The sequence below is a fragment of the Ambystoma mexicanum genome, chromosome 9 (genome assembly GCF_040938575.1).
Source record: "Ambystoma mexicanum isolate Mex_15411 chromosome 9, UKY_AmexF1_1, whole genome shotgun sequence".
In the NCBI taxonomy this organism is placed as follows: Eukaryota; Metazoa; Chordata; class Amphibia; order Caudata; family Ambystomatidae; genus Ambystoma; species Ambystoma mexicanum.
In genome coordinates this window covers 1210217558-1210289646 of record NC_090931.1, presented here as the reverse complement: position 1 = coordinate 1210289646, position 72089 = coordinate 1210217558, and positions in this window count along the sequence as shown.

Sequence of the window (72089 nt, the reverse complement as noted above, 5' to 3'; positions counted from 1 at the left end):
TCTTCCACCATTGCAAGCCCCTGTGGGGGCTCACCCGGCCCTTCCGCTACAGCCGTAGTGGCAGACGTGGCACCAGTCCCCTCTCTCCCGGATGATGGCAATTCCTGGGAGGGTGGCTGTGCCTTGCGTTGCCGCCCGGTGGAGGAATCCCCGCCGCTTAGCTCCACAGCGCTGTCTCCACCCTCTTCTTCACCCGACGCTGCATAGAGGGAGACATAGAACACAAGCATCAGGGTACTGTACAATAGTCCCTTAGACAGGAAGCAACAATACATGATTGGCACTGTCAAACGTTACTTCCATCCTGTCTCTCCACAACACATGGGTGAATGCATGTAACACACATGCAGAAACAGGCACGGTGCATGCAATCAACATCAGATTCCATCTACAAGGGCTTCTGTTAACCAAAATGTTGCCTTAAAACTCACATGCATCATGGCTCATACTGATCCCATGCACACACATCACCGGAGGGTCATGCATCATGGCTCATACACCACAGACACAGTGGATACAACGGTGACCGCACTGCATGAGTGAATCTACACATCATCACGGACATGTGTCATGCATCCATGTCGTTTCAAAGTCACACACACACTTATCAGACACACACATGTGCACCATACATGTACATGAGAGCAGCACCCTTCGCTCACCCCCCTTCCATGTCAAAGAACATAGACTGGCATGCATTCATGTGTGCATTCCGCATACAGCTCCTCCTGTTGCATTGGAACACATGCACCATCCATGTGGTTCACACATTACTGGTCTCACATGCATGACCATGATGTCTCTGCACACACACATCCATACATGGCCTATGTCACACATACAGGCAAGTATCAGACTACCAGCACACTGCAACATGCCCTGTCTCACACAGCAATGCTTGGCCACTTACCACTCAACTCCAGGCGGGTCTGCTTCCGAAGGATCTGGCCGTGGAGCACTGGGCCTATGCGTTCCAGGACCCTCATCTGGATGTTGCTCATGCTGACCCGGCACCCCTCTGCATCCTCTGCCTTCACGAGGCGCCGGGCCTTGTAGAGGGTCCTGGACCTGAAGTCTTCCCAGCGCTTCTGGACGTGCTTGATGTCGCGGGTTGCCACCCCCTCCGTGTTGATGGCAACCACTACGTCCTCCCAGATCCTCTCCCGTCCTTCCTTGTTGGCGTGTGATGTTCCGAAGAGGGCATCATAATACCCCAGGACATGCTCCACCAGGACACCAACTTCCTTCTCACTGAAGCTGGTGGCCCTCTGCCTCTCTGGCTGGGGGTCATCAGTGGTCTCAGATGGTGTTTGCCCCGACATGGCGACCCCCGAGGCAGGCGTGGGTGGGCAACTGGGTACTGGGGCTGGGCTGTGGAGCGATGGTATCCCAGTCGGGAGTCTTCTGTTCCAGCAGGGGTGGACCCAGCAACTGGACCCCTGCAGATGGCTGACGTGCAGGCACCAAATAGCAGAGCACGTGGGCAGCAGGCAGTCAGCAGCAGATGGCTGGTGGGAGCGTGCTCGGGGCTCTTGGGGGCAGGAAGATGGCCTTTTGGGCAGGAGCGTGGTCTTCCGTGTGTTTTCGCGTGGCCAGCTTGATACAGAGTGATTTGGCACGTGAAAAAATTGCACGTCAGCGTGTAATTCGAGGAAAGGCCCTTAGCACGTAAGCGCGTAAGTGATGTTATGCGCGCGGGCGTTCCCCACAACATAGTGAAACAGCACGTGAGAAAACTGCACGTCACCGTGCTATTGGAGGAAAGGGCTTTAGCGCGTAAGCACGTAGGTGACGTTGCACGTGTGGGCTGGCTTAAAAGGTTCGAGTATGACGCTATTTTCTTGTACGTGCTTTTTGTGGAGACCGAGCAGGTGATTCTTGTACTTCATATCAGTTCACACACGATTACTTCACAACGTTTCCAGTTCGTACTCCCTGTTTCCTCAGACTGCGTTCTTTTCTTCTTTTGGCGGGGGTGTTGCCAACGCGCACACGCGCGTCTTTTTCACGTTCTTTTTCAAGGCAGACGGTGAGCCGCGCACATATTTTCCAACTGTGGTTACCCCTGTGTGTCGTGTACCCCTTCAGAGGTAATTGTAGGCTGCGTGTAACACGCGTACGCTTATTTTTGTGCTTCTGGGTGCCACAGCGTAGTGCGTGTTCATTTTTCCACGCACATGGTCTACCAGGGGTTGCGTGCACGTGTTCTTTTGTATTTGGGGTGCCTGTGCGTTGCGTGACCCGTCATCTTCCCCCAGGGGTCACAGACAGCCTTGCTAGAGCACTAGGGTACGAATTCCATCTAGTACCCTACCCCTTTCACCCAGGACAATTTTTTACTGCAACTTCCATATGCACAACATCAGTGCCATGGTTGGGAGGCGACCAAGCAGTAAGGGACGCAAAGGTGGCCGAGCTCAAAGAAGTGGGCGTGGTGGGAGCGGTAGGGGACGTGGCCAGGATTTGCAGGGTGCCCCTAGAGCCCAGTGTGTGGAGGACCAATCGGTGCCACCTATACCCCCCCCCCCATGGTTGTGGGAATTGTAGCTGACACCATCCCAGCTCAGCCCTTGTTAGACCGGCCCATTTTGTCAACTGAACCGGCACAGGATGACTCCCAGGCTTACTTCCAGCTCACCAAGTCTAAGCCACGTGTGGCGGTGAAAGTTGCTGTCACCAGGCCACGTGGATCTGGGGCAGCAATGTCATCTGCTGCCCCAAGTAGCCAGGGTGAGGAGGCTGCAGGGGCAGCTACAGCTCAATCCACCCCAGCTCCGAGTCTCCCAGCCGGGACAGTGCCGGTCCAGGTCCATCACACCGACGTTGGCCCTGCCAACATCACCCTGCAGCCAATGCCTGTACCAAGACATTTGGTCATTGTGCATTCGCAAACTTCAAGTGCCAAGTCCACCTGCACTTCTGCCACTACTGACCAGAGCGGCGTAAGCCACTCAGGATCCGCACCACCTTACAAGAAGAGGAAGGGTGCTCTTGCACTACAGACTGAGACCCCAGACATGGCTACACACTCCGGCACGTCAAGGAAGCCTAGCTTCAATGACGCCGAACTTGATGCACTTGTGACCTATGTGTTGGCACATAGCTGCGAAATGGTGGTGACTGCAGGCTGCAAGACTACGCCTGCTCAATGTAGGGCCCACTGGCAGACCATCGCGGACCACATCAGTGCCCTTGGATTTGTGAGGCGCACAGCTGATGATTGCTACAAGTGGTGGAATGACCTAAAACGCAGAGCAAAGAACAAGCTGGCTTCCAATCATGACTCTACTCTGGTGACTGGCGGTGGGTCTCCACCAGAGGACGACCAACTCACTGAACATGAGTCTGTTGCTGGAACCTTCATCACAGAGGAACAGATCCAAGGCATGGGAGACCTACCAGATTACGAAGCATTGTCCGGTGAGTGCCCATGCATGTGTGTGTAATGCATGTGTATGTTGCTTGGGTGATGTGTTCTGATTGAGTGCCAGGTGAGGGTGTGTACTCCTGAATGGTATGGGTCACCCATGTGCTTCCTCCAAACCATTCACCGGCCTTGGATTTGGGTATGACAGTATCCCTTCTGACCACAGTAGCCAATTAGCACCACATTACTGCAGTTGCCCTTGAACTGTCATCTTGCAACAACATTGTTCAGAATTATCAGTGTTCATTCAGCCTCATTGTTTCAATCCTCCCATTTTTGCAACACAGTTTTCTGCCCTAATGCCACATATGTGAGATACATCTGTCATAGAATACACCACACAATGGCCCACATTTATTACCTTGTTATGGGAATGATTTGTCCATTCAGGCTGATTGAGTAAGGGCCTGCTCACATTACTTTTTGGGGCCTGTTTGAATGTGGAACATGACTGTTGTTTCCTGTCATGTTCAAGTGACCAACCATTGATGTGTCCATCTGCCTGCCATCACTGTGTGATTGTACACTGGATGTGTTGCTGTGTGTGGCACATGTGTATTTTGTCACACAATTTTGCATTTTTCATCTCATCATGTCCATCTCACATGGATGTGTGACTGTACTCATTCACTAACATATGGCTATACTTGTCAAATGTACCATGGCTATACTACGTGCCATCTGTGTGCTGGCATGTGTCCTGTATGTGTAATGGACATGGCACTCACAGGCTAATGTGTGATGCCAGTGCTATCCAGCATGCAACAAATGGGTTGTTTTTCCGTCTTGGAGTCCTCAGTGCTTTTTGCCTCCCCTTCCAACTCATTGACAGTGCATGCATGCCAGGGTTATAGTCATGTGGGACATGTGTAATTCATGTACTGGATCTCTGGCTTGTCAGGCATATGTGTGTGCGCTATGGTGCTCATGCCAGTTTCCATTTGTTGTCTTTCATGTTTATGCAGGTGATGACGCACTTGATGCTTTTGAGGTGGAGGAGATGGTGCAGACCCAGGAGGAATCTCAGCCACAACCGGGCACCAGTGGAGGACGTGGGGTGGTGGTGGGTGAAAACCCAATCCTCCTGCAGACCATACTGTCCACGGGTGTCTCTGGGTGCACCTCCGCAGACCTCTATGATTCAGGTGCTGAATCGGACAGTGAGACATATGTGGCGTCGCAGGTGAGTGTTACTGGGAGGGATGCTGTTCTGTCCAACCCACCTGCACCGGGGGTAGACCCCTCTATGGGGATGTCCACAACATCTGATCATGTTCCTGGGCCAGCAGATCAGAGGGGGAATGCAGTCCTGCAGCCTCAGGCAGTGCCAGCACAGCAAGGTGCAGATCGCCTTGCCCCAAACAGGTGTGGTGCCCGCCGATGCGGTGGCCATGCGCCACCAGGCAATACTGTATGGAAAAACTCCATGTACAGTATAGCAGCACAACATGGAGCATCGGTTGAAATGATGGCTCAGGCAATGGATAGGGTGGCCACTTCCATTCTCCCCCCTGAAAGGCAGATGGAGCTCCAACATCAGGCAACAGAATCCATTTGCCAATCACACAGGGAAGACCTGTTGGCGTCCAACAGGGATCGACGGGTGGCACTGGAGACTCTGTGCGAAGCCATATCTGTAGAGTCACAGGGCCACATGGAAGCCCTGACGTTAGAACTCCATTTACTCCATTTCCTCAGGGAGACTCTAGGTGAACTTGAGGCTTCCCGAAATTTTAGGTCAGAACAGCAGCTGGAGCAGCTCACACGTTCACTCTCAGCAGAGCTCCAGGCAAACCGTGCGGAGATCCGGGCATCACGCAAGGCCATGCAGGTAGAAATGCGGGCTACCCGTGAGGTGCTGCATGGGGATCTCCGCACCATCATCCTCCAGAACGAAAACTTCCATGCCCACATGCTTGCTGCCATGGAGGACCATACCAGAGCTTTGCGTGGGCTGCCTCCCATAGCACGGCCACCTCCTGATGTAGCAGCAGAGGGTGAAGAGAGCGACAGCAGTTCTCCCACAATAGCGTAGCCGTGCAGGCCATGAGCCCATAGAGGTATATTTTTTTTTGCAACATCCAGACATGTGGGTGTTGGGGTGCACCCTCGCCTCCACCCCCCCCCCCCCCGGTCCACACATGGCCATTTTTGATATATTTTTTTTTCTTTTTTTTACAGTGTGTTGCCTTGTGTGGCTCCCGTGGGCATCCACTGTGTATTCCAGCTGGGCACATGCAGGCTTGTCCTGTCTTTGGGTTAGATGCTTGGGTTCCTGACAAACACACCCCTCCTGCTTCCCCTTTCCATGGGCTTGCAAAGGGTGTGACCAAGTGACAGTAACTTACACAGTGACATTGGGCTCCCATGAGCTGTGTGGGCAGTCTGTAGTCAAAACTGTGTGTACATCCCTAGTGGGGATTGTTGTTGGATTGAACACTGCATGGTGTATTGATATGTGGTTGTACATCCATGTCTTTCTCCTTATTCACATGTACCTTCTCCATGTCTTCACAAGGCCGTCTCCTTTGCAGATGCAGTTCATGTTGTATGCAGTACACTGACACATTTGCCTGACAGCAACACTCTGTAGTTGGAAGGGGTCGATGTGCTGGCTTAGTCAGGTTGTGAGACTTGCACTACTTTGATTTTGTACTGTCGTATTTTGACACTGTTTCATCCTGTGTTGCTGTTCTGTGTTGCTGGTATTTGTTCATGTGTGCTGTTTCTTATTGATTACTGGGAGCATATTGGCTGTGGCCTGTTTACATTTGGAACAGTGCACTTTGTGACACTTGTATCATGTGTTGTGCATTCATTTTGTTGCTTTCACATTGCATGACATGCCATGGTGTGTTGGGTAGCTGAGATGGGGAGGGGTTGGGTACATGGCACTATTTTCATGTTGTATTTTTCAAGGCGGTAGTCATTCATGCAGCATGAATGTGTGTCTTTTTGTCACACAGCATTTAGGTAGGGATGCACAAAATGTAACACTTCCAGGTGACCAATCTCAGGCTGGTATGGTTGTGACAGTTGACTGTCCCTTATGTCATCATCATTGAATGTCAGGTGGTATGTGCCAGGGCTGTGTGCACTCCACAGGGGTAGGATTTTAGGTGAAGTAATTAGCCACCAGCTGTGTACGGGCTGCCTCACCACCACCATGTCCACTGGCAGGCCCCGGCGGGTTACAACGTTGTGCAGGACACATGCTGCCACTATGATCCTGCACACTACTGGGGGCACGTATAACAACTGCCCACCAGAGCGGTCAAGGGAGCGAAAGTGTGACTTGAGCACTCCGAATGTGCGCTCCACTATGCCCCGGGTTGCAATATGGGCTGTGTTGTATCTTACCTCAGGTGGTGTGGTGGGGTTCCGAATTGGCGTCATCATGTGGGTGCTCAGAGGGTAGGCACTGTCCCCTGGGGAGGTGATGATGGGTATCATTAGTGGGGTTGTGACATTACTCAGTATCTGACATGCATGCATGTGCAGAGGCATTTATACTCACCAAGCAGCCATGTATCGCCATGCAGCCCAGCTTCTAGGTCCCAGTTTAGGGGGGACATTCTGAAAAGGAAACTATCATGGGTGGACCCTGGATAGTTGGCATATACTGAGGTGATGATTCCCTTGCCATCACATACTACCTGCACGTTGATGGAATGCCAGTGCATGCGGTTTCTATAGATGTGCTCAGTTGCCCTGGGTGGACGTAGAGCCACATGGGTGCAATCAATGGCACCTAGCACTTTGGGGAAGTGTGCCACCCCGTAAAAGTCCTGGATTGCAGCCTGCCTTTCTGCAGGTGTTCTGGGCATGTATATGTGCCTGCGGACTGAGGAGCATGCAGTCATGATGGCCAACACCTGGTGTAGGCAGCGTGACTGCGTGGCCTGTGACACCCCCCCCCCCCCACTGTGGCACTTGTCCACTGAAATGAACCAGTGGCCAAGAAGTGCAGTACATTGAGCACCATTTCCAAGGGGCTCAGTGCTTGGGAGCACGGGGTGGGTGATGTGAGGTCATACTCCCACTCACTCACCAGGTCGAGTATTATGTGTGGTGGAAACCTGTACCTCCCATACACCTGGTCATCAGGCATCCCAAAAAGGCTGGTCCTGGGTGTAAAAATTCGGGGCCTGGCTATCCTCCTCAGCCTGCGGTGTCCCACGACCACTGCTGCGAGGAACGGTATATTCATCGTAGCGTCTGAGCTTGTTTGTTGGTTGCGCGCACTTTTATGCTGCGTGGGGCCGCGTACACCTGCTTCCTGCTGGCGTACTTGTTTCCGGATTAGCGCATCTTTTTTGGCGCACGCATTTCCCCTGTTCAATTCCATGAATACGTGTTGTAGGCGCGTGTGTGGCCGTTGCAAGCATTTACCTCCTGTATTTCCCCCGTAACGCCCACATTTCCATGCGTTGTTCCCCATTCCACGTGTTACGCCCGTGTTCCACCCACTTTTGTTGTGTGCGCTGCGCTATGTGTGCTTTCGCTGTGCGTGTAGCGCACGCCATTTGATGACATGTGCGCCCACGTGCACCACCCACGATTTTAGCGCACATCCCAGGATTTACACACGCACTGACTTTCATGAATCGATGTGCACGGCTTTGGCATGCTTGCGCTGCGACTTTTACGCTTGCGCTGCGATTTTCACGCTTGCGCTGCGATTTTCTGCGCACATTAATTCCACGAATCGGCCTGTAAATGCTCTAACAACTATCCAATTTTTATTGAATGTGTTGTTATGTTCAAGGAGTCTACTACAGTCGGGATGGAAGAGACACATGGACCACAGGTATACAAATAATAGTGATAGTCACCTACACCACACCCACAGAGGGGTCCCAGCAGGGCACGTCACAATGACAGTCCCAGTGCCTTCTCCGCACACCATGGGCAGGCAGGGGGAGACAGGCCCTGACTGTGAAGGGCTCTGGGACACTGGTCGCCATGAGTGGGCATGCTGGGGAGTTGGTGATGGGAGGGGGGGATGGGAGATGCGTGGGTGAAGATAAGGTTGGGGTAGCAGGGTAGCAGGGTAGCAGGTCACTTGGACATTCATCGAGTGTTGGTACTTGCGGTTTGGGTACAATGCTTCGTGGGCCTGGGGGGCCACCAGCGCAACATCGGTACAGTATAAGGCAGCAATCACATTTGGCATTTAGGCAATGGCATGGAACTGTGCCTTCATGGCATTGACCTGGGCTGGGGTGGAAGGTAGTGAGAAGTCACATTGCACTTGCCGCAGGAAGGCTTCCAGCGACTCGGCCAGCACTGCACAGAATGTGGGCTGTGCCATGCCGTGCATCATGGCCACAGAGTGCTGGAAGGTGTCAGTGTTAGGGAGATTTACAATGTTTATGCTCCATCCCCTCTCCTAGTGAGACCGCCAGCTTTTTCTGCTGGACTTCTGGACCTTTTTCTTTCAATCCTGAATGAATGGAGCCTTTTTCCACTCATTCATTCTTGTGGGCTCTGTCTTTTGGAACTCTATTCTTTGTATTCTACCTGTACTATGGAGTCAGTCTTTATCTCTTAAAGACATCTGTGTTTTTACTACTGCAGCACACAGCTCTTTAGGGGCAGTGTTGCTGGGGACCCTTAGGGTCCTCCTTTAAGATTCATTCTCTAGATCCTCGAGTAACTACTGTTCTTAAGGATAGAAGAATACTTAATATCTCTCCCAATACTATATAGTCTGAAGATTGGCACATACCACTTTAGGTGGAGTGCCAAAGGGATACCTAGTATCCCCTTTAGCTCTACTCCTGTGACTTTTTAGTCACATAGACAATTTCCTAGTCAGCCACAGGGCAGTACACGTCCCACACACAGAAATGTGCCCAGTTAACGCTGGTGGCAGTGGACCTGTTCTACCAACTATTGTGTAATTCATATACCGCAGGCTCTGTCATAGCCTCAGTAGTGCACAATAGGGACACCTAAGTACCAACTTGGGGCCTCCCTTCTGTTTTCACCATTAATAACTGGTTGTCTTTTGTTAGCCCTTCTTCCACCATTGCGAGAGGGGGAGGTCAGTGTGTGTATTTTGCCTTTGGTGGGAACCCTTGGGTATCCCCGCCTAGCCTCCAGAGTGTCTAGGCAGGCCGAAAGTGGGGGAAGAGTCTTCCACCCCCCTGTCCTTTGTCTGCCAGAGTGCCTGAATAGGTCCAGCTCCCACAGGGGGTCTGGCCGTCCTGATTGGACTGCCAAACACCCCTTTCTGTAACATGCTGAGAGAGATTGCAGAGGAGTGTGTGTTGGAATTGTATAAAAGTTGAGGCTTCTGGAGTGAAAAGCAAGTCGACCACTGGAAGCAGAAGTAACCAAGAAGAAGATGACCAGAGATGCCTGCAGACCCTTTGCAACACTGCGAAACGACCACTGCTGTCCTGACCCTGTTTTCTGTGCAACAGGGGAGCTCCAAAGAGGACAACTCCTTCTCTTTGGCTGGTGGGTACAGCCAGTCCCAAGACAAACTTTGAATTGAGCCATGATATATGATATGATATGGCATTTATAACGCGCCCATACACACGAGGTCCTCAGACTTTCCAGAGTGCCGAACCCCAATACTAGGAGACCTGCAGCCCATTTCGAGTGAATCATTGTGGAAAGGCCGAATCCACCCAAATCTTTGCTGAACCCATAAGGACACTCCAGAGATCTGAACCAACTCACCCAGGCCCTCTCACCAGAATGCGGCACTGCAGGAAGTGAAGAAGATTAACTGGGCGATCCGTGTCCTTTGTTGGTGCTGCAGAAAAGGCATTAAAACTGTAGAGTGAACCAAGAAGTTGCTGAAAGTCGTGCCCCAGGTCCTCCCTCGAGACTGCTGCTGAGAGACCCTGTCCATTGTCCTGACTTCAGTCATCAGACCAAGGAATCCAGAGGTCATCGTCCAGAGCTGCAACATCACGGAGCATCCAGCACTAAGATTTTCTTCTAACCTTAGGTACTGTGTGGAAAAAGGTATTGCTTACCGGATTCCAAGAAGTCACTCCAGAGTGTTGGAGTGCACCTAGAGGTGTCCAGGGTCACACCCTCTTACCTTGGACTCAAGGCACAGCTTGTGTTCCTTCATCAAGTCCTTTTGCAGGTCTCCTGTGTTAGTTGTTAACTAGCTGCTTCTATAACACTAGCGACAGGAAGAAATCCTCTGGAACTCTTTGTATTCTGCTGCTTGTCAAGACTTTGAGCCCTCTCCGAACTGCCTTTAGCTAGGGTTGCATTTTTGTACATAAAAGACTTGCTGTGCGAAGAAACCCTCTCTAGAACCTTAAACCAAGCTAATGTTACACTAACTATTTTCCTCCCTTAAAGTGAATTTACTATATGTGTTTGCAGAGTAAATGTATTACTGTATGAACTGTTAGAAACCGCAGGTGAGCGTAATAACCGATAATACGATAACATTGTCTTTTCCCTTTCTAACATTGCTACAAATGGAACCGCGAACAAACACAAAAGTGAAAGTGTCCTTTTAAGTGCATTCTCAAGTATTCTGAAGTGTTCTAGTGTGAACGTCTAAAGTGTTTAAAATGATTCTGGGCATTTATAATAAATATATAATTTTATATAAATTATAAGTGTAAGGGTTTATTTGATGTGCATGTCTTGCTAATCTTCAGTGTACTTACCTACAGCTCACTACTTCCTCTTAAGATAAGCCTGACTGCTCTGCCACTCTACCAAGGTGCTGAATTAGTACAGACTGATACTAAGAGTTGGAGATCTACAAACCACTCGGATAGCTTACTGAAGTCTTACTACCAGTAGGACTTAAGGAAAACTCCACTAACAGCCAGTTCCATGGAATTGTAGGACAGACATTAGTTTCAGCAGTAGGGGCACATCTGTCGGGATGTTGATCCTGCTCCCTATGTCGTCCTGTATTGTGGTGAACAGCTCTGTTATGGTCTCCCTGTTGAGGCGATACAGGGTGACCAACTGGGTGTAAGTGAGGGTCCAAAGTGAGGGTCTGACCCTGGGGATCAGGGCACGTCTTGCTTGTCCCATCATTCTCCTCCTGCCCAACCCCCTGTACTCCCTGTATCCTGTCCTGGTTGTCCAGCCTCTCTACTTCCAAGCGCAGCATGAGCAGCTGCCTGTCCCAGCTCACAGTGGCTAGTGGCATCATGGTGTTGTAAACAGTATTTGGGGGTAGGGGTGTGCCTTATGTAGCCCTCTGGGGTGGATAGGGATCACCTGTGGCTTCATTTCAGGCACCTATCTTCATTTACCTCCAGCTGGAGGCTAGAGGTAATGTGCTGTGTTTTCGGCGGTATTTACACCGGTTTTTGTCACTAATACCACTGGACATGGACTTGTGACGCGGCTATATTTGTACTTCATGTGGCTGGCTGTAATTGCGCCGGCTGTAATAGCGCCGGCCGATTTTACTGTTGGCAGTATTTGCGCCGGCTCATGATCTGGTGGAGCGGCGTTGGTGGAGCTGATTTCCGTTACCGTCGATTTTAAGGGATACAGCTGGACTTGTGATAAGGCCCCATGTCTCCCAAATGATGGGATGCTTGAATAAGTGGCCACAGATATATATTAAAAAGAAGGTGGCGATTGTGGGTCCCTGAGGGTTATCTAGTTTTAACTGGGAAGTGAGTGTCTGGGATCTGTAATGGAAAAACGACCTTGTAAAAATGAGCACTTCCATTTAGGGCAGTGGCTTTCACACTGAAGATTCGAAGGCTCGACTGATCGAGATGGTGTGATTGACAGTGTCAAAAGCTGCCAACAGACCAGGGTGCTCGAGCTGCCGCAATCACATTTTAGTCCTTAGCTCTTTGAAGATAGACCTGAGAAACAATGATGCAACTTTTGAGGTTCTGAACTGTACTTGTTGGCTGTCTAGTATGTTATATTATGTTGATTTATACCGTGCACCGCTACCACCCAAGGGCAGTCTCCAGGTGCTCACGTGGCTCTGCAAGAGGACGGGGTTGGTTAGTTAGGGTAGGGTGATAGGATAGTCCAGAACCAGGGGAAACTGGTGTCTGTGTCTATTGGCTTGCGGATGGGTTGATTGCGTGCACTGGCTTGTTGTATCCATACAGGTAAGGTCCAATGCCTGGGATGTTTGCCTGGGATGTTTTCTATGTGACTGTTTGTTATGTTGGAGTGTACCTTTGTATTTCATGTGTAGATCAGTGGTATTTGGGGATGTGCGCACTGGCTTGTCATGTTCATACAGGTAAGGTCCAGTGTCCGGGTTTGTTTGTTGTAAGTGTGTGTTACTTATGATGGGTGTGTGTTAGGGTATCGGACGGCTAGCCCAGTGGTCATGCACAGTGTTTGGGTGGTGTGTTTGAGGAAGTAGGAGCGAGGAGGTTAGTACATTGCAACTCGCTAAATGCTTTGATGTGGCTAATCTCCACAATCCTATCTGTTGTGACACATCTAGTGATATGCATGGTTAAACTTCACAATTCTATCTAAGTGTGGCGTTTGGCTAAACTTTAAAATTATATTTAAGTGTGATGCATAGTTAAACTTCTCAATAATATTTAAATGTGACTCATGGCTAAACTTTGCAATTCACTTTAAGTGCGAGGCATGGATAGACATCACAATTTTATCTAAGTGTGGTGCATGGCTAAATTTCAAAATTCTATCTCAGTGTGGCACATGGCTAAACTTCACAATTGTATCTAAGTGTGGGCATGGCTAAACTTCACAATTCTATCTAAGTGTGATGCCTGGTTAAACTTTGCAATTCACTTTAAGTGTGATGCATGGCTAAGCTTCACACTTCAATTTAATTGTGATGCATGGCTAGACTTCACAATTCTAAGTGTGTCACATGCTTAAACTTCACAATTCTAAGTGTGACACATGGCTAAACTTCACAATTCTATCTAAATGTGACTCATGACTAAACTTCACAATTCACTTTAAGTGTGACCCATGGATAGACTTCACAATACACTGTAAGTGTGATGCATGGCTAAACTTCACAATTCTATCTCAGTATGGCGCATGGCTAAACTTCGCAATTCTAAGTGTGGCGCATGGCTATACTTCACAATTATATCTAATTGTGAAGCATGGCTAAACTTCACAATTCATTTAAGTGTGACGCATGGCTAGACTTCACAATTCTATCTAAGTGTGGCACATGAGTAGACTTCACAATTCTATCTAATTGTGACACATGGCTAAACTTCACAATTCTATCTCAGTGTGATGCATGGGTAAACTTCACAATTCACTTTAAGTGTGATGCATGGCTAAACTTCACAATTGTATCTAATTGTGAAGCATGGCTAAATTTCACAATTCATTTAAGTGTGACGCATGTCTAAACTTCACAATTCTATCTGAGTTTGACGCATGGCTAAACTTCACAATTCTATCTAAGTGTGGCATATGAGTAAACTTCACAATTCACTTTAAAGGGATGGTTCGCCCAAAAGTTTTTATTTCAAAAATAGATAGGCAATATTTAAAAAAATCGATTGGCAATTTTTTTTTTCCAAGTCCCTATGGAAAATTTTGAGCAAATCAAGCTCAAAGAAAGCACATGGGGGCATCCATTTTGTGAAATGGATGCCTGCCGCTGTGCTCGCTTTGGCTTTTGCAGCACTAATGAAGGAGAAGCCAGCCAGCTGTAGTAAACAAAAGCTACCACTGGGTGGCTTTTCCTTCATTGGTGCTGTACGCAGAGGACGGGGACCGGAGACTACAGGCAGAAAAGCTGCAGCTGCATCTCGGTAAGTGCTATTTTTTAAATAAAAATAAACACTAGTTGCGTTTTTTTTCTAGGTTTTCCGGGCTGGAGGAGAAATAAAACCACAGCTTTAAAAACGTTGTATTTATGTTTGCGGTTGCTTTTGAAGCGACCGCAAACATAAATACAACGTTATTGTGTTTGAAAACGCTGTGGTTTTTCTTTCTAAGTTTCTCAGGCTCCTCCGGCTCGGAGGAGCCTGAGAAACTCAGAAAGAAAAACCACAGCATTTTCAAACACAACCGCGTTGTGTTTCTGCCTGCCGTGGCTATCACTTTGGGTCTCCGGTGCTCCCCCAGGAGAGCACTGGAGACCCAAAGTGAAAGCCAAGGCAGGCAGAAACACAACACGGTTGTGTTTACATGCCGCTGTGTTTCTGCCTACAGCTGATTTCCCATTTGGGGCTCTCGGGCTCCCCACGGGGGGGCCCGAGAGCCCCAAATGGGAAATGCTAAATGCTGCAGTGTTTCTGCCTAAATCTGCTTTCCCATTTGGGGCTCTAGGGCTCCCCGCGGTTGTGTTTGAAAACGCTGCAGTTTTTCTTTCTAAGTTTCTCAGGCTCAGGCTAAGTTTCTCAGGCTCGGAGGAGCCTGAGAAACTTAGAAAGAAAAACCGCAGCGTTTTCAAACACAATAACGTTGTATTTATGTTTGCGGTCGCTTCAAAAGCGAGCGCAAACATAAATACGTTTTTAAAGATGTGGTTTTCTTTCTAAGTTTTCCGGGCTCCTCCAGCCCGGAAAACTTAGAAAAAAAAAAAGCTAGTGCTTATTTAAAAAAAAAAAAAATAGCACTTACCGAGATGCAGCTGCAGCTTTTCTGCCTGTAGTCTCCGGTCCGCGTCCTCCGAGTTCCGGCACCAATGAAGGAAAAGCCACCCAGTGGAAGCTTTTGTTTACTACAGCTGGCTGGCTTTTCCTTCATTAGTGCCGCAAAATCAAAAGCCAGCACAGGTGGGCATCCATTTCACAAAATGGATGCGCCCATGTGCTTGCTTTTGCAAATTTTGAGCTTCAATTGCTCAAAATTTTACATAGGGACTTGGGGAAAAAAATGCCAATCTTTTTTTTTTTATATTGCCTATCTATTTTGGAAATAAAAAATTTTGGGCGAACCATATTAAGTGTAATGCATGGCTAAACTTCTCAATTCTATCTCAGTGTGATGCATGGTTAAACTTTACAAATCTATCTAATTGTGATGCATGGCTGAACTTCACAATTCACTTTAAGTGTTACGCATGGCTAAACTTCACAATTCTATCTCAGTGTGGGGCATGGATGAACTTCACAATTCTAAGTGTGGCGCATTGCTAAACTTCACAATTCTACCTAAGTGTGGAACATGAGTAAACTTCACAATTCACTTTAAGTGCGACTTCACAATTCTATCTTAGTGTGACGCATGGCTAAACTTCACAATTCTATCTTAGTGTGATGCATGGCTAAACTTCACAATTGTATCAAATTGTGACGCATGGCTAAACTTCACAATTCATTTTAAGTGTGATGCATGGCTAGTGTGATGCATGGCTAGACTTCACAATTCCATCTAAGTGTGACTCATGGCTAAACTTCACAATTCACTTTAAGTGTGACGCATGGCTAACTTCACAATTCTATCTCAGTGTGGCACATGGGTAAACTTCACAGTTCACTTTAAGTGATACGCATGGCTAAACTTCACAATTCACTTTAAGTGATACACATGGCTAAACTTCACAATTCTATCTAATTGTGACGCGTGGCTAAACTTCACAATTCATTTTAAGTGTGACCCATGGCTAAACTTCACAATTCTATCTCAGTGTGGCACATGGGAAAACTTCACAATTCACTTTAAGTGTGACGCATGGCTAAACTTCTCAATTCTATCTCAGTGTGACACATGTCTAGACTTCACAATTCTATCTTAGTGTGATACATGGGTAAACTTCACAGTTCACTTTAAGTATGATGCATGGCTAAACTTCACAATTGTATATAATTGTGACATATGGCTAAACTTCAAAATTCATTTTAAGTGTGATGCATGGCTAGACTTTACAATTCTACCTAAGTGTGGAACATGAGCAAACTTCACAATTCACTTTAACTGTGACGCATAGCTAAACATCACAATTTTATCTCAGTGTGGCACATGGCTAAACTTCACAATATACCTTAAGTGTGATGCATGGCTAGACTTCACAATTCTATATAAGTGTGACACATGGCTAGACTTCACAATTCTAAGTGTGACGCATGGGTAAACTTCACAATTCGCTTTAAGTGTGATGCATGCCGAAACTTCACAATTCACTTAAACATCTGTAGTTGTTGAAAGGCTACTCTTTCCGCCAGCTTTATTAGAACCAGCTGGTTGAATAAAGGCTGGAAATTGGCTTTGATTAAAGGGCCTGTTTGGCCGCATACACACATGGGCAGCAGGATGCCTTTACCACTGCTAGGACTGCCAGGGCTTGGAGCACGCAAGGAGCTCTCTGCAGGAACACAGGACAGAAACAGGTGTTAATCCAGAGGTCAGGGGAGAGAGCAGAGAGGAAAGCAGGAAAGATGAAAAGAGTAAGGATGACAGGTGCAAAGGTGAAAATAAGAAGAGTTAAAGTAGACAAGATGGGAGAGATAAATAATGTAAAAGGGAAAGATGCAAGGAGTTAAATGGGAAAATAAGAAAAGGGTAGAGAAGGGATTAATGAATGGAGTAAAGCGCGGAAGGTAGGAAGTAAGGTAATGCGGACAAGAGGGAGGTTAGGGTAGCTGAAGGGCCTGAGGGCCATGAGGCACACTGCCGGCGGTAGTGCCCTCTATAAATAATGTTAGCCTAACATAACAACATAATGGAAGAGTGGGAATGAGATGGGGAAGCTGGCCTCACCCAAAGAGATGGACGGGCTTTCGAGTAGCCTTCCTCATCCCCAGGACAAAGTGCGCTTTCCAGGTCTTTGGATAACACTTACATGCCTGCTCTCTACACATAGACGAACCACACAAATGCTCACAGGGCAGACATTGAAATACACAAGCCTCGCAGGGTTAGTGGTAAGTGGCGGGCCAAGAGTGGGGGTCAAGAGGTGGTGAAAGGGAGGATGAAGAGGTAGAGGACAGAATTGAAGGCCTGGTGTAGAGTATAGATGTGTGTACAGACAGGGAGGAAGCCAATGGCACACTTTAGAGTTCACGGGGAACAGGAGACATCCAGTCGGTGCCCTCCCGAATGCCACTTCTGACTGAGCTTCCTTCTAGTGTCGCTGCAGTCAAAATGAATGCATTATTCCGATTACTTTTGATATTTCAATAATAGTCAAGTTCTGGTTAAGGCAATCCTTGCGACTGCTTGTGTTATGGTACGCATTTTAGACTAAACACACTTTTACACTGCTAAAAATTGCTGCATGTTTTAAGAACCCACTAGTGCTGGAAGGCAGAGCTAGCCTCGCCGCCAAATTTCAAATTGGTAAGGTTTTACATCTGTCTATCAAGTAGCAAGATAGCTGTGTCTCTGCCCAAGCTCACGTTGTGTGTGTCCCAAAGAAGCATTTCTATAGGGTGTAGAAGTGAAATGCAACCCTCATTTTTTTTTTTTTTTTTTTAGAAAATCGTGATTTTATTTGGTATATTTAATTTGAATTTCATCCTACTTTAAATTCTTTGACAACTCGGAAGGCTAACGATTTTATCATTAATCATTACTTTAAGTAAACAGCAAAAAGATACCACAGTGATAAAGAAAAAAGCGAAACCAAAAAGCCCAGCAAAGTGGAGGCTTATCTGGTGCACCCTGACAAGCCCCGTCTTAATCAATTTCCGGAAGGTAAGGAAATTGACTTTAGATCTGTAGGATAATGGTAACGATACCCAAGGGTAGCTAACGGCCTGCTTCTCAGGCTTGCAGCCAACTGCTGATTGCAACCTAATCTTGGGGTTTAATAAGTACAGCTATGAGCTGATAATTAATGTCGTTGAGAGGGCGAGGAGACCCACGACTGTCTCTCATTAATGCAATGTACCAGTGCGGCTGTCATGTGCATTGGTGATACGGCAACACTGGCATCGCATACCATGGCCATAAAGTGTGCCTGGATTTGAATATATGGAGACAATAATGTTTTACCTAATTCTACAGCAATGTATTACTATGGTTAATACACACTCCTGTTTCTTTGCACTTTGCACTTTTTTACCCAGGTTCACGTAAGATGCACCTAATCACGTTGGCACTAAAAACAGAAATTCACGGTCATGGCAGTGCCTTGTGCTTCGTGGTTTTCATACAGAGTCTATGTGCCATGGCAGGCGTGAGTAGTTCACACGGTATTTTTTTTTTTGTCCTTTGCATTGCAGGGCCTACAATCTTGCATTTACAGAGCTGCTAAGTCGTCCCATGCTTCATGTGAGTAGCATTCCCAGTGCTGCTATTTTCATTGCATTTTGAGGCCTGTAGTCTTGCATCATGTTGACCCATGTCATCCAAATCTAGAGTTTTCTTTGTTCTTTGGCATTTGTACTTTTTCTTTCCCCATTTTTCTTTCTTGCTTGTATTGTTGTACATGACATTTTGCATTCCCCAGTGTAAAAGCTGAACTACAAACACCAAAGTGCAAAGAGAAAGCAAGACTGGATGAGCTACTCAGCCCTTATATAATGCAACTTGGCAGTGGGTGAGTTACTTTGGGAACATTAACTGGCACATTTCTGTGTTTTATTATATGTTGTGCTTCCACCATAAACGTCCCTTCCACTAGAGTCTTATAACTGAATTTCTAAGGTGTATATCAAAAAAGGTTAACCATGACTGTACTTGACAATGTTTTTTTCATTGAGTGTTTTAGGTTGGTTAAAGATATAGTTACTGATATACACGAACACACCCACAGTGCGCATTGGGCATGGCCTGGGGTGGCCTTTGTACCCAAGTAACCCTAAGTTCTGGCAGTGCATGGTCTCTGGCCACTGGCTTTGCCTTGTAAACACAGCAGCCGAGGTATCATTTTTGGCTATTCTTTTGTCACCTTAAAGAGGCCAGTGTGTCAACTGGCATGGCCTGTAGCCATACTCTGGGGACTTTAGTTGCCTCAATGTGGCAGCTGGTAATGCTGCTCAGTGGACACCATGAGTGGGGATTGACTCTTGATTGTGCCCCATGTACCTCATAGTGTCCCAATGGGCCCACTGAGGATAGATGACGGCCATACCCCAGATACCTCAAAGAGACCAAATGTGTCCATTGTGCCTGAGGCACCTCAAAGTGCCCACTACCAACTTGGCAGGCCCTGCAATCACACTCACTTTATACTGGGTCTGAAGCCTTGATTCAGCCTCAATGAATACCCAGTCCCTGACTCAATGCGCCAAGACCGAGAATCCTAATCTGTGCACTTCAATTGACCCTTCAGTTCTTGAGTTGAGCTTGTAGACCATATCACCCAATCAATGCCTTTTTTACTTAAGGGAGGTAGATTATACGCCTCGAAGGTGCTCTGAAAACCCTCCAAATGGTTTGTGTTTGCTGCAGGGGGCTACTATATACCCCTTCAAATTATATTCAGCACAGCATACCTGGATACGCAGGCAATCAAAGTGTCAGTCACCTCAAACATGTTCATCCATCTCTAACAATCAGATGTATTCTCTTTCAATTAACCAATCAAATTGCATTGTACTTCCATCTAGGTCTGCTTCTGCAATAGCGACATGAGGACCTGTGGATAGAACCACAAGCTCAAAATAGATGAACTTTTTGGGATCCATTTTCTCGTTATTTATTAAGAAAAGGTTGGATGGACTTCTACCAGACATATTGCATTCAAAGGTGGGACCAGATGCCAGCTTCTTGCAATGCCTTGCTTGAACTCTGTCAAGCTGTTTTTGCTGTTGAGAGAATAAATATCCTCTGAGAGGTTGCTTGGAAAATGCAACTTTTGGTCCACCTATAACTTCCCTACCCTCAAGAGAACTTAAAAAGACTTTCCAGATAATTCAGAGTGACTATATTTCTGTTGAAAGGTTTTGTGCTGTTTCATCAGATAGTGCAAAAGTTATAAATATCTGAACGAGTGTTCTTCTTGTGTGAAGTCCAATTTAGCCATAGTCTAAGATATATGTGCAGGTGATCTGATCCCTACACAGGAGTGATGTGAGTAATTTAGCCAGCTTTTCTTCACATACATTAAAGATATTAAAATCAACATGGTGAAGAACCTGTGATAAATGATTAACCTCTTCTCATTCAAAGCAGTTGCCCTGAAGGATACCCACCAGTGGAGGTCTGCCCTTCACCCTACTTATAGTCCTCAAGAAATTATCCCTGCCTGCGCGTGCAAGGATCATGCTGATGTCCTAGTCTCATTGGTTACAATCCTTATAGAACTTATCTTGTTTTCATGCATTATTCCAACTGGCTCAAGCCTGAGACCTTAATCTGCACCTTTAAAAGCCCTCACTGGTTCCCACGCCTGTAACTAATTATTATCCTCAAATTTTCATGAGCCACAATGATCCTCTTTTTAGGGGCTGAGTGGGTGAGGATAATCAAACACAAAATCAGAAAGAGTCCCACAAATCAGCTTCCTTCCCTTACCGCTACGAGTGAGCTACCCTAGATGTATACACATTTAATTCTTTGCATTTTGTACCCCACAACAAGGGCTCTTAACCATGTAGATGTTGAAAAAATATACATATTTTAATATTTATCACAACATATTAAATACACAATGTTAAAACAGTACATAGATTTAGCCACATATTATTGTGTGTGTATTTACACTGAAGGCGTACAAACCAAACAAATAAGAAATCTTAATTATGCCTTACTATGGTGGATACTCCACAAGGAGCCACCGTTCCTGTTCATGCCCTTCCCAATCTATACGGGCAAAAAAGGAATGTGCCAACACTTGATACAACAATGTGTTTCTAGAACCAACATGGAGATGTATCTCTTGACATAATAAGCAAGGCCAATATTCCCTATTGCGTATCCTGTTGGTCCTGTCCTCAGGGCACTCGGGCTTAATTCATGTTCTGGTTTTCACACAAACTAATTATTATCCTACTGCTGGTCTGCCCTGGACCTCTAAGGTACTGGAGAAATTGGTGATGGTCCGGTTGCAGGATTTTATAGAAAGAGAACCCATGGTTACGGAAACTGCTTTGCCAATATCTGTGACAACTTTCTTCCCCAGGCAGAGGAGCATGCTGGACCTCTCGGTGGCCATTGGCACAATAGAGTGTAGTCTCCTTCTCGACCATCTGGACAAATTTGCTCACATCTCGGGTTCCTCTCATTCCTCAATAGCCCAAAACAAGGGGTTTTCCTTGGTCCCTTGGTCCCCTCTCCCCTAAAACTGCAGGGTACCACAGGGATCTCGATCTCTTCTTTCCCCTAAATTGCTTAATATTCGTTTGTTTCTATGAAATCTGTTGTGAAGCCAAGATTGTAGTGGGGCCTGTTGTAAAGTTAAGGTCCAGGAGGAGGGACCCATTGTAAAAGCAGGGGGGACCTGTCGCAAGCCATGGTCCCGGAGGGGCCATTAGATAGGCTGCTATTGCATGCTATGTCTGGTCATGCTTATGTGTGTATCTTTTTATATTGATGTGTTGGCTACAGTAGAGATTGCCCGAAGCAGCGTGAGATACCAGGTGCATTAAGTTGTATTCCATGAAACTGTGGGCATTTTTTGAGAGATCTGGCAAATTACATGCTTTACAAGTATTGTCTAAGATCTCTTAAATGGGGTATTTCTTGTTTTGGCACCACCCGTCACCAATTTTATAACCTCCTTAAACTACACACCCTCCCTAATTTCTTCTCATTTTCAAACACTGGTGCTCTCAAGAGTGGATAACCTTTGCATCTTGAACCAGGATGCTGTTGTGCCTCGGATATTGTTAGATCTGTTGGCAGCCCTCAGCACTGTCACCCATGATAGTCTGCAAAGCCATTTACAGACATTAAGAATCATTGAGGCAGCCTCGATGTGGTTAAGATCCTTCGTACAAACAGAATCGAGTGGTCAATGTGATGATGTATGAATAAGGCCCCAATGCAATAACATGTGGAGAGCCCCAGGGGTCCTCCTAATATTCCTTTACTGTTTAATCAGTGCCCCATCCTGTTGGCTATAGTTCTGCATTAGACTGAGGTCGAATTGTACATTTATGCAGGGTGAAACATAGATTTCACTGAGAATGGACAACAGCTTGATTGATTTAAAGATTGCATGTTGGAAGTAAGCTGTTGGATGGACTTAAATCGACTCACCTTTAAACCAATTAAGACAGATATCATTCTGTTTGAATGACAAAAAGAACTATGGAAACTCGCAACTTCTGGATTCTGCCATTAGGAGGCTGTCCTTATGTGTTAAGAAGGTTTGAAATGTGGACATACAGCTAACATTGGACACACAAATTAAAAAAAAAACAGAAACGCCAGCACACCAGGGGGTTCCTTCTGGTCTTCTGGAGAGGCAGAGCTTTGCCATCAGAGTCAGTGGAGTGTTAAAGGATACTGCTGCAGAGCTTTGGTCCTTCCTCAAGCAGCATGCCTTCCACGTGTGCAGGTTCAGAGTTACAAATGTAGACAAGATGAGTGGGCAAGGGGGTCTGCTTTTAGGCACCTCGAATACCAGTAAGTGAACACAGCAGCCAAACACACAGCAAGCATCCCAGGGTGGTCAGCCAGTAGGTGCCCCTCTGTCTGGTTACACCCAGGCACTCATATCCACAAAGGAAAGGAATCCACACTATCCCAGACTGGAATCTGCATGGTTTTAGGCTATCTACAGCCACCAGTGGCCAAGATGCCATCTTCAACCCACACAAATAAAGAGAGATATTGTGACAGAGTGCAGGCAGAGAACAGGTCAGTGGTGTTGATTGATTAAGGTAAGTACAAACAAAGACCGGTAGAAGACCCCATCCCCAGGGCTTTGCTTCAGAACTGTCCTCTCCCAACGTTCCACCTCGTGCATCAGGTCCTGAGCTCAGTCTCGAGACCTGCTGCATGAGGCGCATAATCGCAGCACAAGGAGTACATAATTATGATGGGACCGCTCAGGTCTTCGAGGCAAGCGAGGAGGCAAGCGATGACAACTTTTTAAAATGCAGGGGTCAGAAAGGATCCAGCCAGGCATAATGGTTTCCACTATGTGAAGCAATATACACAAATCTTAAAGCTACCAGCAGCCAAGTGACATCTCTAACCGAGAGAGCCCTCCCTCTCTGGGGCACTGTGGGGCATCTTTGGAGTACCCTGCTTTTTAGGGCACATGGCATAAAAACAGAGCCACTCTATGAGTCACGATTTGGATTAAGCCTGGCTGGGAGGAAAATAAAGTCCATAACAAAGAAAAGCCATCATAAGGCGAACAGGGCTGCATCATCAGGTGAAGCAAAGGTTGTATACCTAACTCTACCAACTTCCATCTCAATTAAAATGCTAAGGCCTCTCTGCACCCTCATAAAGCTGGGCATCAATAGACAATGACCACCTTCTGGGTGACAGTGGTCCCCACCCATATGCCAGTCAGGTTAGACCCTCTAATCACAACATCAACTGACTTATGAATGGCTACTAATGACCTCCAATTTATATCTTTCTGGTTAAGCAGCTCAATGGAGGCACACCAAAGATAACCCTAGGGTATCACAGTAGCCCTCTTCCTATATGGCTGCAGCTAATGACCCATTTGTGGCACAAGGACACAACAAAATAAATCAAATAGCAGAGTATTGTCGAGTACTTAAACTCATGCCACCTAGATTGCTCCACAATCCATTTACACTGCTTTTGGCTGATTTGCACACTATCTACTCTAGTAACCACTGGTCACCAGCATCTCGCCTTCACCTTGTACCTTCTCGCTCCCTATGTCTCTCCTTCGGCCTCTCCCTCTGCCTCTGTCTGTGACTCTACCAAGAACACAACACCTCATGTCCCACTCTCCACTTCCACCTCTGCCCGTCCCAAATGTCATACATATCAAACTTATCTACCTCCTTTGCCTCCCACATACCTCATTCTCCTCTACTTCCAATACCCCTTCTTCCATCCCACAAATCCCTACCAGCGCTTCCCCCACTCGCACACACCTTTACAATCTCTGCCTACCCTCCCATTCCCACATGTCTCTATGAACTCTTCCTTCTCTCCCACACATATCTACTACACCGTACCTCCTATCTCACTCCAATATATCAAACCACATCAGCCACCCCACACATCACTACACTACATGCACCCACCTATTGCCACAGTATTCTAGATCTTGTTCCTCCTTTTCCGCTCACCCATACCACCTTAGCATTGCACCTCTACCACTGACTTTACCGTTAAACCTCACAGCGACTGCCCCTCTGCCACATACATCCACCACATCTCCCATGGGCCTATTTAACATCTCCCACACTCCCCAGTGACTTCTTCCGCCTCACCCACCTCTGTAGTCCCTTACCAACTCTTCCACCCTTACATACCTTTACATTCTCTCTCACGTCCCCCTCCCACACCTATACTTCGTCCCTTAACTCCACACCTGCACAGCTCTGCTTTGTCTTTAAGTACCACACACTGTACCTCTTCTTCGATCCCATACATCCCTACCACCTTCTCTACATGTACACACTCTGACACTCTCTACCATCAGTTCTATTGCCACATACATTTACCACCTATACACCTTGTTACACCCACACACTGGTACCACCTCTACCCCCTCTAATAGCCCTTCACACCTCTACCACTCCTACCTCTCCCACAACCACACACCCCTATCATCCGAACTATGTGCTTCCAACATTCATACTTCCTCCCATACTCCTCTAAGCATCTACCTGCCCTGCCACCTCACCCACTCAACATGACCACCTTATCAATGCACATGTACCATCACTTTCACTACCACGCACTCTTACCACTGCATTCCTGTCATATAACTCTACATTCTCCTCCACACAACTTGATCACTTCTTCCTCTCCCAGGTGCCCTTACCAACTCTACCTTCACCCCACTCCCACATATCCCTAGCACATCTCCCTCTACACAATCATCTACCCTTCTCCATGAAACATCTTTATCTCCACTCTTCCACACACATCTACAACCTTCACAGCTATCCCATTACCACACAATGTACTCCCTACAGCCTCTCTCACTCCCATACACCATAATCACTCTTACTTCCTCTCCCATTCCCAAACTTCTCACTGCACTCTCATAGCACCCATAACTCCTCTTTCTCTTCCACTCCTCCCATCCCATTCGTAAATGCTCTTATTACCTCTACCCTATCTTCCACTCATATCTATTTCCTCCTTCACCCAAAACACTCAACATCCTCTCCTAGACCCACACACCTCTACTCCACCTCCACACCTCTCTACAACTTCAACTACTGCCCTGTACCTATAGTCACATACTCACAGCCACATACACACACCTCTTCTCACATGCACAACCACTTCTTCCACTTCAATACACCTATGCCATCGCTCCCTCTCCTACACACTTCTACCACCTCCACTTAAACTCTGGCTTTCATCCACCACTACTCCCTTACCACCTCTCCCACTTCCACAAATCTACCTCCTTGACCTCTCCTTTGCACCCCGGAGAGTCTGAGCTCATTTACATGTCTTCCCTCTTCCAACTCCTCATACCCCCTTCCTGTTTCCCTCCATTCTCCAATCAGCACACCTGCCCTCCAGACCCACCCACTTCCTCTACTCTACTCTACTCTACTCTACTCTACTCTACTCTACTCTACTCTACTCTACTCTACTCTACTCTACTCTACTCCTTTCACCTGAAGTTGGCTACCCAGCCACCACCTGTCATGATGCCTACCTCCAAGGAGCCAGACCAGGCCCAGCTACCCCAGAGGCAGACATCATGTCCCCGAGGGAAGTCTCAGCAGCCCCAAATAGGGGCCCTTTGGACTCAGTCCTGGTGCCTTTGGCGCCAGGCTCATATTGGACAACAGTCCTGGCGCCATAGGCGCCAGGTTCATAAAAGATGACTTTGTGTAGAAAGGTGCTTGGTGTAAACCTACCTGATGCAGACCATGCTGCAACATCCAGGCCATCTAGAGGCCTGAATGGGACTACTTTATCTTTGGGGACTACTTAACCACACGGGTGTGGCCCAGCTACCCCAGAGGCAGACATCATGTCCCCGAGGGAAGTCTCAGCAGCCCCAAATAGGGGCCCTTTGGACCCAGTCCTGGTGCCTTTGGCGCCAGGCTCATATTGGACAACAGTCCTGGCGCCATAGGCGCACACTCATAAAAGATGACTTTGTATAGAAAGGTGCTTGGTGTAAACTTACCTGATGCAGACCATGCTGCAACATCCAGGCCATCTAGAGGCCTGAATGGGACTACTTTATCTTTGGGGACTACTTAACCACACGGGTGTGGCCGGAGGAAGAATACATACCTGAGAGGAAGGATACATACCTGGAACTACTTTGAAGGCTATTTAAGCCACACCCAAGCAGCAACTCACGGTTCGCGTTGTTCTGCATCTAGCAGCTGGACGCTCACCGTGTCTGCTCCTGCATCCTGACTTCTGCCACGCCCGCCAGCATCCTGAAACACCTGAAAAGGGAGAAGAGAAGAGAATAGAAGAAAGAAGAGTCCTTACCTGCTAAATCCGCATCCCAGAGACATTTCGCCGACGATCCTGAAAAGGAAGACATTCATTTTAAAAGCACATCGCATCGATCGCTGCAGCGCCGCATTCCACTCACCTTTACTGGGCGCCTCCATGTTCATCAGCGACCATCTGGATCCGCAGCCCCATTTCAGCGCCTAGGGAGAAAAAGACAAGAACAAAGGTGAGCTAGGGAAGAGAATAAGAAAACCTTAATTTTCCATCATAAGACTTACCTGTTGGGTCATTCCCACTTCATTTCGGGTCGGTGCCGCATCCTGGCATTTCTGGACCCCGGCCCCTAAGGGAAAAAAGAGACATCAGCGTTAGTGAGCGAATGCTAAGACATTACCTGAACGCTCATTAAAGACTTACCTGATATCTACTGGAACTGCACCTCTCACTTCGGGTCGGTGCCATATCTCCGGCATTTCCGAAACCCAGGCCCCTAAGGGGAAAAAAGACACAAGGCTTAGTGCATTAATGCACGAACACTAAAGGAACCTCTCATCAAACAACTCACCTGAGTTTCCTTCGTCGGTTCCATTGCTCATCTCGGAATCTTTGTTCTGCACCTGAAATAGAGACAACGGACAATTATTATTTCGGGCTCATACTTATAAACTGAATTCTCACAGTATTTTACCGGGAAGGTCAAGCAAACTTGAACTCTCTACAATCCAAGATCCAGTGAAGTAACTGGATTACAACGCGCCCCTGCATCAGAAGCAGGATGGAGAGTTCGTCCTTTCAGACCCTAAGGTGAGACTTCACGGGGAATCGCAGAAGGGTTTTGTGGAGGGTGAGAAGGGAGTGGGAGGCTTACACATAATCCCGCAGATTGTTAATACTCCCTTTTCACACACAGAAGGATAAGTCTGCGAGCCAGACAAGCCAGATTTGAGGGTCCGGTCCTGTCCATCTTCCGAGTCCTGCGCTTCACCATAGAAGAGGCAACAGCACTCCAAACCAGGCCTGCGCCTCCGTGGGAGTCAGGTGAGCTTAACAGAACACGAAGCCTACCTACAATTTCCCACCCGGGCGCTATGGAAACTTCCGAGACAGACCAGCTGGCCCAGCTTTTGGGGGAATTACGGACAGAAGTACACTCCGCCCGCCAGGAGACTAACGCTCTCAAAAGAGAATTGATCCTATCTAAGGAAAGAACTGATGACCTGGCCAAACGGTTGTTGCAGGACAAACTCCTTTACCTAGTTCCGGGGGTAAACCCACTTCTATGATTTCGAATAACCCGGTACAAAACAATCTACCTGGAAACATGCCTTTGGCCCCGCCTGAACGTTTTGCTGCGGACCCCAAGAAATATGCCGTTTTTATGAACCAATGTCGCTTACACTTCCTATGCAGACCCGGGGCCTTCCCTAATGACCAGACCAAGGTAGCTTTTGTATTATCTTATCTCAGCGGCAGTGCTGCTGATTGGTCAGTTTCTTTGGTAAATCAAGATGACCCAATTCTCCAGGATTTTCAAGTCTTCCAGGCAAGCATGGAAAGATTATTCGCTCGACACTCTCAGGGACAGGCCCTAGACAACGAACTGCTTTCCTTACGACAAGGTAACCAGGATCTCTTATCTTACATCGCCACCTTTAATAGGTTGGTTGTGGAAACTGGGTGGCCAGAGAATAAAAGGATCACATTATTTCATTGAGGTCTGCGCGGAGAACTTAAAGACGTGCTAGCCCAAATAGTAAATCCACCCCAAGTCTGCGCGGAGTACATAGACCTTGTGGTCCAACTTGATCACAGACTTCAGAATAGAAAAGCAGATCGATCCAAGTTTGAAACCAGAGTGTTGATCAAAACTCACGCTAACCCCAAGAGTACCGACGTTTCAGAAACTGTGCAAATCGGTGGAGTTAAAGGACCGTTAACGCAGAAGGAACAGGAGAGAAGGCGGCAAAAGCAATTATGTCTCTATTGCGGGGCTTCTGGTCACTGTCTACGAGACTGTCCGGTAAAACCACCTAAGAAGGTGGTTGGAGCCACTGACAACAATTTAACAGAACCTGATTTGGGAAACGACCAAGCCCGACAAACGTAGAGGTCCGCTTGCCGAGCTTGAAAACAAACTCTTTGACCTCGCATTTCATCATGCCAATGGTCCTCGTGTATCCGAAACAGCCTCGGCGGTTGCATGCTATAAAGGCATACATCGACAGTGGAGCTATTGGAAACTATGTAGATCGTGAATTGGCCTCCAGGATTAATCTCCCTCTCCGTCCGAAAACTAACAAGGATGTCATTACTACAGTTGATGGAACTGAAATAGCCTCAGGGCCGGTAACTCATTCCACTACAGAAGTGACACTTGTGGGTCAGGATGGACATCGGGAAGCCATTGTGTTTGACGTAATCAAGGCCCCGCAGTTTCAAGTAATTCTAGGAATTCCTTGGTTAGAAACACATAATCCTCGAATAGACTGGCGAGCAAAGAGAATAACCTTTCCTGATTGTGAACAAACTTGTTATCCAAGAAATCCAAATATGGGCCTGGCCTCAGTAACTTCCGCCACTATACAACTACCGGCTGAATACCAAGAATTCCAAGACGTTTTCCAAAAAGAACAGGTCAACACGTTACCTCCCCACCGGTCGTACGATTGTCAAATCGATCTGGTACCCAATGCTCAACCGCCTTATAGTAGGATTTATGCTCTTACTGAACCTGAGAACCTTCACTTGCGTCAGTATTTAGATCAGTACCTTGCCAATGGTTTTATTCGCCCGTCAAAGTCTCCTGTTTCCTCAGCTCTGTTCTTCGTGCCGAAAAAAGAAGGCGACCTTAGAACATGTATTGACTACCGCACCCTAAATCAAATAACGATTAAGAATCGTTATCCTCTGCCTCTGCCTCTGATCCCTGAACTTCTCGACCAGGTAAAAGATGCTTGTATGTACACCAAGTTAGATCTCCGGGGAGCTTATCACCTGGTGCATATAAAAGAAGGCGACGAATGGAAGACTGCATTCCGCACCAAATATGGGCTCTTTGGATATCAGGTGATGCCCTTCGGATTGTGCAACGCACCTGCCGCCTTTCAATACTTTATGAATGATGTTCTTAGGGATCTTATCGATGTTTGTGTCATCGTATATATCGATGACATTCTGGTGTACTCCTCTTCGGAATCCGATCACAGAAAACATGTCAGGGCAGTTCTTGAAAAATTGCGCCAGCACAAACTGTTTGCAAAACTCGAAAAATGCATTTTTCATACCACAGAAGTCGAGTTTCTCGGATTCATCTCTTGACACCTAAAGGAGTCCGAATGGACTCGCGAAAGGTGGACGCCATCCTCAAATGGCCATCCCCTAGCTCTGTGAAGGGGGTTCAGAGCATGCTTGGTTTTGCCAATTTTTATCGAAGATTCATCCCAGAATTTTCCCGAGTGGTCCAACCCATCACAGCTCTCTTACGGAAGAATAAACGCTTCGAATGGACTCATGAGGCAGAACAGGCCTTTCAAGACCTAAAGACTAAATTCACCTCCGCACCTGTGTTGAAGCATCCACGCCCAGATCTCCCTTACATTGTTGAAACCGACGCATCCAGCTTAGCCATGGGAGCTGTCCTGTCTCAAAGGGATCGAATAACTAACCAACTACACCCTGTAGCCTTTTGGTCCAGAAAACTCTCGGCTCCTGAAATTAATTATGCAATCACCGACAAGGAGTTACTAGCTATTAAGTCCGCCTTCAAAGCTTGGCGTCATTACCTCCTCGGCGCAAGACACACCATCACAGTGATTACAGATCACAGAAATTTGCAATATTTAAAGACGGCCAAAGCCCAATCATCACATCAACTCCGGTGGGCCTTATTCTTTGTGGAATTTGATTTTGTAATCACATATCGCCCTGGTTGCAAGAATGGCAAAGCGGACGCTTTATCTCGGATTGGGATGGAAGAAACAAATTCGAGCTTAGAACCAGTACCAATTATACCTGAACAGAGAATTTTGGGTTTGACCTCTTTACAAACTATTGAGGACGTTCAAACTCGAGTTAAACAACTATTAGACTCCACAGCCTTACAAGAATAGAGCCAAAAGGGGTCACACTTTTCCGTTAATAACGATTTACCGTACTTCCAGGGGCGATTATTTCTGCCTAACAAAGAACTGCAAGAACTTGTTATTGCCCATCATCATGACACATTAATGGAAGGACATCCTGGTATCGCTAAAACTGAGGAAAAGATCAAACGACAATTCTGGTGGCCATCCTGGAGAAAAGACATAAAATCTTTTGTGATGTCTTGCGGAGTTTGCGCCCAAAATAAAGGTCAAAAGAAAAGACCAGCAGGTCTTCTACAACCTTTGGATATTCCACCGGCACCTTCGCACACCTTGTCGATGGACTTTATTACCGACCTGCCTCCTTGCTATGGATACAACACTATCTTGGTGATTGTGGATCTCTTCTCCAAAATGTCCCATTTTATCCCTTTAAAAGGGCTACCCTCAGCCTCCATCTTGGCCAAGGAATTTCTGGAGAACATAGTTCGTATGCATGGTTTTCCATCCATATTAGTATCAGATCGAGGAAGCCAGTTTATTTCCCATTTTTGGAGGAAATGTTGTCAACTGGCACAAATTGATGTACGACTATCCACCAGTCACCATCCCCAGACCGATGGCCAAACCGAGAGAACTAACCAAACCCTTGAACAATATCTTCGGTGTATGTTGCACCAATCTGAATACAATTGGAAAGATATTCTTTGGATCGCAGAATATGCATATAACAATTCTGTACATTCTGGAACAGGACAAACCCCTTTTTACACCTTGTATGGTCATCATCCTCGAACCTCATACCTGGACCCTCCTCAAAACCTGGAAATGCCTGCGGTAGATCATTTGCATTCTACGATAACCCGAGCTTTCAAAGAAGCTACGACTCATCTTCAGCAAGCCAAGAGGAAGTACAAAGAAAATGCTGATTTACATCGAAGTGAAGCACCTCCGTACCAAATAGGGGACCAGGTGTGGCTAGCAACTAGACATTTACCTCTCAAAGGACCGCAGACTTTCAACCCCAGATACATAGGACCCTATCCCATCAAAGCTATAATCAACCTGGTGGCCTTTAAACTCGATCTACCAGCGAACATGCAAATTCATCCCGTTTTTCACGCCTCACTGTTGAAACCGGTGCAACCAGGAACCAGACTGATCAAACCACCAGAACCAATTCAGACTGATGGGGAATTAGAATTTGAAGTTAAAGACATATTGGACTCCAAGGTGTTAAAGTCAAAACTCTTCTATCTAGTTGATTGGAAGGGGTATGGACCTCAGGAGAGATCTTGGGAACCAAGCGACCATGTACACGCGCTGCGATTAATACAAAAATTCCACCGAAAATTCCCAAACAAGCCAAAAGCCCCGGAGAGAACAGCCTTTGGAGGGGCCTTGGGAGGGGGTACTGTCATGATGCCTACCTCCAAGGAGCCAGACCAGGCCCAGCTACCCCAGAGGCAGACATCATGTCCCCGAGGGAAGTCTCAGCAGCCCCAAATAGGGGCCCTTTGGACTCAGTCCTGGTGCCTTTGGCGCCAGGCTCATATTGGACAACAGTCCTGGCGCCATAGGCGCCAGGTTCATAAAAGATGACTTTGTGTAGAAAGGTGCTTGGTGTAAACCTACCTGATGCAGACCATGCTGCAACATCCAGGCCATCTAGAGGCCTGAATGGGACTACTTTATCTTTGGGGACTACTTAACCACACGGGTGTGGCCGGAGGAAGAATACATACCTGAGAGGAAGGATACATACCTGGAACTACTTTGAAAGCTATTTAAGCCACACCCAAGCAGCAACTCACGCTTCGCGTTGTTCTGCATCTAGCAGCTGGACGCTCACCGTGTCTGCTCCTGCATCCTGACTTCTGCCACGCCCGCCAGCATCCTGGAACACCTGCAAAGGGAGAAGAGAAGAGAATAGAAGAAAGAAGAGTCCTTACCTGCTAAATCCGCATCCCGGAGACATTTCGCCGACGATCCTGAAAAGGAAGACATTCATTTTAAAAGCACATTGCATCGATCGCTGCAGCGCCGCATTCCACTCACCTTTACTGGGCGCCTCCATGTTCATCAGCGACCATCTGGATCCGCAGCCACATTTCAGTGCCTGGGGAGAAAAAGACAAGAACAAAGGTGAGCTAGGGAAGAGAATAAGAAAACCTTAATTTTCCATCATAAGACTTACCTGTTGGGTCATTCCCACTTCATTTCGGGTCGGTGCCGCATCCTGGCATTTCCGGACCCCGGCCGCTAAGGGAAAAAAGAGACATCAGCGTTAGTGAGCGAATGCTAAGACATTACCTGAACGCTCATTAAAGACTTACCTGATATCTACTGGAACTGCACCTCTCACTTCGGGTCGGTGCCATATCTCTGGCATTTCCGAACCCCGGCCCCTATGGGGAAAAAAGACACAAGGCTTAGTGCATTAATGCAAGGACACTAAAGGAACCTCTCATCAAACAACTCACCTGAGTTTCCTTCGTTGGTTCCATTGCTCATCTCGGAATCTTTGTTCTGCACCTGAAATAGAGACAACAGACAATTATTATTTCGGACTCATACTTATAAACTGAATTCTCACAGTATTTTACCGGGAAGGTCAAGCAAACTTGAACTCTCTACAATCCAAGATCCAGTGAAGTAACTGGATTACAACGCGCCCCTGCATCAGAAGCAGCATGGAGAGTTCGTCCTTTCAGACCCTAAGGTGAGACTTCACGGGGAATCGCAGAAGGGTTTTGTGGAGGGTGAGAAGGGAGTGGGAGGCTTACACATAATCCCGCAGATTGTTAATACTCCCTTTTCACACACAGAAGGATAAGTCTGCGAGCCAGACAAGCCAGATTTGAGGGTCCGGTCCTGTCCATCTTCCGAGTCCTGCGCTTCACCATAGAAGAGGCAACAGCACTCCAAACCAGGCCTGCGCCTCCGTGGGAGTCAGGTGAGCGTAACACCACCTCACCCCCCTCTTCCCTATACTGAGTCTTCCACTCTTCTCACTTATGACTACTCTTCTGTCCCCCCACTTTTACCTACTCATGACTTCCATCACTTTGTCCTCTCTTCTCCACTCCCTTTTCTCCTAACTGCTTTCTAGGTAATCCAGTGGGCAGCCAGCATAGGCAACACAAGGGATGTTCACATAAGGCATGCCTTTAATACACAGAAGACATGCATAGCAAACCCCTCAACCAACAACCACCCAGCCAGATCCAGATTATGGTTACCCCGCCAGTGCCTTCCCAAGAGTTCCACCTTGCCATATCTGAAACCAACATCTGTTCTCCCTTAGAACTCCTCCCAGCCTTTAAGCACACTCACCATAAAGCATACTCATGTGCATTGAATACCTCCCCAAACCCCACTCACCCAACTGAGGGGTACACATTTTCCCTTCCTGTACTCACCACAGAGACCTCAAATGATCACACATTCCTGAGCAAACCTCCCCAAAACATCGAACCCATCACTCAACAAATCTGCTCACTCACACACCACCACTCCCTCATTTTGGAACCTCTCTTGTCGCCTCTGTCAACCTTACACCCATCCAAACAGATGTTTGTCTACCACCATTCATTCCATTATTAACACCACCATGCCTTCCCTATTGTAACCACAGTAGTAAATTACTCAAATAATATGTCCCCTAAACATCAAACATGACATGCTCTTAACCCAGATATTCAGACGAAACAAGATGCTACCACCCTTATTATTATTATTATTATTATTATTATTATTATTATTATTATTATTAACATCATCATAATTAATTATTATAATTATTAAGGTATTTATTGAGCACAAACCTAACTTCCAGAAGCAATGGAGCACTTTACAATCATAGAGGAAAGAACGCGGCAAAGGAAACAGAGAAAAGGGGAGCAAGGAGCTAACAACAGGGAAGGGGGAAAATGGGCTATTTGGCAGCAAAGGATCTACAAACAAACAAGGGAGGAAACAGTGGGGAGCAGATCACCCAGTCTCATGTATGACAAGGAGTTGCATGTGTGTGGACCTAGTGTAGAGCTCCTGTCTGAACTGTAAACTTGAGGGGGCATGTCTTATGTTGATGGGAGGAGGTTCCAGAGTCTTGGGGCATAGACAGAGATGGCCTGCCTTCTGGTTCTTTCTGCCCTGCACCAGAGCAGTTCAAGTCTGTACACATCCTTCTGGTGGATCATAAGCCTCCAGAGATGCTGAGTGAAGAAGCTTGGGGACTTCATGGTGACAGCCTTGTAGATGAAGCAGCAGGATTTGAAGATATTACAGGCTTGCAGCGGGAGCCGGCGCAGTTTGATGAGGGTCGGGGTGATGTGGACGAATTTGCAGAATCGTTTGATGAGTCGTGCTGCAGCATGCAGGGCACATCTCAGGGGTGCAAAGGTTGTCACTGGATGGCCTTCTGAAAGGGAATTGCTACCATCCAGGTGGGAGAGGACCAAGGCTTGTACAGCAAACTGAAGTTCTTTTCTGGCAAGAAAGGCTTTATTTTCTCAGTACCCTCCCCACACCAGCCATCACCAAACACCTCACACTCCTTTGCAACCATCACCTTCTTTCACCCTCCTTACCCCTCTGTGACAGGGCCAGAGATCTGTCCCTGTCAGGTGGGGGTCGGGATCCATTTGAGCCTGGGCTGGGAGGCCTACCAGGGTTAATGTCAGAACCAGTTCTTCCCCAGAGGTGGGGTGTGGTGGTTGATATGGCCCCAGTTCCTGGCCCTTCCTCTTGTGCCTCGTTGTATGACAGCAGTACCACTGTCTATCACCCGCATGCATGAACAGCACCATTCTGGCCAGTGTCTTTCTCCTTCTTTTTCAGGATCAGTCACCCCATCAGCGAACACATCAGCACTGGCAGAAAACACCCCCAAAGAGACCAATGACTACAACCAAGAAGCAAAATGAGCTAAGCATCAGGAGGAATCAAGTACTTGCTATCCAACCTGCTCCAGAAAAAACAACACAATGAGCTGGAGTTCAGGGCATTCCTCTACAATCCACCCACCACTAATGAGTCTGCTCCGACAGAATGTCAGCACAAGCCTGGGAATGGAGGGATGGGAGGGACTCAGACTAATGTGGACATAAGGCTTACCTGCAGGAAGACCCTGTGGTGGCACCCTCCCCGATCCATCACACCTACGACCTCGGGGAGTCCTCTAATGAACATGGCATGTGAGCTGTCATGGCATCGGAATGGCGGTCCCGTGGATGACAATGGGACAGGGTATCAAACCCTTTTTGAATCTTTTCCTGTGTGTAACCCCTCAGTGGGGAAAGAACAGCCAGCTATTGGCCTAGGGGAACCAGGTGAGGAACTGAGGAAGTGGGCAAATAGGGGTGAGGGGTAGGGGTAATAAAAGGAAAGACAGGAAACAGGAAGATGATGGTTATTGGGTGAGGCAAAGAGAGGAGTAGAGGGCCAAGAGACCAGCTGGAGGAAGGACAGAGCAGAGAAGCATGGAGGAGATTTTCTTGAAGGAGTGTGCAAGATCAGGTATTGGTTGGTGGGAGGAAGAGAGAGTCACACCAACGTTTGAGCGTGTGATATAGGTGTGTGGTATTAGTAGGGGGAGAGTAGGAAGCAAAAGCAAAGTGAATAAAGGAATGAAAGCAGTGACAGTAGGAGCAGATGTGGGTGCAGTGTGAGGAGAGTGCAGCAAAGAGTATTTTTCTTTAATTTATATAGTGCTTTTTTCCCAAAAGCGCTTGTACAGAAAAGGTTACAAAAATGCTTGTACAAAAAACGGTACACTCAAAGTGAAAATACAATCCAGGTAAATCAGAACAGAAGAGGGAAGGAAGCATAGAGTTTAATTGTTGGAAAGAGTAAATAGAAGATGGGTTTTAAGATTAGTCTGGAAAATACATAGAGAGGAGGAAAAACAAATAGAGAGAGGGAGAGAGTTCCAATGCTTGAGTGCGCGGAGGGAAAAGGAACAAACATGAGAGGATGCACAAGAGGGTTTAAGGACAGAGAGAAGAAACTGATTCTGGGAATGGAGGCATTGGGAGGAAATAAAATGAGATAAGAGAGGAGAGGTAAACAGGAGCAAGAACATACATGCACTTGAAGACAATAGAGAGAACATGATAAAGAAGATGAGATTCGAAAAGGGAGAAGAGATTTAGAGAGTAGGGAGGGTGTGATAGAGTATCATGAAGAGAGAGAAAAGAGGAGATGAACAGAGGAGTTATAAACAGAGCAAAGGAGGAGAAGATAAGAAGCAGGAAGTCCAAGGAGAAGAACAGAGTGATAATCAACACAAGAGAAGACCAGACAGGAAAGAGGCTTGGTGGCATGAAAAGAGATAAAGGGTCAGCATGGCAGTTGTTAAAAAGAGCATAGTGACAGGATCCAGAAGTTGAAGAAATATGTAGAGAAAAGGTAAAGGGGGAGGTCAAAGATTACACCCAGATTGTGAGCAGAGGGGGAGAAGGAAAAAGAAGAGGGAGGTGGAAGGGGAGGGAGAAGACATAGTGGGATGAATCATAGTGGATAGACAGAATAAAACCACTGTTTCAAAGGATTGAGATGAAGATAATGTGAGGAAATCCAATTTTGAACTGCAGACAGGTAGTTAGAGACAGTGTCAGTTAAGGAGGAAAAGGAAAAGAAGGTTTGGGTGTTATCAGCATATAGATGCAAAGAACTATTGAATAAATAAGAGCAGAGGGGGTGTTGCGTAAAGTGAGAAGAGCAGGGGCCAAGGACAGACCCTTGAGGGACTCTGTAAAGAACAGGATGGGAGGGGGAAACTTGGTCAACCCAGGTTATCGAGTAAGAACGGTGAGAAAGAACAGAATGAAACTGTTTAAGAACCGAACCTGATAGACCAAGAGTGGAAAGGGTGGAAATGAGAAGAAAGTAATCAACAGTGTCAAACGCTGAAGAGAGGTCAAGAAGGATAAGTATAGATGAGCATTTACAGTGACGGGCTGTGAGGAGAGCGTTGGAGACATGCACGAGAGCAGTCTCCATTGAATGGGAAGGTCAGAACCCTGACTTAAGAGGAGGCAGAAGGGAGTGAAGATTGAGCTAGGCAGAAACTTGAGAAGAGACAGCACGCTTGAAAAGTTCAGACAGAAAGGGAAGAAGAGAAATTGGATGAAAGTTAGTGGGAACTGAGAGATTGTGAGATGGTTTCTTCAGAATAGGGAGAATGAGCGCATGATTGAAAAGAGAAGGAAAACATGAATTATTAAGAGAGTAGTATTAATAGTAGTAGTGTGGAGACAGGGGTGGTAGTGTGGAGAGAGAGGAGTTGTGTAGAGAGAGGTAGAAGTGTAGAGAGGGGGAGTAGTGTTGTAGAGAGAGAGGTGGTGGTAGTGTGGAGAGGGGAGTAGTAGTGATGTGAGTAGGAAAGGCAGTAGTAGTGATGTGTAGGAAGGGGAGGCAGTGGAGAGGAGCGAGTAGTATGGAGTAAGATCTAAGGGCGAAGGCAAGTATTAGAAGAAGGACCATCTGAGGGGCAGAAGAAGAAGTTGTTAAAAAGAGCATATCGACAGGATCCAGAAGTTGAAGAAATATGTAGAGAAAATGTAAAGGGGGGGTCAAAGATTACACCCAGATTGTGATCAGGGGGAGAGAAGGAAAAAGAAGAGGGAGGTGGAAGGGGAGGGAGAGACAGAGAAGACAGTGGGTGGTGTAGAAAGTGGAGGGAATTATAGGAGTAGAAAGGGCAAGTGACAGTAAGATCTAGGGAATGGAATAGTTGAGCAAGTAAGGAGCAAAACAAGAGGGATCAGGATGCCTGGTAGGCAACCATGATACAGCCTAAGTCATCATGGGGGCAGTAGAACAGGGTTCACCTAGATTATTCCCCGAGGGAGACTAGATAGATAAGGGATTTACATGTAGGCCTTCATTATCAGTCAGATAGGATTTAGACAGTAAGGTAATGGATCTCAAGTGACCATGCTGGGGTTGAATGTCACCTGGGTTAGGGAGGGAATGCCCAACTCTATATTAGATTGAGAGGGATGACCTTTACAGAGCTCTGTAACATAGGAAGAAATAAAAACCCTTGAACTGTCTCCAAGGGTTGGTGTGTTCTTGAGGCCATCTGTGACTCCCATGTCCACATTTGCTAGACTTTTTTGGGGAAGACTAGCAGAAGGACATGTCTATCTTACTGAAGAAATGTTTTTCTCATTCTCTCTCACACCACACCTCTGTTCCCAGCTCCTTTGATGCTACTCACTCCTTGCCCACACCCTACAATCACTCCTTCTAGCAGTAGAATCCAGTGATCCAACAACAACTACTTATTCCAAAAAAACAATTTCACCTCAATATGAATCATTATTAGAAATATTACATTTTTGTAAAACGCTACTCTCACATAGACTTCTGATCGCACCAACAGGCTATATCAACTGTGCACAAAACTTTAGCCATTCTATATATTCAGTTAAACCGCATCACACACATCAACTGCAAAGGATGCTTCTTGCATATTGATCAATGCATTGTCATTGTACAGCTATCAGCCTCATATTCATGACTGTTCATCCCCTGTGACATTGACCTACTCGTCACACTGAAAACTTGGCCTGGCAATGACTACACTTCCGTTATATACAAATCCATTCCACATTCTTACAAACTCACTATGAGGAAGAGGCCAAGTTAATAGACAGGGAATATTGCTGCAGGACACAAGGAATACCTTTCCATCAAAAAACACACTACCTTAACAATGCAAGAAGCAAGATCCCTTTACATGTACTGTTTTTTTTAACTCTTAACCACACGCCATGGTTCTTCGTGCTTCAGGCCTCCTCGGTGGTTCGTGCTGTTTCCAATGCACCCGTTCTGAGGCACTGATGAATCTCGCGGGCCCCATCAAACGTCGTTTCTGTGACATGCTCCTGGATTCTCCCTCACTTCAGGGGGATAGTCCAAGCCTTCTATTTCTTGCTGCCTGTGTCATTCCGCTCTTTTGCAGCCTGTGATTCTGTGTGATGTGCCTGCCGAACACCATCAAACACTACGGGTCCATGGCGGATGCTCCTCACGTAACTGTACTTGTCCACCATCACCAAAGTCAGCATCATCACCATCCCTAAGCACAAGTACGGCTCCACAGGCGAGCCCAGGGGCACCCTAGCCAGAGGCCTAAATGAGAAACCTTTCTCGCTGCTCTGCCTTCTCATTGCACTGGACCATCCAGAAATCGATCCTGTGCTGTGGGCCTCAAAACAAGGGGCCATAGGCCCTGGCAGCCACCTGAAATGGTAGCCCGCCCATGGATACAGTCCTCCTTCTTCTTTTCTCCTTCTTATAACCATTTAAAAAATGTTCTCTTCTCTCTCTGCTCTTGTTCTGCTATCAAGGGCAAATCCACTGTTGTGGTTGCTGCAGGGGTTACCTAATCATTGTCCCTTATGCATCAATATTCCAGAGGCTACCCTCTAAATGGAACAGGCCAATCCTGCTAAGCATAAATATTCATACAAGCCCCCATTCTCCACTGACCCTGTAGCGTTGGTAGACATATACAACACAACCATTAAAACAGCCATGGACGTCATAGCACCACTAATGATGAAAAAAGCCAAAAATAGGAAACACTCTAAGTCATGGTTTACACAAGAGTTATTAGACCTAAGATCCATGAAGCGAATGCCGCTTACCACAAGGAAAACCTGCCCTCCTCCCACCACTCTAGAGGCATACACAACACTTGCCTCACGGTACAAAAAGGAAATCACCCTAGCCAAATCATCATCCTACAACTCCAGAATCTCCAATACAAAATCTGAGTCAAAGGAACTGTTCGCAATCTACAAGGAGCTGGCGTCTCCGCCAACAAACACTCAGGAAACAGTGAAAGATGAAACATGGTGGAACAACATACAAATGGCCATACTACAAAATATAAACACCCTCCAGGAAAAAATAAAAGCCCACCTCAACACCCTACCCAAAGCCAACACACCCCCAGTTCAGCCTGTCGCCCGGACAACAAAGACACCAAACCATTATCCTTCAGAGAAGTAACCAAAACGGAAGTCCTAGCCCTCATGAAAGGCATTAAACCCTCCTCTTTTAAAAGGGATACCTGCCCTGCTACTCTCATAAAAGACTGCGCAGAACCACTAGCCCCATTCCTCACAGCCTTTTTCAATGCCTCACTCTTCTCAGGCATCGACCCCCCCTCCCTCAAAGAAACATGGGTGTGCCTGCTTCTAAAATCTCCTTCCTTGATCCTGATCTACCAAATAACTACAGACCCATGACCACCGTTCCTTTTCTCATGAAGATATTAGACAAGGCAACATACCAACTAATTCAACACTTCCTGGAAGACAACAACATCCTGGGTAAAAAACAATCAGGTGTCTGGCCACGCCACGGGACGAGACCTCCCTACTCGATTTAAAAATTCAGATAGAGCAAACCATGGATAAAGGGAAACCAGCACTGCTCCTGTTCCTAGACCTGTCTGCTGCTTTCGATCTTGTAGTTCACAAGACCCTTTGTAGACGCCTCAAGGATGCGGGCCACTTCTCCCAACAAGCCACCTCTGGGATCACCTCTTTTCTGGAAGGAAGACTCATGAGAGTATTCTCCAACCAGGCATGCGCGACCCCCACTCCCATCCACTGTGGAGTCCCCCAGGGATCCTGTACCTCACCCACCCTCTACAACATGTTTACCCTCCCACTCTTCAATGACCTTGATGATCATGGCATAGCCTATATGAACTACACCGATGATACTCAAGTTATACTCCCACTCACTGGCTCATACGAACAAGACGCAGCCAGACTCAATAAGATCTATGCCATCATCCAGGGCTGGATGGTGGTTAATGGTCTATCTCTCAATGGAGACAAGACCGAAATACTACTGGTAGGTACCAAACAAGTCCTCAGCAAACTGGATAGTAAGTACACATCCTTCAATATTGACAACACAACTATCACCGCTGTGGCGGCAGCCAAAACTCTAGGGGTATACTTAGATTCCACACTCTCCATGTCACAACAAGTGAACGCCATCACCTCTTCTGCCGCACTAACAACGTAGATCATAAATGCTGTCAAACCCTACCTCTCCAAAAATCTGCCTATCCATAGCAAGAGCTACCATGGGAGCAAAGTTAGATTACTGCAACGTCCTATTCCTAGGCACATCATCCAAAAACATGAAGAAACTGCAAACCGCCCAAAACAGCGCACTTAGAGCGGCCTCAGCATCCCCAAGAGAGAGCACATCTCCCAGGCCAGGCGGCGCACCCACTGGCTTCCAGTGAAAGAGCGCATTATCTTTAAAACTCTCTTCATCACACACTCCTGCCTATCTCAAACAGCCTCTCCCTATCTATCAGAAGAAATTCACTGAACCACCTCAAGCAGACCCAAGCGGGCTCAACACTGCAACCAGCTCGCAGTCCCAATCTTCAGACGATCCAAAGCAGGTGTCTCTAGTTTTGCCATCCTAGCTCCTAAGAACTGGAATGCGCTACCACCTGCCCTCAGGAAAGAGACATCATTGACTTTGTTCCACAAGGCACTCAAAACACAACTCTTCCGCTAGCCTTCCCTGCCAAATGCTTACATACTGTTGCCACTACTACTGTATCACACCATTGTACAATATACTGTAGCTCTCTATGTAATCTGTTGTTTGCCTAAGCAAGTATACTGTAGCTCACTTTGTAATCTGTTGTTCCACTAAGCAAGTATACTGTAGCTCAATATGTAAACGGATGTTCGTCTAAGCAAGTGCCCTGTAACAGTGCCACAATGCCCCAGGGCCGCTGGTGCTTTATAAATCCCAAAAATAAATAAATAAACCCCAGATGTGTGTTTCGGCCTAGTCGGGCCTCATCAGTGAGGTGGAGCTGTACCTCTCTGAGTACAGTGAGCATGGGGTCCACGTCTTGATTACGCTGGTAATTTAGGGTGAGAAACCAAAGTACCTTAAAATATGCAAAACAAGGTCTGGGAGTCCCTCTACAGGCAGGAATACCGCCCATTGACCTGTTCTTGGGTGGATGGCCCCTGGGAGAGTCTCAACCACGATTTAGCTCACTGTGCTTTTCACAGAGGAGAAATTTCCATTTGCATATCGGTCTTTGTCCCACCCAAAGGCAGTCCATCACCAAAATGCTAGGCAAATATCTTCTGAACAAGAGTACCAACAACAACCCCAGACACGTGTTTCGTCCTAGGTTGGCCTCATCAGTGAGGTGGAGCTGTGCCTCTCTGAGCACAGTGAGCAAGGGGTCCATGTCTGGATTACCCTGGTAACTTAGGGTGAGAACCCAAAGTACATCAAAATATGCCTCTTTTCTATGATTGTCTTCTATTCCACAGGCTCCATCGGTACTGCTCCTTTTAGCCAATGTGCAAGTACCAAGACCTGTTGCATTAAACCTTTACCACAGTACAATGAGTACTTTGATTGGACCACCACTGCCTAGGTCCAAGGTTCAATTTCTTGCAGATTCATCAGCCTCCCTAATGCTCACCGTTGAGGAAGAATTATGTTCCACATACTTCAATATCTTAATTAGATATGGAAAGGTGCATAACAGGGACAGTTATGCAGTCCACATGTTCAGATTTCTCTTTTTAAGTATCTGCTTTCAAGGTTGAAGCTAAAATGCCTCAACCTCTCTCTCTATAAACACCTGTTCCTGATGACTTTCCTTTGAAGCCTTCTCCTCCATCTGAAATTCCCAGTGTGGAGGATAATGATGATACAATTTCAAATGAAAATGAAGGTGAAATTCCTGTAAAATTTCCAGACAATTTCCCATTGTGATGTTAAATTACATGCCTCTGAAGACACCTGTTACTGCTGCCTTTTTTCAATGTTAATCAGTTAATCCCTTCAACTCTTGATGAACTGCTTCTTGCCACACAGTATTCTATCATAGAGCAAGCCATTCTGAAATGGCCTAAACCCCATTCTCTATCTATTCCAATCTTATATAGTGCAAACTTTCACTGGGGTCATCATGGAGCTAGAATGAGACAGACAGTAAGACAAGGATAAAAAGGAATCAAACAGGTATTACTTGAGGCTAGCTTTAAAAAGACTAAAATCTTGAAGTGTCCGAAGAGAGGCTCAAAGAGAATTCCAGAGTTTAGGGCCAGTCACAGAAAAAGCACGGCCACCACAGTGTTCTAAGTGATAACGAGGAACTATACGAAGAGCCAAACAAGCAGAGCACAATGTATGTGATGGACAGTATGAAGAAATCATCTCTTGGTTCCATGTAATAATGTCCCCGCAAAAATGTCTCCTGACAAAAAAGTCGCTGTTTTTTACTGAGAAATTATTACATTGAACTGCCTTCATTTGCTTCCTGTTGTCGCACATATCCAGTTTAAATCGCGTTGCGTGATTCATCTTGCGTACTATCGTAAAGGCTGTCTATCTCTTCAAGAGATGATTTCTTCTGCTTGTTTGGCTCTTTTTTACAAGGGGAGCAGGGGACATCCCCACAACCTGTCCCCATACATAATGTCACCAAATATAATGTTGCCAATGTTTTTCCCGTGCAACATTATGTACAGGGACATTATGTATGGGGACATTATTACCTCATAACCTTGTAGCTCAACGTACTGCAGCATTCTGCAGCACTTGTAAGTGATGTCATTGATAAGGTTGAGCCAGCAAAGTGGCATTACAATAGTTAAGGTTGCCATTTATACCGGCAGCAATAACTGGAGCATGAAATCTGGAGGGTATGTAATGAATGACTTTCTTTAATAGATTTAATTTAATAAAGCCTGTGCTACAGGTGTCACTGATCAGGGCGTCAGGCAAAGGTGGGGCCATGTGCTTAATGCCAGGATCTTCAATCTGCTTGACCTTAACTGGGACAGAACCCAAAGAGGGTGGATGGAATTCCGAAGTCCAAAAAGAAGAAGAAGGAGGAGGGCCAACCATCAACACCTCTGCCTTATCCCCATTGGGTTTAAGCCAATTTAAGCCCATCCACTCACAAACGGTTTCAAGGCAAGACCTCAGGCGAGCAGCAGTTCCCTTACACTTCAGTTCGAGCCTGAAAAGCAGCTGGGTTTCGTCAGCATATGAATAGAAATGGAAACCGTGGGACTGGATGAGCCTGGCGAGAGAATGAATATAGATATCAAAGAGCAACGGGGAGAGAGTCAATCCTTGTGGGACACCACAGGTGATAGGAAAAGGAGTAGATTTAAAAGGAAATAGGGATATTGATTGGGAACGAGATGAAAGGAATGCACAAAACCAGTCTAATACAGAGCCTGAGATACCGGCCTCCCACATCGTGGCTAGGAGGGTGGTGTGGTTGATGATATCAAAAGCAATGGAAACATCCAGCAATATCCCGGATAGAGGCAAGGTCATCAATCACTGACACAAGGACCGATTCCGTGCCCATTTAGCATGAAATCCTAATTAGAATGGGTCTAGAATAATTGAAGCTTCAATAAAAGACCTTAACTGAGGTGTAACCTGAGCCTCCAAAAGCTTCATAAGAAATGGGCGAAGGGAGATAGGCTGGTAATTTAAAGGAAGAAAAGCAGTGAGTAATGGTTTTTTAGGAGCGGGACCAGCAATACATGTTTTAGGGAATCCAGAATCTGACCAGAAACCAGAGAATGATTAATTGCCTCAACAAAAATCTCGTCAATGCGGCCAACTATCGGTTTGAGACAACAACGTGCAACAGCATCCAAAGGATAGGCAGATTTAAGGCACAGAGCTGCCCGCGTGACTGCCAGGCAGTCAGTGAGCTGAAAAGTGTTAAAGGTGGGCAAATCTTGGCTCCTCTTTGGGGGCCACGGAAAGGGAGCCAAAGTAAGAGCAGCGTGTTTGGTGCACACAATATTGAATCTCATAGTCTGGATTTAATGAAAAAAGAAATTAGAAAGATTGCCACTGAGAATCTGAGCGGCCAGAACAGAGGGCGGAAGTCTGGGAGAGATAAGATCCCTCATAGTTGGAAATACATTTGTGGGTGCATTTGTCGCTGACAAGATGGTCTCTGCATAATAGCAATGTTTTGGCCTCTGTTGGAATCTGAACGTATATGTTCTGCTGTTCAAAAGTACTTCAAGACTCCTCGGGCTACACATTGGAAGTTGCCTCCCTTGTGGGGCCCTCCTTTGTCCAGTGCTTCAGTCCTTCTTCCGTACCCCAGCATCAGTGACCTGCCCCGAATGGCTACTATTGGGGTGTCTTTCTGCTGCTGCTGCTGTTGCCCTGTCATCCAGAGATTTCCAGTCCCCCATCATGCTTGACACCGGACAGCTTGATAGCTCTGACTTCGTGGCTAGTTTTCCTGCAAACAGATGAGCGCCTCAAATGTGTGCTGAGTGATGGATTGCCTCTGCGGCCAAGGGGATGAAAGTATCGTTTCTTCACATTTCATTACGGAGGCTGGGGTGTCAGTTTAATTTGTTTTCTGTCTTCACAGCTCTGTGTGTGAATTCACTCGTTGAAAAATGTACCAGATTGAAAGCACTGGAGAGAAGCGCTGTTTATGTGCCCACAGAGTAAAGGCATCAACAAACTCCTCAGTGCAAACTTCCCTCGTCCGCAGAGCAGACACGTTGGTTCCAGCCTGAGCACAAGCTTCCCTCGCCTGCAGAGCAGACACGGTGGTGCCAGCCTGACCACCACCTTCCCTCGCCCGCAGAGGAGACACGGTGGTGCCAGCCTGAGCACAAGCTTCCCTCGCCCGCAGAGCAGACACGGTGGTGCCAGCCTGACCACAAGCTTCCCTCGCCCGCAGAGCAGGCACGGTGGTGCCAGCCTGACCACAAGCTTCCCTCGCCCGCAGAGCAGACACGGTGGTGCCAGCCTGAGCACAAGCTTCCCTCGCCCGCAGAGGAGACACGGTGGTGCCAGCCTGAGCACAAGCTTCCCTCGCCCGCAGAGCAGACACGGTGATGCCAGCCTGAAAACAAGCTTCCCTCGCCCGCAGAGCAGACACAGTGGCGCCAGCCTGAGCACAAGCTTCCCTCGCCCGCAGAGGAGGCACGGTGGCGCCAGCCTGAGCACAAGCTTCCCTCGCCCGCAGAGCAGACACGGTGATGCCAGCCTGAAAACAAGCTTCCCTCGCCCGCAGAGCAGACACAGTGGCGCCAAGCTTCCGTCGCCTGCAAAAGGAGGATCCGATCGAGCTTCCTTAACACACAGCACATGGAGTAGGGGTGCTATTCTGTCAATCATCCTACAGAGCAGGCAAGCTTCCCTGCCTAAATAACAGGTTAAGAGCTTGCATCGCCGTCAGTGCAAGCTTAACTCGCCTACAGAGCAGGCAACATGGTGTCGTCATCAGCACAAACTTCTCTCGCCTGCAGAGAGAGCACAGGCAGGATCAGATCGAGCTTCCTACAGAACAAAGAGAGTGCAGCGTAAGTGCAAGCTTCCCTCGCTTAAATGACAGCTAAAGAGCTTGCCGCCTCAGTGCAAGCTTAACTCCCCTGCAGAGCAGGCAAAGTGAGGGCGTTGTCAGCACAAGCTTTTCTCACCTGCAGAGAGAGCACAGGGAGGATCACATTGCGCTTCCTACAGAGCAAAGAGAGTGCAGTGTAAGTGCAAGCTTCCCTCGCTTAAATAACAGTTAAAGAGCTGAGCTTGCAGGATCATTGCATGCTTAACTCACCTACTGAGCAGGCAAAGAGTAAGCAGCGTCAGTGCAAGCATCCCTGGGCCACATAGCAGAGAAAGAGTAGGCAGAATGAGTGCAAGCTTCCCTGATTCACAAAGCAGACAAAGTGTAGGTAGACTCAGTGCAAGTTTATCTTGCCTACAGAGAAGACAAAGATTGGCTAGCCTCAGTGCAAACCTCTCTCACCCACTGAGCAGACAAAGAGCGGGCAGCATCAGTGCAAGCTCCCCGCACCCACAGATAGAGCATGTGTCGGATCAGATCAAGCTTCCTTAACACTCAGCACATAGAGTGGAGTATCATCCGATCAAGCTTCCCACATACTAGACAAAAAGTGGACAGCGTCAGTGCAAGCATCCCTCATCCACAGATAGAGCATGTGTCGGATCAGATCAAGCTTCCTTTATATGCAGCACATAGAGTGGAGTATCATCAGATGAAGCTGCCCACATACTAGACAAAAAGTGGACAGCATCAGTGCAAGCGTCCCTCATCCACAGATAGAACACATGTCGGATCAGAGCATGCTTGCTTTACACTCAGCACATAGAGTGGAGTATCATCCGATCAAGCTTCCCACATACTAGACAAAAAGTGGACAGCATCAGTGCAAGCGTCCCTCATCCACAGATAGAACACATGTCGGATCAGAGCATGCTTGCTTTACACTCAGCACATAGAGTGGAGTATCATCCGATCAAGCTTCCCACATACTAGACAAAAAGTGGACAGCGTCAGTGCAAGCGTCCCTCATCCACAGATAGAGCATGTGTCGGATCAGATCAAGCTTCCTTTATATGCAGCACATAGAGTGGAGTATCATCAGACCAAGCTTCCCACATACTAGACAAAAAGTGGACAGCATCAGTGCAAGCGTCCCTCATCCACATAGCAGACACATAGTTTGGAGCAAATGTTCAAGCGTCCTTCACCCACCTAACAGACAAAGAGTGGGTTGTGCCAGTGCATGTTTCTCTCACCGAAAGAGTAGACAAACAGTGGCTAGTCTCAATGCAAACTTTTCTTGCCCACCGAACAGATGAAGAGCGGTTCGGCAGCCTCAGTGCAAGCTTCCATTGCCCACAAATAGAGCACCGATAGGACCAAGCTTCCTTTACAAATACCAGAGAATGAGTGCCATCAGATTCAGCCTCCCACAGAGCAGACGAAGAGTGGGTAGCATTAGTGCAAGTTTCTCTGACCCACATTGCACTCAAAGACTGAGCGTCAGTGTAAGCTTCTCTCATACACTGAACAGATAACACAGATACCAACATGCTCATCAACTGCCTAGTAGTGTTCTCAGCGATAGGGGCAAGGCTCTCGGCGGGGCTAAGTCATTTGAAAATCCAGAGCATCACTTTTTTGTGACAAAACATCCACCATATTTCTTTATTTTAATTGTGTTTTGTATGATCATTTGATTTCCACAAGGATTGGCCCTATCCCTGATCCTATAGCCCTCTTCCCCCCCAAGATATTCCTAAGGTTGGCTGCCATTAGTTGAGGGTACATACCCAGATACACCTCAAACTACATGCAGAATCCTTGGATCAGCAACAAGTCAGAGTCGTCTTACTGCATGTAAATGAATGATGGTACAAGAATGACCCGTTGCCTTTGAATTGAATCTGTCAATTCTCCATGTCATCCCCTCCAATCCCCTATGAAACTTAACTAATGTCCACAACCAAAACTCTGGACATAAATGCCTTCCACCCTCTGCATCCTTTCCAGGGTTTTCCCCCCATTACCGCAGAGCGTGGTATCACCTTGACCTTTGCATTTGTAACATCATGCTGTGTAGAAAGACCTTCACAGGTTAATACCATTGGCAAAGTCAACATGGTCTGAAACTACACTGATTGCATTACCTTTGGTCTGTGATTATATGATGAAATCATCTAGACCCAGGTATCCTTCACTAGCTACCCATCAGGGACCAAAGCCCCCTTAAGACTCAGTGCTTGGTACACAAGGTACTACAAAAATGCAACCCTGTGTTCCCGCCACAAAGATTTTCCACCCCAATAAGTTGCACAGACACTGATAGCTGGCCTCCTGAACGGCTTGGCCATTGGAGACTACTCTTGTAGAGCTCTGTATTTTGAACAAATCTCCAGTTTACAGAATTTGGCTATGTTGCTTTCAAACACTGTTATAAAGGTCTTTAGCCTTCTTTTAAAGGCTAGCTCCCCTTTGCTCATTGAGACGCTGCCTCTGAATCCAACACTGATCGGCCATTAACCGGTTACCAGACATTTGGTCGAAAAAAATTGGTCGACCAGACAAATGGTCGAACCAATCTGGTCGAAAACCAAATGGTCGAATTTTTATTTTTTTTATTTTAACCCTTTTTTTTATTTTTTTGGGGGGTCCCCCCAACCCACTTTTTTTCTCTAACAACCCCTTTTTTTACAAAACGAAAACCCGAAAAATAAATATATAAATAAAAAAAAAATTCGACCATTTGGTTTTCGACCAAATTGCGTCGACCAAATTGCAGTCGACCAGTTTTCAGTCGACCAAATGACTGGACACCCCATTAACCCTCTGCCATTCCCGTTTTCCTCGAGGTGGGAAGGGTTGGTCATTGATAGAACATTTTATTTTGATGATCAAAGTTTTTAATTTAAACTCAGTACAGCCAAATTGGTTAAAGCCCCATACTCCCCTTCCTATACAAGATCTCACACTATGGAACTTCATCCTGTTTATGCCAGTCTGGAAGGAAAGTTCCTGAGTTTCCGTAAAGGAATGAAAACTAACCTGTTCCATGCCACCTACTTCCAGCCTGTGTATGCTTTAAGGGTCCAGTTTTGGTGCCGCCAATGGCTGGACCCTATGGAGAAACTGTCACCCCACCTTTGTTATAAACGCTTTTGAGGTGGCTGCCTCGCAAAATAGAATAGGTGCACCACAGACAGCATCGATGCAAGCTTCTCTTACATGAAAAGCAGGCACAGCATTGGGGCAAGCTTCCCTTCATCCAATCCTGACTTTTTAGCCAACTGCTCTTTAGCTGATCTGACTTAAGGGCTTATCAGCCTGTCTTCTTCCATTATAACCATGGGCTGCACACCCAGGGGTGGACTGGCCTCCAGAGAAGTCTGGAGGTTTCCCGGTGGGCCTCTGCACCACTGTCCTCTTTTGTGAAAGTGCCTTCGTTTTCATCTCCTCTTACCTTCTCTCTCATCCACACCAGCCCCTTCCTTGCATCTCTCCTTCTCTACATCCATTAGAAATACAGAGTTTGATATAAAGCTTCCAATATTTATTTATTTATGTTTACATTTAGAAAGCGCGCTAAGCGCTGGGGCATCAAGGCGCTGTTAGAAGACCAGAGACACATCAGACATAATACATAAAATATCATCGTCGTACATTCCAGGTAGAGAGGATGCCAATGTTTTTTGCAAGGGAGACCGTTCCCCATATGTCTAGGCGACAGAAGTGTTTTTAGCGACTTGCAAAAGGTCCAATAGGAATGCTCAGCTTTCATGGCAGTGTTTGGCAGCCATTGAGGGGAAGTTAAAACTATATGCTATTCCTCACTCCTAACAAATCCTATATATCTATTTGTGTTATGGTTAACTAAATGTATATATGTATATATGGAATACACGCGCTTTAACATATATAATTTGGACCTGTTTTCCCAAATTTCCTTGGGAGTGTTCTCAAACCCTACCTAGATGCATTGCTCTCCCTCGCTGCGTTCAGTGACATTCAAAAGGGGGCGCATTGCAGATAATGATTAGCCTAATTTGAGGGATGCTGGCAGTAGGCCACTTTCTAATTTCCTCTTCTTGCGGTTCACTAGAGCTCGGTGGCTCAGAAAAGCGGTCACGTGTGCATAGTCATTCTGATAAGACTGCAGGACTCCACCTGCACCGATCAAAAATAGCTGCGTCACATCACTATAGGGCATCCGCAGCATAAACAGCATGGCTTTATCTGCCATTGAGTTTTAATGGGGTGTTGGCGAGGTCACAGAAAAGGTACGGGGAAAATTAGCACTTCACAGAGTAATCAAGATGCTCCATGCTGACGCAAGGGGGGAGGCGGAGGGGGTTCGCCACGTCTCATTAAGAAGGAGTCACCTAGGAGATGATGTTGAAAGAGGCGTAAGAGGACAATCAGCGGCCGGACAAGAAAGGTTCTCGCAATAACACTCTGACGGGGTTATAAAAATACTGCGCACAGCGGAAATGGTGGTTGGTGTCTGCCGAGCTCAGGTGCGACAAAGGATGATACCAACACCAGGGACTTCGGACGTCAAGAAGCGTAGTGTGTGTTTATTTACTTCTGTGAGTGCTAACCTTTAAGAGTGGATGAAGAGGTTTATATGGCTGGATTGGCGGCTCCTCAGAATGGGGCGGAGGCATCAGTCAGCCTCTTTCTTTCTGGGCTCCCAAGTGTAGACTGACAGTCGAGCTGAATGTGTCCTTTATACGGCGCACACAGACTGGCTGCAAATTCGGAATCAGACCCGAACGAGGAGCCGTGCTGCCTTAATGTACTACTGTCCGGAACCATCGTGATATAATGAGGCAGTTCCAGGCAGCCACCAAGGGTGTCAGTAACAGAGGGGGCCCGAAGAGCCGCCATGATGCCCCCGAAACATCATCTGTCCCATAGTTAGGCATGGCGCTGCGTCAAAATGGCTCTTCTCCTTGGTGAGCAAAACGCCGTCTACCGCCCGTGCCCTGAATTCGGATGAAAACGGGCTCGATTACAGGGTTTTGATATTCATAAAGCACAGTCAGGTGACCAGACTTATAAAGTAAAAACCGGGACAGGGCAACTAACATAAAAGTAGGTCTAACTCTTGAAAGTGGCTGTCAAGGCACTACATTTCAGTAGCGTGAGGAGAAGGGGGTTTAAGTGTTGCTGTTTAAATAAACACATATTATAATTAACTTATCACAAACTAACACTATCTTAAGTTGTAAAATGCAGCATTTATCCTTTGTGAGATTGTGCATTGCTGCCCGCCAGCCAGTGCCTTAAGTGGCACTACAAAATGAGCGCCGGGGCTCATCAAGTGGGTGTGGCCGTTAGGGGCTCATCAAGTGGGTGTGGCCTAACAGCAGGGGTCCTGCATACCTGTTAGGCCATGCCCCCGTTGAGCCCCGGCTTGTGGGAGAGGGTGCTGATCTCTGCATTTATTTTCTATTGGCTTGCCTGGCGCCTCGCCTATTCAGCATTAATGGTGGCACTGGCCCTCTCCAGCTTGGGAGGGGGAGCGTCACCATTAAGGCTGAAAGGGTCAGGCCGGTGAAGCAGAGGCCTTTTTTCCTAAAGCAAAAGCATGGGAGCTTCAGGATTAAGGAAACAAGGCCTCTGCTTCCAGCAGCCTTATGTTTTCTCCATAATGGTGGCACCGGCCCAGGGGCATCTCTTGTTTAAAGGTATACCTCGCAGGTGCTGCTCCACCATTATGGCTGAAAGGCATTTTCTTCTGAAGCCTGAAACTCTTGCACACGAGCGAGAGCTTCAAGCTATAGAAAAAAAGCCTTTTCATGTAGTGGCTGGGGGCGGCCTGGGGAGATTAGTGGGCCCCGGCAGAGCCCAGCCTAAGAACGAGATTTCTGAGCCTGTCGGGGCCCATCACCGGCAGGCCCCGGCCCACTTAAAGCCCTGCTGCCAGCTATGAAGACCTACTACAAAAAACCGGGACCACTGCAGTTTCCAATAGGAACATAAAATTAAGAAAGGGGGACAGAGCAGCAAAAACCGGGACAGTTCCAGCAAAACCGGGACGTCTGGTCACCCTAAAACAGTCTGACATGAAACTATTTTAAAATACTGTCTCCACTCCCTCCTTTGGAATCTAACAGTTATACACCCTAGTTAAGAGAATATATATTTTTTTAATTCTTTTTTTCAGTTTCATTAACATGAATCAACAAAAACAGTACATTTTAATATTCCATACATACATGTAATTTATCCAAATTCTGCATAAATCATAGATTACTTAACAATTCCAATAAAGAAATCCCTTAAACCCAAATAATGCAACCCACAACTTTCCCCCTCCCTCCTCCCACCTTCCTCCCGCCCTCCCTAAAATTAATTAGTTGAACTGCCAGGGCTAGTACACATCCATATCTGAAATAATGTATTTGCCACAGAAGAGGATACCCCCACCCAAGTACTAAATTACTAAATGCAAGATGGAACAGTACATGGCAAATGTGGTAATGGGAGAAAAATGGCAATTTCACCTGCTCAACACATTCAGGGTTACATCCAGAGGCCTTGCTAGGGGGAGGGTGGGTTAGGGGGCTATAGCCCTGGGTCTTTTGGTTGTAGCCCCGGATAGAAGCCCAGGAGGCTAGCTAGCCCCGAGTCCCGACAGTCTCAACATTTGTGTAGCCCCGGACCTATTCCAGACCTAGCAACACCTCTGGTTAGATCCCCATTCCAAAACAACGCACTGTCGTACAGTTCCTTTTGGTATTTGGATTGGACTGGCTAAATGTCCACCCAATTGATCCCCAGACACCCAAATACCTCTCAGATGAAAGGTGTGCCAGTGTCCAGGACAACTTCACTCCTGTACCAATCTCACTTCAGAGGATCACTGTTGAAGCCCAGTCTGTCTTCAAGGTACGGGTGTACCGAATAGTAGATTTAAGTATTCGGCTGAACACTATATAGTTGTACGAGTATTCGGTCGGAGTCGAATACAGAGCCAAATAGTTGCCTTTTTAATAAATAAAGTTAGGAAGACAAGAAATGTATCTATATCCATTCTTTATTGCATTTCTTTTCTTTGTTGTCTACGGAAGATGTTTGTATAAACCATGAAAGGAATGACAGCATAGCTTGTATTTTTGTGCATTCATGGGTTTTGCTTGTTGGGCAGGGCCCATGCAGCTAAGACTAGCCCATAAGTACAGTATGCATGCATGCAATCACTGTGAAAGGATACTGTGATGAGTTTACTTGTAGTTTCAAAGGTTCCCTTCGGGCCGGTCCATCGTCAGCCTTTTGGCTCCAGCAGGGCACTGAAACACAAAAGGAGTGATTACATCAATTAGCACTCTGCAAACTTCTGAAGTGCTACTTAATACAAATCCTTGGGATGCTAAAGCCATACTTTCTACATGTGGCACTGAGTGGGGATGAGGCATGTGGAAAAAATATTTTAATTAATATTGCTGAAATTCATACAGCTATTATTGTGTGCCTAATGGAGGAGAAAGCTGCGCTGGTGCAGGTGTCCACTGGTTCCCTGGGTATGCCCTTGATAAACAATTTTGAATTGCTCCCCATAACTGACAGTTATTAGGAAAGCTCTTTTGAGTCTGAAATCTGCCTCAATTGATGCTGTCCCCTTGCATATGCTGAAAGCCCTGCACTGTTAAACTATCGGTATGCTGAATCAAGCAGTTCAGTATTCCTTTTCCATGGGGGTGGTTCCCACTGAACTGAAACATGCAGTGGTTCGCCCCCTGTTGAAGAAAATTAATCTGGACCCTAAAGAATCTGCAAATTATCGACCAATTTCTTTGCTTCCTCTGATGATGAAGCTGATTGAGGCAGTTATTGTTCCTCAGGTTTCCTTGTTTCTGGAAGAAAACCACTGTTTACATCCATCTCAGTTCGGATTTCGTCCCAAGATGGGGTCGGAATCCGTGATGATTTCCATGCTGGATGACTTAGTGATACTTCAGGACCGTGGAGAGACAGGAGTTCTTATCCTCCTTGATCTCTCTGTGGCTTTTGACACTGTGGACTACGAGTTTCTGCTGAATAGGCTTAAGCAAGTGGGCATTTCAGGCACCGCCTTTGACTGGTTTTGCTCTTTTCTCACTGAGCATTCTCAAACAGTCTCTTTTCAGTCCTGACATTCCTCGCAGGTGGAGCTACTCTGTGGAGTGCCTCAGGGGTCGGCTCTCTCTGCGCTTCTTTTCAATTTATATGTACAGCTTTTGGTCGATCTTTTCGCTGCATGTGGAGTTCTTTTTTACTCCTATATAGATGATACACAGTTTATCTTTCGGTTAGACTCTCCTCAGACTGCCCCCCCTGAGAGTCTCGAGAAAGTGGGAATTTGGATGGCAGCTAATTGGTTGCAATTGAACGGTGGTAAGACAGCAGTGCAGTTGGTTGGTTCCAGGGAAAGAGGTCATCTCTGGAATTTACAATACTGGCCAGATTCTCTTGGTCCCTGTCCATCTCCCTGTGCCTCCGTAAAAAGCCTCGGAGTTAAGCTCCTACCGAATGGTTCTCGTATAGCCCAGATTTCTGCTATTTGCAGTGCTGGGTTTGGTAGATTAAAAGCCCTAAGGAAAATTCTCCCTTTGCTCCCCGCTGAAAACCGGTCAACTGTCGGCATCCACTGTGATTAGCTCACTGGATTATTGTAATGGCATTTACTTGGGGCAGCCCAAGTTTCAAATCCAGTGGATGCAAGTCTTGTAGAACGCGGCAGCTTGTCTGGTGCTTGGGGCCCCCCGCCTGACTCCTACTCTGCCCCTGCTACGTCGCCTGCATTGGCTTCCCGTGGCGGCTCGCATTGAATTTAAGATTTTGTGCATTGTTCACAGAGCTATCCACAATGTGGGCCCACATTTCCTGAAAATCAAATTGCAAAAATACTGTCCTACGCAACACCTACGTTCAGAGTCTCATCAGCTTCTTAGGGTCCCTAAATTCTGTCGGAAGCGTCTGGGTGGCCGCTCTTTTTCTGTGCTGACGCCTAGTTTATGGAATGCTCTTCGACTGGACTTCAGAACATTGCTTGATTACTCTCCCTTTAGGAAAGCTCTGAAGACACATTGGTTTCATCTTTTTCTTCCACTTTCCTAAGATACTGGTTTGGGTCCTTGAGCCTGTGTCATCGTCCACTTTTAGCACCTAGATGCCCTGTTTGGGCCTTAGTAGTGCTTTATAAATTTTAAATTTAAAAATAAATATAATAGATAGTATTTTTCATTCTTTTTCGGGTGGGGTGTTACGCTCACCTGGTATCCACGGGGACGCCCTTATGCCCTGGTTGCCGGATTCACCCTGGACGTTCCCAATCTGGACGATGCCTTCTGTGGCGGTCGGGCCTGAAAAAACAGGAGGACTGGATTTAGGAACAGACTTCGTTTCCTCCCACCAGCCCCCTGTACTTGACCTGATGGCCCACTCCTCACCTTGTTATAATGTCTTGCGTGCTCTCCGTCCTGCCTTCTGTGCAAGGGCGCGTAGTCTTCTGCAGGTTGAAGCGACCGAGTTAACTTCACTGGTGCTAACCCATTGAAGTGTCTTTAAGGAGGTAAGTCTGGTTATAGCAGCCTTTAAATGTCCTTGCTTCCTTTCTTGCTAATAATGTCTTTTCTTGTTTGCTTCCCCTTAGGTGCACAGAGGTTCAGTGGGTGCGCTACTTGGATCAGGCTCCTGCCAGGATGATGGACGCAGGAGCATATGATGGATGGTAGGTTAAGCGCAAAGTGCAACGCGGTAATGTCTTTTCTTGCTAACCTATATTTTTTATTCCTTTTCAGGTCGTGATGGTCTTTTTGGGCGTGTGAAGATTTCCGGAGTGGAACCAGTCAAGAAATGCCCAGCCAGGTGAGGATCTTGTGATTACTGCCGTGAATGCCGTGAGTAAACTGTTTAACGTTGTCCTTCTTTCTCTCTCCCTCCAGGTGCTTTGTTCCGGTGCAAGCGTGGTGTCCTGATGATGCTGCCAACTGGATGGAAGACCGTGAGCAGCAGGAAATGACAGATGGAAAGTTGCAGGTAAGAAGAGACTACTAATGATGTTCTTTTGTCTCCTCTGCAGGTCTGCTATTCAAGGACCGCCGGGTGCTGGTCTCTGAACACGATGAGCGTCACACTGCTGACTGCAGAATAACGTGAAGCACGTTCTGTAGCTTGGGTGCGGTTTATATAGCCCTCTGTAAAGTAGTCCAGGTAAAGTAGTCCAGGCTACCACACCCTAAAACACTGCACCGCACAGTCTGGTTCCTAGGAACTAGACTGTATGGGTGCCTCCATGTTGGCTGCAGGCCTTCACAGGAAAAGTAGTCCCTTCAAGGTTAAGTCCCTTCAAGGTAAAGTCCCAATCTGAACATGAGCCTGGCGCCAAAGGCGCCAGGACTGACTCCAGGAGAGTCTATGATGATAATGCAAGGCCCTTGGGGCCCCAAATGAACCATGAGTCCTGACCCTACCTGGCATGTGACCATGCCAGTGGGGTTCTGGGTCACGGGTCGTGACATGGGGTATGTTTGTAGTGTTTTGGAACATGGTAAGAAACCAGAAAAAATATGTAGGGAATGCCAAGTCCTCCATGGTTCTCGGCTGACCCTGTAGGCATGTCTACTGGACTTATTTGTTTCACTTGTACATCCATTTGGCCCAATAATTCCAAATTGTAAAGTTTTATCTCCTTGTCTTCATTATACCAATATGCCTCTTTTTTTAATTCTCTAATGATGAGAGGAATATTTCTGCTGCCGCCGACGGGCATTTTTGCTAAAAAAAAAGTATTGCCTTTCTTTAATAACATCTGTCACGTTTACTCTCAAAGCGACTCATTTTGGCAACATGAGAAAGATGGAGGGCAGGAATTGTACCTATGTTTCCATATTATAAGCACATCTCTACCACAGGCGCACTTCCCGCTGAGCCGGTTTACTTGCTTTATAACCTTGGCCTGCAGGCTGAATGCTGCAGGTACACTACCTCCTGAGCTATTTTAATCAGGATTTGAAACTTACTGGGATCTCTGCAACAGCTATATTAATCCACTTAATTACATTATGTGGCTTGGGAATTAGCGGGTTTGGAACCTGTAAACTTTCGGTATTACTCAAATTGTTGGAGTACAATTATTCGAATGATACAATTAATTGAATTACAGGGGTCCGAATTGACCATCTGCACAATTGACTGTATGGTCATTTTTATATATATAATGGATTGGGTTGGGGTAATAATAATATAAGGGGATTGGGTGGGAGGTTGGGGTGGGGGTTGGATTGGGTGGGGGATACAGGGGGTTTTCCCCCCGCATATGTATCCTAATTGACCATTTAAATTTGGTCAATTGAGCAGAAGGTCAATTGTCATACGGACAATTGTCATTCGAACAATTCCTATAAAACCTAACTTTCAGATTTCTCACACGTCATTAGCAAACCAATAAGCCCCTAAAGAACAGAAAATACAATTTTCAATAGCAACTTCATGAACTACTCTTCCAGCTCGTTAGGTTTCAATTGCAAAATACAGGGGAGAATAGACATACATTCAAAATATTGAGAGTTTTGCTTCAGCTGACACCGTCCAAGCAAATCACCAGATGATTGTCTGTACAGCACTTGAAAGGTAGGGACTTTGTTTGCACTTTTACACCTCTGCTCTGACAGCAGCATTTGTTTAATGATCTTTTTAAAGGATAAAGATGACATACCTGAATGATTCCAGGCATGTAGTTCAAGCATTACTTCATGTATTTTGTAGGGGAAATGATTCAGCTTCGAATGATAATTAATTGAGTATTCTGCTGAAGCCGAATATATCACTCTCAGCCGGAATTCGACGGAATACTTAATGAAGCTGAATTCCAGTACACCTTAACTTCAAGGTGCATGCTCAATTTCTAAAGTGGTTTTTCTGAATCACCATAGGTCAGAGACAACAAGTACTCATGTTCGGGCGGCTCTTGTGCATTGGCAGAGCAAGCAAGGCCTTACAAGGAAAGTCAGGGACTTAAAATTCTGCAGAGTCTCAGTCAATCCTTCTCAGCTGTGTCTAACCTGTTGAATTTTCTACCTCCTGGCTCCTTCCCCCACCATCTTTCAGAGAAAACTTCAAACCTCCCCTTTTCAGAAATTCCTTACTAGCAATATCTGAGAAACCCCCATCTCCAATCCCCCATCCCCAATATCCCGTGAATATGATTATCTTCATTCCCCTTCACGATGCTCTATGCCAGGAAATAATGCTTGACTGCACTACCCACTGGATATCTCTGAAAGTAATGCTCAACGGGAATTCCCACTCAAGGGCCTGTAGGTGCTCAAAGGCTATTACTAAGATGGAGCCACAGATTGAACCCCTTATGTCTCTGCTTCTTTTGTCAGTTATTTCCCTGCCTACATTCCTCCAATGGTGTGATTGAGTAAAGGCCAACCTCACCCACTCTTTGATCACACCTATTTAGCTAATGCCCTTCTTGGGCTCCTTCTCCTCCCGCCCCATTCAACCCATTTGTTCTGAACTATAAACCTACATGTTCCATCTTTTGCCTTAGAGTTTCATTCTTCACAATTCCCCATCATAATCTGGTGGTGAGTTACAAGTCTGTCCACATTATGTTGTGCAATATTATAGATTTTCAATAACGGATTTACAGCCACATGAAATGTGTCTATTTTTAAAAGAGCTGCACCAATGTCTCACAAACGCATACACCGTAACATGTTGTGAAAAAGTGTTTCCCAGCTCTGACTGACCTGCAATCAATAACAGTGCTGCAGAAGGCAGTTTAAAATGTCCTCTCAGTTGTGGAAACTCGAAGTGGAGCTGATATCATGATGAGTAGGGTAGAAGGACAGAGTAACCTCTAGGTTTCCATCCTGGCGTCAGCTGCTGCCTTCTTCCCCCTCATCTTGTGCCCCTTTGTAGAATGGGAGCTGGTGCTACTTGAGTAATGAGGTTTCTTCTGTGGCACCATAGGCCTAGTTCAGCACATAGAGGTGATTAATTAACCAGCGAACACATGGGCTCACCTTTGGTGTCTGAACTATGCTTATGCCCTGAGCTTCCCTGAGTAGGGTGAGCGACTGAGAGAGCGTTGAATTGCCAGATCTGTTTTTCTATGGGTGAGAGGATGTCCGGCATCATGAAGAAAAAACTTGGTTATTAATTGTAAGGTATTTTGGTCTGTGTACTGAGCCATTCAACAAGCCCAAGTCATATGCAAGATGTTCTACTTCAATCGCAATCCTGGTTGAATCATGGGAGCAACTGCAGAAACACCCTTCTAAATAAAAGGAGTTTTAAATGTCCTGTTGGGACGCATCAAAATCATTATTTAGGGCTATCATTTTGTATGTAATTCGTAAGAGGCAGCTTCCTACCACGATGCCAAGTTACAGGAAAGACAAACCAACGAGAGGTGAACACAGAGCCACACATGAAGCAGTTAGAAGGTAACATCAAGACAAACTGCAGGTTCTCTGAATTTTACAACCCAATGGAATTTCAATCAACATCCTCTCAATGATGAAAGCCCTTTCTATTCATTTTTTTAATTTTATTGTCATATTAGTCAAAATTTGACTTTTTTACACATGCATACATTTTACATATATAAAGAAAGATAAAAGAACACTTTGTATCGATACCAGAATATAGCCAATAAAATAACATGTAATTACAACCAGCATTATTTGATCAATTCCTAAAAGAAAGAAAAAAGAAAGGAAAGGAAAGGTCTTCTAGATCACATTTCCAGTTAGTTTCAGATCTTTTAAGAGACAAGTTACTTTGTGAGTTAAGAAAGTTTCATGGCCTTGCGCCAGACTTTGCCAAAACGATTTTGAGTTCAGAGTTTACGAATCATGAATACATCTTTTAAATCTTTTCATTCTGAGAGGCCAAGTCCCCATACATTCTGCTATCAGAAAGCCCTTGGTCAAGAACAAGACCAAAAACCATGGACAACGCACAATATCTTTCACCCTATAAATTCACCCAACCTACAACAAAATGGCTGACAATACCAGCTGGTCAATGGAAAGAAGCACCTGAGCAGACCACATGACACCACTGAAGAATGAAGCAGAACCCACAGCTGAGCCTCATATTGCACCAAGCACATACAAAGGTCTGTTTGAAAGAAATTGAATGACTAGGAAACACTGCCCACTCAGCACAGCCTTCATAACAAGAGACTGGAAAAACACACCTCAGATCACACAGAGAATGACACAGGACAGACCAAACCCACACACAAAACTGTTGAACCTCTTCATTAACAAAACAGAGCAAACATCTACAAGCACAACCCACAATCCCCAGAGACTGGGACAGCAAGCAGCAAACACATCTTCCCACATATCACACATGAGCCAAACACCAATACATCATCAAACGACAACAGGATAAACTACAGCCTGATTAATGTACGTTTCGATGGAAAACCACAAAACCAAATTCTATAAGTTACTGAGCCCAGGAGGCACAGGCATACTATTCCTCATGGAAACATAGCTATCAGATGACTACAAATTAGTAGCACACAAAACTCTATCAGCTACCTCAAACTCATACAAGCAAATAGGAAGAAGGGTGGAGTGCCTTGCCATGGCCCACAAAAATCCCCTCATTGCCTCATCAACACCATCAACCGACATTCAAGATTGAACATTCTTTCTCATCAATGTCAAACTGACTACCAAATTACCTTATTTTTCCTACTTGTATACAGACCACCCAAAATGCATGTTTTGTTGATAAATGTGCAGATGCAGTAGCCTACTTAATAGTGAAACATAAGACCATCCTCATACTAGAAGACTTTAACAGCTGGTTTGAAAAAGAGAACAACACATCTTCTCTTTCCCTTAGTGCTCACCAAGAAAACCATCAACTAAAACAAAAGTCAACAGAAGCATTTACCTGGCTGGACTTGCACTAGATGCAAACTTCTACAGGGAAGGACTTACCCCCATAAATGAACTCCATAACTGAATGGCAAAATGCCTAGAGGCACTATCGTCCCTGAAACCATTCACCCCATTGAATAATAAGTAAAAACAAGATGGCTTACTCCGGAACTCACATTACTCAAAAGGAAATTAGAAATAAGACTGGAAAAAACACTAGAACGGGCCAACAAAGTCAAATACCAACAGCAAATCCATATTTACAAAGCAGCTGTGTAAAATGCAAAGATATTTCACTCTCTGAAAGAATCAGGACAGCAATCAACCCACTGAAGGAAAGGGTCAAAATTGACAACAGCATGAAAAACCCTGCTTCATGCAATAATCCCCTACACATTCTGAGAAGGTCTTGGACAACATCACAGGCCATTTCAGAAGCAAAATTGACAACATCCAGAAGACCATCGACACAGCTACCTCAGATAAAATGAACACCATTCTCGATACAGAAAACCTGACACCGCAAACAGAACACAATCATTTATCACAAAGACCTTTCTCAATCTAGTGAAAGACATTAATAAGGCTGGTTCACCAAATAATCCCTGCATGCCGAATGTTTTAAAAAGTGTACTCAACAAAGAAACCCCAGGGTATTAATTTCAAAACTGAACCCATTGACCTAGGGCCCTTTAAGACGAGGTAGCAATACTTAAAGATGGGTGGGGATGCAGATTTTACTCATACATCAATAATCAAACCAACTCAGGAATTTGGCAAAACAAGGTACTGTTTTACTTGCAATTATCTAAAAGAGGGAGTTACAAAGGACATCAACGGACGTTCGCTCAATTTCTCTCAACGCATTTCCTAAAAAACACAATTTGTATAATCAAAACACATCATCAACGATGTCACACTTTGGGGATGTGATAGGCTTACAGGGAACATCTAAGTATCCGTTCTATACTAACGGGGGTAGTGATTGGGTCTCTAACATCAGGTGGACAACTAAGCACTCCTCTAGTGCAAGTAATCTTCATCGTCATAAAATACACGACGATCCATTGGTTATACAAACTACAGGGCTCTCTGTTACATGGCCCTCTACAATTGGTTGGCACCCTTGTACCCTTCTAGAATATTCCAAACGCTAGCAGCACGCAGGCTGGTACCCCACGTGCCTGTGGGCTGGTCATGACCATAACTTTCCACCCAATTAGTCTGACATCCTTCATCACTCTTGGGGTCTGCCATTCAATGAAGGCTTTGTACTTGGCCTTACAGAAGCTCTCTATGCCTGAGAATAAAAGGGAGTGTGGCATGGTTTATCTTCTGGTTTCGGTGTAGCTGAACCCAAAGTCTGTTTCAATCTGACCATGTGAATGGAGACCACACTTTCGAGCTCTTTGCAGTATTTAATATTATTAAATGATGAACTCTGATGCCTTCATTGTTTTTTCATCACGCTTCAATAAGAAGTTTGTTTCTTTCTCACGTTCATGTAACTACTGGATGGACAACCAGGCTCACGGTGGCCTCGACTCTTGGTGCTGGGCCAGCCAAGCCTGTCTTGAATTTCTCCTTTGCCATTAGCTATTTTCTAAGTGCGCCACACCGAAACCCTTTCTAGACACGGAGTTCAAGCTTTGCTAAAGTGCATCGTGCAACATCCAGGTTCTATACATTCCTATGTATATACGTTGGCACATCGCCGCAATTTATTCACTACATAGCCAGCCTCAAGATCACTTTGTCTACTTGCGTTACTGCATCTGTACAATTGTAAAATTACTTTTCATTTTCTTCAGCGTTTCTTTGCATGCGCATTATCATTTCGAGCCCGAAATGTTGCTCTTCTTTAACACCTCCTCTTCAGATCTTATAGAATGTTTATGTTCTTTCACCTTACATATCTTTTCAGGATGCGTCAGTCCTGCTCCGCATGACGTCGCCATTCTTCTTTCTCACTCATTTTAACACTTCCTCAGGAACTTTATCCAGTAGGCCATCATATCTTTGTGAATGCATATAGGGGTTTCTCAGTGAATACCTTGATTCAAGAATTCTTTGCGGTACAGGCATCCTCACTGGTACTGCACGTCTCGCAATTTCTGGTTCCCAACATGGGGGCAGAGCTTTCGGCAGGGGCTTTTGACTCTTTGTCTACAAAACTGACAAACCACTAGCTGGAAACAGGGATAATTCCAAAGGCTTTTAAGGCTGCCTGCATTAAACCTCTACTGAAGATTACTGGAGTAAGCCCAGATAACCTGACTAACTACAGACCCATAACCAACTTGCTCCACCCAGTAAAATCCTGGAGTGCTATGTACACAATGAAATGTAATGTAATTTGTTGTTTGTAAAGCACCTTTTTGCTTTGGTATGACCTCAAAGCGCTGTATTTGAATGCCCTCGAGGGACTGAAGTCCAAGGTGTGGGGGATTTTTCAGAGGAGTTAAGAATGCGTGTGTGCATTTTAGCGAATACGAAGGTAGGTAAGGGTGGTCAAGTCTCGGCTAGCAACCCATGTCAAGCTGGCTTGTGGATGGTTGCTGTGAGGTTTTCGGGAGAGTATGCAAGTGCAGGAGACTGATTATGTGTCCAACTAGACCGAATTTGTCATGGAATATAGCTTCCTTCTAATGGCAGAGGTGCTGTGCTATGTGTCTTCAAATAGAGTATGATAGCAGATGCGTGTGTTTGGCTGGCCGTGCCTGCGGCTATCTTCCATTGACATGGAGTGCGAAACGTACCCATTGTGACAATTCAACTTCTGGAGCACCAGTGGTCCAGGTGTGAATATCAGTTTCCAAACCATCAATCAGCCCCACACCTCTAGTCCAATCAGAGGGTTGTATCAAAAATATCTACTTTATTTTTTAACACAACAGGCAGTTCTAACAGCACTACGAAATACAACCCACCCTATGAAGGAACGTAGAGGACAGAGTTTCAGAGAAGGACAAGGAATGCCCTCTGGATACTGATAGGAGGGTAGTTGATATGGTTATTAACGACAATAGTTTAAGGTTACTTGGATTCAGCACAAAATGAGCAATGGGTCTTAAAATGTCTCTCAAGGCCTTCAGAGAAGGACCAGGGGGACAGAACCACATGTACCTTGTGCTGTAGATGTTCTTGGTTCTCGGCAGGGTCGAATCCGCTTCAGGGCACTTTGCAGCTTCTGTGACAGAGTCCAAGACGGGAGTCAGCTGCGGGTATCAGGCGGCAAGATAGTTCACGAGTGAAGCTGGACGAACGACTGCAGGCTGGCCTACACAGTGGTTCGGGGTCAGGAATCATTGTCTCAGTGCTTGACATTAAATGAAGAGAACACAAATGTTTACTGATAGTTAAAAGTTCAACATTTTGTAGGAAATAACTTGAGTGATTAAATCTGATGAATCCATAAAGGAAGATGGTTCCAAAGTTGTGGACCTAAAACTGAAAAGATCGATCTTCTCTTGTTTTACTGCGCGAGTTGCAAATTATTAACATATGTTTGTTCTCAGATTAGAGGGCTCTATTAGGTTGGTAAAAGTGGATCTTAGTGGGGACTAGACCATGCTTGCATTTGAATATCAAACCTAAAATCTTAAATACAATTAGTTGATGGGCTGGCAGCCAGTGCAGTGCAAGTCTGAATATTGAAATTGAGGACGTTTTGGGTAATCTATTTATAAGACAAATCAGAGCAGTTTGAAAATCCTAGAGGTGGCATCGGAGATCATGAGAAATGCCTGCATACAAAGAACTAGCATAACTCAGCATAACTCAGGAAGGAATTGATCAGGGTATTCATTACTGCAGCATAATCTTATTTAGATTGAAAGTGAATCATACGCCTAAGCAGACAAAGGTGAACCAAATGCAATCTAACTACTTCATTAATCTGACACTGTAAAGAATTGACTATGCAGAGAGCTTGCACCTAAGTATGCCAGGCTATCTTACCAAGAAATTACAATGCATCAAAACGCGACATGAAGACTCATACTATGATTAAACAGGAGCAAGCACCTCACTGTAACCCCGTGGCTGCCAGTGAAAAAAATAATTGACTGTACAGCACTCTGCATCGCACACAGAGCACTGTATGGCCAGAGTGTGGAACCATGAAGGACCCTTAGCTCTAGTAAAGGCATACTCAACAAATACAGGTGCTATGAGCAAATGAAATAGAGAGGCACAGTTTTCTTGACCCTCGTAGCAAAACCTGTGGAACTGTGTCTCTACAGAAATCAGAGCAACAGAGATCATTTACCGTTTAGATGACTGGTAAAACTTGGATCTTCACCACACCAGGATAGAGAGATACTCAGAATCAAGCAAGAGACAAATACAATACAACACATGACAAATCACCACCATTCTATGACCTAGCACCTATTAAATAAATGTTGAACCGAATTGACCACTATGACCAAATACTAAGCAAGAGACAAGCGACAAAAATCAATAAATCGAAGCCACCCAATGGCATCTGGTCTGGCCAGCATGCCCAACAGGTGCAGCCCTTTCAGGCACCACCAACACCATAAGCGGACCAGGCAAACACATATGGAACCAACAAACAACAGGAAAAAAGCCTTCATTAAAAGGCAACTGCCTGTCACTCAAAAGCTCTGAGCTGGTAGACCCCAAAGTTACGAGGATAAAAAGCACCCCACAGCAGAAATCAACAGTTTACAGCCATAAAACAATTCCAAAGGACAACCTGACATGGCCCAACAAAGGCACTATATGGATGAACAAAGAGGAACACACAACATAAATAGAAACAACGGCAGACTTGATGAACTCTAATCATATTGGCACAACATACCATACAGGCACAACCCTTGAGTACCACTGCTATCGGAAAACCCAGCATCCACACAACAAGAAAATCTCATTAAAACGAAACACTAATCAGCCTATATATCTTTAAACATGACCAGAAACCTATGAACCTGTACCCTCTTTCAGAAGTTCCTCATCACCAAGACCAATGAGAAAATCAAGCGCGTCAAACCAACTTTGCTTGCAAATAATCTACAAAGAACATAACCTGCTAACAAAATCATACTTTCTCATCACACTTCTGAAACGGTATATCTGCCTGTACATATTGTAAAAAATTCTTACATTTTTATCTTGAACTGTAATGATGTATCTGCCATTGCTAATCTTATGTGTTATACATGTTTGTACTACACCTGTAAATTTCTACTGGCAATCACTGGCCTTACAATTGAGTTTATATGCTTGATTTATATTTGTACTATAGTCCTACCTGTAAATATCTTATGTCAACCATTTGTGCCTTATAACTGGTTATGTTTGTATTATCCTGTGTACGCTAGGACTTGTGCTCAGATGCCTTAGGGCCAGGCACGCTATATGAATAAAGAAATACAATACAATACAATACAATACAATACTTAATTCACCCTCACCCAACACATGCTCAACATCTCGCTAATCCAAATGGCTAAACATAAGCCTCAACCCTCCCTGACATAGTCACAACTCTGCACCTCTCAAATGAACTGGCAAAATTGTGCCACTGGCCAAATTACCCAGATCATCCTAGGGTCTCGCGATCCCACATGGGGGCACAAAACCGCCTCAAGGGTACAAATCAGATTCCACCCAGAAAATACCCCTCCCCCACAGACGCCAATCACTCCAGGCTCTACATGCATGCGCAGTAAAGAAAAACATCTGTCTTTTCCCTCTACATCCATAACCACATCCCACTTCTTTTCTTTTTCATATACACCTCAGTGCTTGGTTACCATGAAAATGACAGCGATGCCGGTACAAATTCCAATAACATAACATCCCTTTTCTCCCTTATGCACATGATAGCATTCTTTTAGCGAGAACCCGGAAATCAATGTAAAAGCTCTTGGTTGTTTAAATCACCTCTACGGGAGAATAGAAACTAAAAATAAATGCAAGCAAATCTGCTGTTATAGTTTTTACCTCTTGTCCTATCGCTCTATGGCCAGACTTCTTCCCACGATCTAAACAATACCACTAGTAATTTGACTGTATTGGGATGAGAGTCTCTACAACCTTGTGTAGTTCCAAGCATGTCTAAAAGCTAGTGCAGACTGACCTAGGCTATTGAAGGCATTATTAAATTTGTTGCCAAATTTAAGGCCAAGCCACTAAAGGAACATAAGGCGAAGTCACACTCACGTGGGCTATATGGAGCCAGGGTTTGGGTTACTAAGAGCAGAAAACTGTTGCAATGCACACAGAACAAGGTTTGTAAAATATTGTTTGGTTCGCCTTTGTCTGATCATACTTGGGCCTGCCATAGGCTCAATTAGGATGATCATTTATCACAAATCTGTTTTATGTGGTGCCTACTGTGTTATTATTTTAAATCTCAATCTCTAGCCATAATGCTGTTTTGACACAACCCACCTGGGTCAGTGAGAGGGCACATTTTGTTTCTTGAATTGCTCATGTTACTGTGGTAATGGCCAGAGTAAACCTTATTTACAATACTGCTTACCCCACTTTGTTAATACTCTTTCTAGCAGTTCCATAAAAAAGATGAGTAATTCTTTTTTGGCTCTTTAGAATGACAGAAGGCAAACAACTGTGCTAGAAAAATCTAATTGATTGCATGAGTTATTGTGCTGGAATGAGGATATTCAATCTTATCTTAAGCGTCCTAATTTCTTAAACAAGAAGCTGTTTTAACAATTTCTTTTTGTAATTGCTTTAATTGAGCGATACAGCTTTTAAAAGGCGCATACCCCAGGATATTTGCATGTTGTGTCTGGATTATTCAGCCTTTTTAATGCACTTTTTGATCTTTTGTCCTATTCATAGTCAGATTAAAAAGAGAAATTTGCTTCTTACACAATGGCGTCCACCTTTAGTATGTCTTTTGGCTATTTTTACTGAACGGCCTGCTCAAGACATATATTTAGGCTGCATTGTGGTTAAGGACATTGAATGTCAAACATTTTGCTAAAATGTATCTTAAAAGAAGTTGATAAAATGATTTTTTTTAAGACTAATGTACTATATTCCTGTTTCATGGACAGCTCGGTTATTGTTTTTAATGTTGTTTCATTCTTTTACTTTGTGATACTAACTCAATGCATGTTGGATTTTAACTTTTAAGTATTGGAACAACTTTAAAGAATTATGTATTTTCCTAATCAAAGCTATCATGACTACTGACTGCCATTACTTTACTTTTATCCTATTTATCGTCCTAATTTCTTAAACAAGAAGCTGTATTAACAATTTCTTTTTGTAATTGCTTTAATTGAGCGATACAGCTTTTAAAAGGCGCATACCCCAGGATATTTGCATGTTGTGTCTGGATTATTCAGCCTTTTTAATGCACTTTTTGATCTTTTGTCCTATTCATAGTCAGATTAAAAAGAGAAATTTATCGTCCAGTTTGTTGTTGTCCCTTAGAGACACATGCTTTCTTTTGTGAGTGAAATTCTGCCAAGAAGTCGTGATTATAATGAGAATTTAACAGTGGCACACTTTACTAATCCGACCACCAAGCTTCTATTAAACTATCATGTTTTGTTGTATCAGGTGTGATACACCAATTATGGACATGCTCATTTCTATGCTTTTTTAACATTATTATAAACAAATAACATTTATTTTTGTACATTAGAGGTTGGGTATGTTCCTGAACAAATAGTGTGTTTGGATAGAGAATGCTGTGATTAGAAAGGTGACAGAGGAATAGAAAGCCAGAATGAGAACAAAGTGTCTCTTTTGGGTGCTCTGTTTTGAGGACTTTAATTCCAGTAGAGGGAGTCATTGGTCCAGGCCCCACCATTTAAGGATGATTAGGCCAGCCTTGTGGCTGCTGGGGGTTCTTGAGGATTGAGTCCTTATCTGTGGAAAAAAAGATTGTGAGTTGTGCCTGGTACTTAGAGGGTTACCAGCAGGCCAAAATGGAGGTGAATATAGTTTCATTCTCGGAAGGACGCTTCCATAGGTTAATGAGAGGTGGTTCAGATTTAGGGTTGCAAGAAGAAACTGCATACCCAAATAGTGGGAGAAATCTGTTCTATTTGATCGAACAGAAAACTAAGAAATTGTCTCGGACCGAGCTTCATGGGAAGATGATGCTTGAGGACCTCAGAGCTGGAATAATCCCTGAAGGGCTACAAGTAAAGAATATTCCCTGCATGTTCATAGATAAACCCAAATTCAAAGGCAATTTCAGTAGAGTAGGAAATACATGCAGTAGGGAATGGATTATTTTAATTATCGATACAGCTGAAGAGGAACTCAAAAAACAAGTAGAGGAGTTAGCTCTAGAGAGTCAGTTTACAACTGATGCAGTGGTCTGAGAAGCAAAGAAAAATTAGACAAATTAAGCAAGGAAATTGTCGAATTTAGACAGCTAAATTTAGACACAAACATTTGGAAATGCAAAAAAGATTTGGCCAATTACAGGGAACAAAGAATGTATCTTTTTTTACAACCAGATTTAATGCCAACATACGGGGGAATTTGTTTCCACAAAGGTACGGAGGAGGAAAACCGAGGAACTAACGGTTTGTCACTTTCTCTGAAACCAGCTTTAGCACGAGCAGAAATGATCATGATGATGGAGAACAAGGTCCGTTCTGGCGAGACATCAACGTCTGGACAGTCCAGACAACCCCAACAATATTTTCGGGGCAGAGGCAGGAGAGGCAGAACCAGAAGAGGATAAAGACCGGCGCCTCAAGGGGTAGGTACGAGACAGTGGGAAAGACAACAGGGAGCACAACAAACCCATCGGTGACACCTATTTTCAGTCTATCCAGTCACGTACTGACATCACAATTTTCATTGAATTTTGTGCCCACGAAAAGTGCAGCTAGCTTTGAGTCAGAAATAGAGATTAGAAAGTTCTTTAGGCTTATCAAATTGAATTATTTCTTTCAAAACAATACGTACGGGCCACCGCCAAATTGCACAGGCCTTAAGATTCCTTCTTCTTTAAATCCGTCCCAGAGTACCATTAGTCTAGAAATTGTTACTTTTGAGAATAGGATTTTGAAACAGATAAAGAAAAGGGGCCCACATTAAATTCATGCAAAGGCAATCTAAAATTGCACATTGTGCCCTCACAAACTCGCCAGAACGATGACAAAATAGTAATAAAGCCAGCCCCTCATTCGTTGGCAGACCCCACCCAATTGTATAAAAACATTTACATTTGGAATTTTTTCTCTCGGTACTCACTATGACTACACAAAAAAGTACTTGTTAACCTTTTTTGTCTCGGACGATCTTTTGGATGTTACAATACCAAAGTACAAATCATATGTATTTTTTACCATGTTTCAATGATTGTGTTTTGTGTTCTCTTCTCTTTTGAAACTTTGATCTTTTGTCTAGTTTTATTGCACTTTGATTTCTTCAATATATTGTTTAGTAAAAAATGTTTTGAACTACATACAAAAAATGTTTTATTGATTGTTTACGCCCATATGTTCTTTTGGGCACTGTCTCTATTTGGTACACGATTTCCCAATATAAAACTTTTCTTTCACACATACACATTTGTATGACTTCTCTCTTTGATGTTTTGGAATAGGATGTATATCAACGACATGTAGATGGTATTACCCTAATGTGTTCACATAGGTTTAGGCCAGAGGTAGGATTTTGATTTAATTACACCTCCTCTCAGGCCATTATATGCCTGCACCAGTACCTTGTGTTTAATCTTAGTTCTTCTGCCCTTTCACTGGTGCAATAGCCCCTGGGCACAACCATAGCCACAACAGTGTGGCTTCCTTTTTTTGCTGATTGGGATGTCCAAGCCTAGGAAGCTGAAGCCCTGTCTTTATTGAATAATGCAGCCAACTATGAAGAATGAAATGAAGATCTGACCACCCATTTAAAATGAGAGATACTATGTTTATGTGACGAGGCAGAGA